We start from the raw sequence: 60,948 nt of genomic DNA, 5'->3' as shown, positions 1-60,948 counted from the left end.
GTGCGCTGCCCTATGGGACTCCCAATCACGGCCGAATGTGATACAGCCTGGATTCGAACCAGGTACTATAGTAACACCTTTTGCGTTGAGATGCAGTGCCTTAGACCGCTAAGGTACCGTGTACCTCAAGCTCTAAACCCTCTAAACCCTCAGAGGTAGTAGTAATCACACCTGTGGAAAGAAGGGCATTCTTCTTACCAAACCACATGACCTTTGTTTTAGAGGTGTTCAGAACAAGGTTAAGGGTAGAGAAAGCTTGTTGGACTAAGAAAGCTTTGTTGTAGAGCATTTAACACATAATCCGGGGAGGGGTCAGCTGAGTATAAGACTATATCATCTGCATATAAATGGATGAGAGCGCTTCCTACTACCTGAGCTATGTTGTTGATGTAAATTGAGAAGAGCGTGGGGCCTACGATCGAGCCTTGGGGTACTCCCTTGGTGACAGGCAGTGGCTGAGACAACAGATCTTCTGGCTTTATACACGGCACTCTTTAAGTTTGCAGTGACACATCCATAACCTGAGCGGAAACCTGATTGCATACCCGAGAGAATACTGTAGACATCACAAAAGCCAGTCAGTTGATTATTGACAAGTTTTTCTAACATTTTGATAAACAGGGCAAAATAGAAATAGGCCTATAAAAGTATCAGTTTGATCTCCACCTTTAAATAAAGGACAAACTGTGGCTGCCTTCCAAGCAATGGGAACCTCCCCAGAAAGGAGAGACCGGTTGAAAAGGTTGGAGATAGGGGCAGCAACCTTAAAAAAGAAAGGGGAGCTCCTTTAGCACCTCGGACTCAGTGACTGCCTGTGGGACATGGGAAAAAGAGGGAGAAGCATCGGGGATATTCGCATTAGAAGGGACGGGAGATGAGGAAATGTTGGACGGGGAAGGAGGCATGGCCGAGTCAAATAGGAATCCTGACTTAATGATCCTGACTTAATGATCATTAACATTAAGGGGCATAGGTAGCTGTGAGGAAGAGGGTTTATTCCCCAGGTCTTTAACCGTTTTCCAGAATTTCTTGGGGTTAGACCCACAGAGAGAGAACTGCTCCTTAAAGTAATGAACTTTGACCTCTGAAAAGCCTGAGTGCACTTATTTTAAACTGAACGATAGCCAGTCAGCCTGAGTATGCGTGTGCCAAGCCTGTCGCCAAATGCACGGTCGAACTAGGGGCTGAACCTGTTTTTAATATTAATTTTCTTTATGGGGTGTATGTTTGTTAACAATACCACTGAAAATATCAAAAAATAAGGTTGATGCATCTTCAACAGAGGGGATCAAGCTGATTCTAAACCATTTTACAGAGGTCAGTTCATGAAGGAAGGCTTGCTCATTAAAGTTCTTTAGCAAGTGTCTATGACGAATCAGGACAGGTCGTTTCACTAAATAGCCAACAGTGATCACTAATTACAGAAAACACCAGACTAATGCCTATCAGGATTATTTGTGAGGATAACATTGAGGAGCGTAGCATTTTCTGGGTGTTTGGAGACATACCTTGTGGGATTGGTAATAATCTGAGAAATATTTAGTGAGTCCCATTGCTTTAGGACTTGGTCAGGTGGTTTAAGCATGTCCCAGTTTAGGTCACCTAGCAGAAAAATGCAGACTTAGTGTAAGGGGCCAGTAGAGAGATTAGGGCAGGTAGGGTACAGGCCGGTGCTGATGGAGGACAATAGCACCCAGCAACAGTAAACCAAGAGCTATTTGAAAGTTGAATGCTTAAAACCAGCAAATCAAATTGTTTGGGGACAGACAAGGTGGAGAGAACCGAGCACTGAAGGTGATCCTTGGTAAAGATTGCCACTCCCCCACCTTTGGAAGATCTGTCTTGCCGCAAAAGGTTATAACCAGAAAGGTTAACATCAGTATTCAAACACTCTACCTTAACCACGTCTCTGTACCAGTCAAAAGTTTGGACACACCTACTCATTCCAGCGTTTTTCTTTATTTTTACTATTTTCTACATTGTAGAAAGAATAGTGACGAGATCAAAACTAGTCACCTGGGGGGGGGGTACGATATTTGTGCGTCTAACTTTCACACATCGTTATTCACGATTCCTTCAGGATTATCTACATTAATGTATTAGTGTTAAGAGACATATTGTATTCTTATTTACAATAAAAGTAACTCCAAAATGACACATTATTTGCCATTAATTTCTATTGGCCACAAAATAATCTAAAACACAACCAAAACAAACAGTAAATAAATCTAACAAAGTTTTATTTTCACAATCTTGATGTGATCATTGTGTGCAAGGAATATGGTACCAAATACTAAACTGTACAACCTTATTCTAAAAATGAGAAGAAAAAAAAGTTTTATCCATCTACACACAATGCCCCACTGGGGGCAAGAAATTTGAATTATTTTGCTCCCAAGAAAAAAGTGTGCCATTGAAAGGAGTGATTACTGGGGTAGCTGTAAATGTAAAAGTTGACCAACGGAATGGGAAGATTCCCGTTGTTTGTAATGCTCATTTTTTTGGTGCGATGCAGACAAGGTGGCAAGAGTGGTGAAACAGAAGAGTCATTATCTGTTCTTTTGAGTTTTGATGTTGAGTCTTTGAGCGACATAGTGATGTTAGAATATAAGTTATCCTGTAGGCGCTTTTGTGCCGAATACATTACGTTGTTACAGGTGTCAAGCTTATGGGCATGTGGCTGCAGTGTGTAAGAGGGAAGTTCGTACAGTAGGTGTGAGAAGTGTGCAGAAGGGCATGAGACAAAGGAATGTGTAGCATTAGGGAAAGTAGTGGTATGTGTCAATTGTAGGGGTGCACATGGGGCTTGGGATCAGAAATGCCCCGTGCAAGAGAGGCAGATTGAGGTTTCCAGGGTTAGAGTAGTGCAGAAGTTGTAATATGCTGAGGCAGTGAAGAAAGTAGAGGAAGATGGGTCAAGGAGGAGGGATCCTGAGAGGAGTGGTGTGAGTCGTAGATCTGTACCAGTAGAGGGATAGGCCAACAAGTGATATGTTTCAGTAAGAATGGATTTTTAACAATGGTTATCAACTGTACTGCAGGGATGGAATGTAAGTCGCAGGAAAAATTGAGGTTGTGGTGGCAGCTGCAGAGGTATTTGTGAGTGCGAGACTTGACATCAGAAGAGTTACAGGGTGTGTTTAGTGGTGGTGTCCCATCCTTTCAGGTTGTTGGCCTAAGGTAGGACTAAATAGATTTAAATAGTGGAGTAGGGTGATGTTAATATTTTTGTGAGTGTAGTGTCAGGGTATTTTTTAATTGTTTAAAGCAAAGTATAAGGGAATTGCACTCCAGTCTAGTAGGTGGCGGTAATTCAACTTATTGGATGCCAACCGCCGTTAAACCTCATCGAAGAAGAAATATCAGCGGGTACGTTGATATTTTGGCAACCTTTGCATTTCGACGCCAACCTATAACATTTCTCTATGTAAAAGGAAGTGAACAGTGACTAAGAACAATTTCCACGCTAGCGTTTACTGTTGTGATTATTTTAACTACACAGCATCATATACTTACGCCATGTAGTCTTTAATTCGCGTTGGAGATAGGACTCGGTTGATAGACGTTATATAGGTAACGCAAACTGCTAACAATGGCTGACTGTATGGTTTTTCACACTCAAATAGCCTCCATCATGGAGGTTCTAGCGAATGCAGCAGTGGCAGAGATTTGTAAACTCGTAGACGACGACTATGCAGTGTTTCGTTTGGAAATGTCTGAAAGCCAGAAACAAAACAGGGCATTGCGGAGGAAATTACAGATTCAGGAACTGAAGGTGACACGGGAGCGCGCAGACAGGACAATACGAGAGCGCGTCCTCGACAGTCGTCCCAGTAGTGTCAAGATCCTCGACCAATTCAGAGGAATGGGAAGAGGTACTTCTCGCAAAAAGCGGAGACTGCGCGGCCTGTCGCTGTTTATAAATGCTGTAGCTCAAAATTCGGTCTTGGTCAGATTTAGGATAGTATGCAATATTTCCGCTGAATACTTAGCTAACTTGCGCAAAGACAAGTCATATTCAAACCAGATTTCCTATTTACTCAATGAAAACAATGATGCATGAAACATAACACATCAATGAATAGATAGTATATCAATAAGTTATGAGAAGTGTTACCATGTATCCTTGCCAATTCTAGACAGTGTTTAAACTGTCAATTGTGTGAATATACTGTTGAGTATTGACAGTAGCTAATCTAACCACCTCTTCTCCCCAATCACTCTCTCAGGTGGCAGACATCTCACTGGAGGCCACAGGAGCTTTGTGAAGCCAGCGGGACACAATACATGGAGAGATGACCAACCAATCACTGTTCATGAGGGGAGTGGAACCTCAACCCAGCATTTTATCATGATAGAGGTTAGTTTAATAGTGTTGCATTACAAATTACAGTTACTTTGTAAATCAAATGTGTCCCGTTTGTTTCAGAAAGGCTCCCCTCAGCTATTCACTTCAGCTATGTGCCTTAGGGGAACTTGAGAGACTTCCCTACAACATTATCCAATACGCCATGGTTCCTTGTTTTGTAGATTGAGAATTTGCTTGAAATGTGTGTGTGTGTGTATATATATATATATATATATATAAATATAAATAAGTGTGTGTTTCCAAGGTAATGTACTTACCATATGCCGGTTTTCAATGTATCTGATGACCAAGAAGAAGCATAAAGCCAAAACGTTAATCATTAAATGTTTAGCTATTTTTTTTTGTACTGGCTGGCAATGTTCAGTAAAAAAGGTCCAGCGTAATCTAATATAAAGGTTTTTATCGTCCTGTGAGTCCAACTTGAGCAGGCATGCTAACAGGGTTGCTGAGTTGTAGTTCAAATGAGATTTTAATAACGTATTCTTATTTCTTGAGTGTTAAATATTTAGATAAAAAGGCATCTTAATACACAAATACGAATATAATTGTACCTTCAAAAAGTATTCACAGCTCTTGACTTTTTCCACATTTTGTTATGTTACTGCCTGAATTGAACACGTATTCAATTTAAATGTTGTCACTGATCTCCACACAATACCTCATAATGTCAACGTGGAATTTTGTTTGTAGAACAATTTAGAAATGAATACAAAATGAAAATCTGAAATGTATTGAGTCACATTTTCAACCCCTTTGTTATGGCAAGCCGAAAGTTTAGGACTACAAATCTGCTTAACAAATCGCATAATATGTTGCTTGGACTTATTCTGTGTTCAATAAGAGGTTAACATGATTTTTGAATAACTAGCCCATTTCTATACCCCACACATACAGATAATTGTAAGGTCCCTCAATCGAGCAGTGAATTTCAAGCAGATATTCAACCACAAAGACCAGGTAGGTTTTTCCATGCCTCGCAAAGAAGGGCACCTTTGAGCATGGTGAAGTAATTAATTAGGCTATAGATGGTGTATCAATGCACCCAGTCACTACAAAGATACAGGCATCCTTCCTAACTCAGTTGCCGGAGAGGAATGAAATTACTTAGGGATTTCACCATCAGGCCAATGGTGATTTTAAAACTGTTACAGAGTTTAATGGCTGTGATAGGAGAAATCTGGGGATGGATCAACATCATTGTAGTTAGTCCACAATACTAACGTAAATGACTGAGTGAAAATAAGAAAGCCTATACAGAATAAAAATAACAAAAACATGCATCCTGTTTGCAATAAGGCACTTCGGAAAGTATTCAGACCTTGACCTTTTCCACATTTTGTTAGGTTACAGCCTTATTCTAAAATTGATTAAATTGTTTTTCCCCCCTCAGTCTACACACAATACCCCATAATGACAAAGCAAAAACAGACATTTTTGCTCATTTATAAAATTTCAACTGATATGTAAATGTGTTAAGTATTCAGACCCTTTTCTCAGTACTTTGTTGAAGCACCTTTGGCAGCGATGACAGCTGTGAGTCTTCTCGTGTATGACGCTACAAGCTTGGCACACCTGTATTTGAGGAGTTTCTCCCATTCCTCTCTTTAGATCCTCTCAAGCTCTGTCAGGTTGGATGGGAACATTGCTGCACAGCTATTTTCAGGTCTCTCCAGAGATATTCGAACGGGTTCTGGCTGGGCCACTCAAGGATATTGAGACTTGTCCCGAAGCTACTCCTGTTTTGTCTTGGCTGTGTGCTTAGGGTTGTTGTCATGTTGGTAGGTAAACCTTCGCCCTAGTCGGAGGTCCTAAGCACTCTGGAGCAGGTTTTCATCAAGGATCTCTCTGTACTTTGCTCCGTTCATCTTTCCCTAGATCCTAACTGGTCTCCCAGTCCCTGCCGCTGAAAAACATCCCCACAGCAAGATGCTGCCATCACCATGCTTCACCATAAGGATGGTGCCAGGTTTCCTCTCGAAGTGACGCTTGGCATTCAGGCCAACAAGTTTAATCTTGGTTTCATCTGACCAGAGAATCTTGTTTCTCATGGTCTGAGAGTCGTTAGGTGCCTTTTGTCAAACCCCAAGTGGGCCTCCCTGACCAAGGCCCTTCTCCTCCAATTGCTCAGTTTTGCCCAGGCGGCCAACTCTTGGTGGTTCCAAACTTCTTCCATTTAAGAATGATCGGGCCACTGTGTTCTTGGGGACCTTCAATGCTGCAGAAATGTTTTGGTACCCTTCCCCAGATCTGTGCCTCGACACAATCCTGTCTCCGAGCTCTACGGACAATTCCTTCAACTTCATTGCTTGATGTTTGCTCTGACATGCACTGTCAACTGTGGGACCTTATATAGACAGGTGTGTGCCTTTCCAAATCATGTACAATCAATTGTATTTACTACAGGTGCACTCCAATCAAGTTATAGAAACATCAAGGATGATCATTGGAAACAGGATGCACCTGAACTCAATTTCGAGTCTCAAAGCAACAAGTCTGAATACGTATGTAAATATGGTATCTATAAAAACCTGTTCTCACTTTGTCATTATAGGGTATTGTGTGTAGATTGATGAAAAATGATTTTTTTTTTTAAAATACGGCTGTAATGTAACGAAATGTGGAAAAAGTGAAGGGGTCGAAATACTTTCCGAAGGCACTGTAAATATGCAAAAAAATGTGGCAAAGAAATTAAAGCTTTCAATTCAGGACATAAAGTTATGTTTGGGGCAAACCCTACACATCACTGAGTGCCGTTCATATTTTCAAGCATGGTGGTGGCTGCATCATGTTTTGGGTATGCTTGTCATCGGCAAAGACTAGGGAGTTTTTTAGGATAAAAGGTAACGGTATAGAGCTAAGCACAGGCAAAAACCTAGCGAAAAATCTGTTTCAGTCTGCATTCCAACAGACAATGGGAGACAAATTCAGCTTTCAGCAGGACAATAACCTAAAACACAAACCAATATACATTGGAGTTGCTTAGCAAGATGACATTGAATGTTCCTAAGTGGCCGAGTTACTGTTTTGACTTAAATTGGCTTGAAAATCTATGGCAAGAATTGAAAATGGCTGTCTAGAAAGGATCAACAACCAACTGGACAGCTTGAAGAATTTAAAAAAGAATAATGTGCAAATATTGTACAATCAATCCAGGTGTGCAAAGCTCTAATAGACTTACCCAGAAAGACTCACAGCTGTAACAGCTGACAAAGGTGATTCTAACATGTATTGTTTCATGGGTGTGAATACTTTTGTATATGAGATTTCTGTATTTCATTTTCAATAAATTTGCTAACATTTAAAAAAATATGTTTTCACTTTGTCATTATGGAGTATTGTGTTTTCAGTGGCTTGCAAAAGTATTGACCTCCCTTGGCATTTTTCCTATTTTGTTTCCTTACAACCTGGAATTAAAGTGGATTTTGGGGGGGGTTGTATCATTTGATTAACACAACAACACTTAAGATGCAAAATAGTTTTTATTGTTTAACAAATAAAGAAATAAGACACGTGTGCATTACTATTCACCCCCACCCCCAAAGCTGCAAGTCTCTTGGGGTATGTCTCTATAAGCTTGGCAGATCTAGCCACTGGGATCTTTGCCCATTCTTCAAGGAAAGACTGCTCCAGCTCCTTCAAGTTGGATGGGTTCTGCTGGTGTACAGCAATCTTTAAATCATCCCACAGATTATCAATTGGATTGAGGTCTGGGTTTGACTAGGCCATTCCAAGACATGGAAATGTTTCCCCTTAAACCACTTGAGTGTTGCTTTAGTGTAACAGTCTTGCTTCCGTCACTTCCTCGCCCCAACCTGGGCTCGAACCAGGGACCCTCTGAACACAACAGCAGCCACCCTTGAAGCATCGTTACCCATTGCGCTACAAAAGCCACGTGCTTGCAGAGCAAGGGAAACAACTACTTCAAGGTCTGGGTAAGTGACTTCACATCGGTTACACTCACCCCCCTTTTGACCTCATCCTTTTCCGCAGCAACCAGTGATCCGGGTCAACAGCATCAATGTAACAGTATTGCTTCCGTCCCTCTCGCCCCTACCTGGGCTCGAACCAGGGACCCTCTGCACACAGACAAGTCACCCTCGAAGCATCGTTACCTATCGTGCCACTAAAGTTGCAGCCCTTGCAGAGCAAGGGAAACAACTACTTCAAGGTCTCGGAGCAAGTGACGTCACCGATTGAAACGCTATTAGCGCACACCACCGCTAACCATTTCACATCGGGTACATTAGCAGCATGCTTAGGTTCATTGTCCTGCTGGAAGGTGAACCTCTGTCCCAGTCTCAAATCTCTGCAAGACTGTAACAGGTTTCCCTCAAGAATGTACCTGTATTTAGCACCACCCATAATTTCTTCAATTCTGACCAGTTTACCAGTCCCTGCCGATGGAAAAACATCCCCACAGCATGATGCGGCTACCACCATGCTTCACTGTAGGGATGGTATTCTCGGGGTGATGAAAGGTGTTGGGTTTGCGCCATAGTGTTTTCCTTGATGGCCAAAAAGCTACATTTTAGTCTCATCTGACCAGAGTACCTTCTTCCATATGTTATGAGAGTCTCCCACATGCTTTTTGGCAAACATCAAACATGTTTGCTTATTTTTTTCTTTAAGCAATGGCTTTTTTCTGGCCACTCTTCCATAAAGCTCGGCTCTGTGGAGAGTACGGCTTAAAGTGGTCCTATGGACAGATACTCCAATCTCCGCTGTGGAGTTTTGCAGCTCCTTCAGGGTTATCTTTGGTCTCTTTGTTGCCTCTCTGATTAATGCCCTCCTTGCCTGGTCTGTGAGTTTTGGTGGGCGGCCCCCTCTTGGCAGGTTTGTTGTGCCATATTCTTTCCATTTTTTAATAATGGATTTAATGGTGCTCCTTGAGATTTTTTTTGTAACCCAACCCTGATCTGTACTTCTCCACAACTTTGTCCCTGACCTGTTTGGAGAGCTCTTTGGTCTTCATGGTGCCACTTGCTTAGTGGTGTTGCAGACTCTGGGGCCTTTCAGAACAGGTTTATATATATACACTGAGATCATGTGACACTTAAATAAAGTCCACCTATGTGCAATCTAACTAATTATGTGACTTCTAAAGGTAATTGGTTGCACCAGATCTTATTTAGGGGCTTCATAGCAAAGGGGGTGAATACATATGCACGCACCACAAATTTTTTTTTTGAAACAAGGTATTTTTTTTCATTTCACTTCACCAATTTGGACAATTTTGTGTATGTCCATTACATCAAATCCAAATCTATTTAAATTACAGGTTTTAATGCAACAAAATAGGAGAAACGCCAAGGGGGATGAATCCTTTTCAAGGCACTGTAGTTGGGTGAGAAAAACAATCGATTTAATACATTTTGAATTCAGGCTGTAACACAACAAAATGTGGAATAAGTCAAGGGGTATAAATACTTTCTGAAGGCACTGTATATCTTATTTTTTCACCACATTTCCATGAATTTGATATGCGTGAAGCCTATTAAAAACACGTACCTCTTGTGTCAGTCTGCAGAGGCTGCAGGTCCTGGGGTCAAGCAGGAGAGGTCCGAAGGAGGGGAGGACCCACGGCACAGCAGAGACATCCAGACTGGATCAGCGACTGGAGTGGCGCCCCCTGTAGCCACGGCGGAACCCAACACCACCCCAGTGCAGCCTAGGACCCAATGCAGCATCACGGAGGTCAGTGGAACGCCGAACGCCGCCCTCAAGTCAGAGACGGACACCAAGACTTTAACGGGGCTGGGACAACTGGGCTGTCCTCCTGCTCCCCGCTCAGAGAATTTACTGTACGGTAGCCCGAGGATGGTTCTATCCCATCAGGACTCAGGTGACTCGTTACAGGCTGGCAATGATCCGTCTTGTTCATACGCTACAGAGATACCTTGTGACATGCCTGTGGGCTTAGATACACAGACTAATCCAATGAGAGGGGAAATGAACCTGTACAGTAGTAGTGTATACTCTGAAGGGCGCCTAGAAAAGAAAGAGGTTATAGTGGTAGATGAGGTGAAAGTGGAGGGTGATGCACCTCTGACATGGAATGTAGACGAGACTCACTTAAGAGAAGGACACTCACTAGGCAACACCAGTGACTTCTTAGACTACAATGTGGTGACCCACTCCCCTTTACTCACTTTCAGGGATCGTGACCCAGTGTCCACGTCGATGGCACTTTCTGATTCACACGGTCGCGTCCTTTTCGATCAGGTATTGAACTCAAACAAAAGGAATAGAGCTAAGGGTCAGGGAGGGGGAGCCATATCAGGCAATAGTAAAGAGAAACGGTTCCTCTGCATGTTCTGTAACAAAGCCTTCAGCTGCCCCCAGAAGGTGGAGATTCACCAGAGGGTCCACACAGGGGAGAAACCCTTCAGCTGTACCCAGTGTCGCATGCGCTTCGCCCAGGCTTGCACCCTGAAGAGGCACCAAAGGGTCCACACGGGGGAGAAACCCTACAGCTGTACCCAGTGTCACATGCGCTTTGCCCAGGCTGGTAACCTGAAGATGCACCTGAAGGTCCACACGGGAGAAAGGTCTTCTGACATTTAGATAAAATCCTGCATTAAAGACTGATGAATTGTCATTGTTGTCAGCATAAAATATCCACAGATGCATTTGCAATACTGAGTAACATATTTCAGTGTTGAATATTCCTGGGTAGAATATTTCATCCAGATGTGTGATATATAAGCCTAAAAAGTCTGTTACATGTTGTGTTTATACTGTGTAAGCTATACGTTGGTCACAAATGCCTATTTCATGTCTTCCATTCAACTTAATTTTTTCCACAAGAAAATGAATTCAATTTATCAAATTCATTCAGTTTTTTGTTGAGACGTGTGGTTTACACATGGTGTATTTAACACTTGTTTCTGTTTAATAAACACAAAATGGGACTTTTCATGCTAAGACTTTCATTGAGACTTTTAGTATACATCACATCTGATCTCACCCTATTCTTTATAAACACAATGTTTTATAACCAATATACACTTACTAAATATACCTAAGAGTTGCCCCATAACATGAAGTAAAATGTTAATGTTTCAAACATGCATACTGCCTCCAGCTCACACTGCAAGTGGTGTGTGATGCACTGAATGGCGAATGGGAAGTGCGCTTCAATTACCAGTTGAGAATTAAAAACAGTATCTCTATGTAATAGTGACCAAAATCGCTTTTAACAGTTGTGTTTTCCCACTAATTGCATTACGGAAAGAAAATTCGCACACTACCTTGTGCACATTGCTGTGCTTATGTGAAGAAATAGTTGTTTACCAACATTTTAAGCTAAACGTTCTGATCTGTTGCATCAGCCTCATTGCTTTAAAAAAAATGTTGATGTAGCCGAGGCCTACTGGTTGATTGATCTTTCGTCCCACAACTGTCCCAGAGTCTGTTAGGAATAGGCTATTTCTTTCTCGCACAAAACTACAAGCTGACCAATAGAATAGGTACTCTTTTCTACTATTGGGGATAGTAGATTGACATAGGCTAGTGATAATGCTGTTTGACCTTTCTTCAGGCAACAAGAAGAGTATCAATGTGGACAGTTATTCTAACATCTTCAATGTGTGCATCGGAATTTGGTGAGGATACACTTCTATTGAGCTGAATGACAAATGTCAATGTGATTTCTGTCATTCTGAGCACCGTGGGTGGACGCCTAATCAGGTTATGAACCTAATGCATATGGGTCCGGTACATTTCTCAAATGTCAGATAAATAAATGCTTCCAGTTAAATGTCCGGTATCACCTGTCACTTCCAGGAGGAGGGTCAAGAGGTGCTGCTGATGAAGGAGGAGGGGTGAGAGGAGAGTCTGGGGAACTCTGAGGGGACTATGACCATGGAGGACAACCAGACTACATCTCCTCCTGAACTTAAGAGGAACCAGCTGAGCAGCACATGAACACACAGTCTCACTGAGGTGTGCCAAATTGTAAAGTAGAGTCTGAATAGTATTAGGTCAGAGCCCGAATCCACACAAAAACGTGAGCGCTGACCTGCATCAGTTTTGCCTTTTAGATCATAATGAATAAGATTATATGGACAGATCCTAGATCTGGGAGAAATACTGTACATATAACCTACATACAGTAATAGATCTTCAATGGGAATAGTGATGCACCTGGCTATTGTGTTGTTCCACCAATTAGGTGGCTTTTGAGTAGTGTAACTTGGCGTAAAAAATAAAGAACACATATTCAATTTAATAAAAAAAACACTTTTTCCCCATCTAAAAAAATAAAGCCTATTAAGTACCAAATAAAGTAACAGGGTTGACCATAACAGGGTTTAGCAATTCATCTTAAATCAGTCATGAATCCGCTTGTGAAGGGGAATGTCGGGTCTTCAGCCGAGGGGAATGGACCCTTCTTATGTGCAACAGGAAGGGACAATTGAATGCAAGCTTCACAAAAAACAAAAATATTTCTAGCCTATCTATAGGTAACAGAGTTGATGTGTTAAGCTCGACCCATTCAGTTTCCCCAACACAAAACACCAGAATATGTCCAAAAAGAGTAGAACCAGCTCACCTGATTTTACACTGATTTCACGATTATATGTTCAAAGTCTTTTGAAAATAATATTTTTTTTACTGTAAAATTAGGGACATTCATTTTTTTTTTAACCTGAAAATGAATCACTAATCACAAATAATAATGAAGGAGCTCCCACATATGCTGAGCACTTGTTGGCCTCTTTTCCTTCACACTGCAGTACAACTCATCCCAAACCATCTCAATTGGGTTGAGGTCAGGTGATTGTAGAGGCCAGGTCATCTGATGCAGCACTCTATCATTCTCCTTCTTGGTCAAATAGCCCTTGCACAGCCTGGAGGTGTGTTTTGGGTCATTGTCCTGTTGAAAAACAAATAGTCCCACTAAGCGCAAACCAGCTTGGATGGTGTATTACTGCTGAATGCTTTAGTAGCCATGCTGGTTAAGTGTGCTTGAATTCTAAATAAATCACTGACTGTCACCAGCAAAGCACCATCACACCACCTCCTCCATGCTGGGAACCACACAGGTGAAGATAATCCATTCACCTTCTCTGCGTCTCACAAAGACAGTGGTTGGAACAAAAAAAATGTTTTTATAATAATTCGCAAATTTGGACTTATCAGACCAAAGGACAGATTTCCACTGGTCTAATGTTCATTGCTGGTGTTTCTTGGCCCAAGCATGTCTTTTCTTCTTATTGGTGTCCTTTAGTAGTGGTTTCTTTGCAGCAATTTGACCATGAAGGCCAGATTCAGGATGTCATCTCTGAACAGTTGATGTTGAGATGTGTCTGTTACTTGAACTCTGTGAAGCATTTATTTGGGCTGCAATCTGAGGTGCAGTTAACTCTAAAGAAACTTATCCTCTGCAGCAGAGGTAACTCTGGGTCTTCCTTTCTCATTGCGGTCCTCATGAGTCAGTTTCATCATAGCTCGATGGTTTTTGCGACAGCACTTTAAGAAACTTTCAGAGTTATAGAAATTTTCCTCATTGACTGACCATGTCTTAAAGTAATGATAGACTGTCGTTTCTCTTTGCACTTTGCTTATAATATGGACACATGGTCTTTTACCAATAGGGCTATCTTCTGTCTACCTTGTCATAACACAAATGATTGGCTCAAATGCATAATTATCCAATGAGGTTGCAGGGTGGGCCTAATGGCTCAGTGGACACAGCAGAGAGAAAGACTTGGTGCACATATCTGGACCTATGTGATGTAGTACCAACTTTTCGGGGACAACTTTTGGCTCTTACGTGCTAGTTTCAGAACTACTGGCTACAAATTATACAAAAGTACCAGAGAATCTCTTTAAAGAGTGGCCTATCGGGCCTCCCGAGTGGCACAGTGGTCGTAGTTGCAAGCTTTGCCACTAGAGATCCTGGTTCGAGTCCAGGCTCTGTCGCCTCTCCCGAGTCCGTACAGGGGTTGTAGTGAATTGGCAACCACGAAAATTGTGAGAAAAACAGGTAAAAGGAAATAAAAACATTTTTTTAAAGTTGCCAATCCACTTAAATCCAATATTTCACACAAAAAAGTCTTAAACTAGTCATATTTTGGTCATATGGCATCCTGATCAGAATATGACCATTATATAACATCATAATGACATGTGCCTGTTGGTATGGAGCACTGTCTCATGTGGTCTCACCCTCTCAGGCCCCAGAGCTTTTTCAGGGTGTTTGAGTGACTGGAGTGGGATTTTTTGGTGGAATAATGTTATTTTCCCTATCCCCAATAATATAATGTCATTTTCTTTTGTCTATTTTTTCACCCCATCCAGTTGGTGGCGGCAATATACCTTTTGCGTGAAATTCGCAACAAAACCTCACCTAAGAAGTAGTAAACGGAAGTAAGCGTTGACCAGTTAACATTTTCACATTAGCGTTTTTATTGTTGTCTTTTAGACATTTATTAAACCCATGGAACTCAAAATATTACTAATTTAACTACACAGCATCACGTACTTGCCCCAGGTAGTCTTTGATTCGCGTTTGAGACAGGACTTGGTTAATGTTGTCTAGGTAAAGTTAGCTGCTAACGTTAGCTAACAATGGCTGACAGTGTGGTTTTTCACACTCAAATAGCCTCCATTATGGAGGTACTAGCGAATACAGCCGTGGCAGAGGTCTGTAAACTCGTAGATGACGACTATGCAGTGTTTCGTTTGGAAATAACTCAAAACCAGAAAGAAAACAGGGCGTTGCGAAGGAAACTGCAGCTACTGGAACTGAAGGTGGCACGGGAGCGCGTCTTCGCCAGTCGTGTCAAGATTCTTGACCAGTACAGAGGAATGGCAAGAGGTACATTTTGCGAGGCCCAGGCTGCGGGGGCTGCCTCGGTTAATATAGCTCAGTGCCTGTCGCCCCGTTTCCCTTTGCATGTGTGTCTTTAGATGTGTTAATCAGAATTGGATCTTGGTCAATTTTTGGATAGTTAGTATGCAATAATTCACCTGATTACTTAGCTACCTTTCCCGAAGACAAAATAGGGTAGTTCCACGTCTGCCGGCCCCCCAAATGAACTTAACCAAAACCATCACATTGTTTTAAGTGAGTAAATTATAGATAATGCAGTAAATCAAGAATCTGTTTATGATATTGGGTTGTTCCATTTGATTTCAGTCACTTTTTGACCACATCCCTTTTGATTTGAACGAAACTTTCTATACATATTTGCTCATGTCAGAAGTGGTCAGAAAGTATTTAGGAGATAGATATGCTCAAAGTTGACGAGTTTTACATACCCCACCCTACCATGAAACATCCATGTCTAAATCACTGGAAAATATAAATGATTGAGTTGTATATAATTTAAAAGCTTACAAACAGGGTTGTCAAACTATTTAATACTTTATTTTAAAACCTTTTTACCATTAACGTCAATTATCTAAAAAGGCTAAAAACAGCTACTTTCTCAGAACTGTTAATTTCTGACTACTTCTAAAAGTTGTGCTGTCAAAATATAATTGAAATTAAATGGAAAGATACATCTACAATATAATCTAACTTGATTTACTGCATTTTCCATGATTTACTCATTGAACACAATGTGATGCATGGAACATAATCAATAGTATATCAAGAAGTTATATCCTTGCCAATTTTAGACCATGTCAATAGTGTATAATATACCATGAAGCATTGACAGTAGCTAACCTAACCTCTTTTCCCCCAATTACTGTCTCAGGTGAAGGAGATCTCACTGGAGGCCACAGGAGCTTTGTGAAGCCAGCGGGACACAATACACTGATAGATGACCAACCAGTCACTGTTGATGAGGGGAGGGGAACCTCAACCCAGCACATTATCGTGATAGAGGTTAGTGTAATAGTGTTGCATTAAATATTACAGTTATTGTAAATCAAATGTGTCCGTTTATTTAAGTAAGGCTCCCCTCAGGTATTCACTGTACAACATGTACATTGAAAATGGCGCCGGAAAAGGCTGACGTTTTACATGTCCCCAACCGATAGTGTTTTTGTTTGTTTATTTGCGTGGTTTGTAACTTATTTTGTACATATTGTTTCTTATGACCAAAAATAACTTCTGGACATCAGGACTGCGATTACTCACCACGGACTGGCAGAATCCTTTTTTTCCTTAGAGTCCGACTCGAATGATATACTGCTTTTTCAGGAACAGGCCCAGATCACCGTGATTTGCGTGAAGAGGAGGCAGAGAAAAAGGAGCTAGAGGGCAGGCTGCCTTCTGAGAATTTGTAGATAATTGAATAAAGCCCCAATTCCTTCCATTCTGTTAGCAAACGTGCAATCTTTGGAGAATAAAATCGATGACCCACGCGGAAGATTAAATGACCAACGGGACATTGAAAACTAATATCTTATGCTTCACGGAGTCATGGCTGAACGATGACACTATCAACATACAGCAAATCCCGCTATGCTCTCCAACGAACCATCAAACAGGCAAAGCGTCAATACAGGACTAAGATTGAATCATACTACACCGGCTCTGGTGCTAGTCAGATGTGGCAGGGCTTGCAAACCATTAGACTACAAAGGGAAGCACAGCCGAGAGCTGCCCAGTGACACAAGTCTACCAGACGAGCTAAACTACTTCTATGCTCGCTTCAAGCCAAATAACACTGGAACATGCATGAGAGCACTAGCTGTTCCGGAAGACAGTGTGTCACTCTCTCCGCAGCCGATGTGAGTAAGACCTTTAAACAGGTCAACATTCACAAGGCCGCAGGACCAGACAGATTACCAGGATGTGTACTGTGAGCATGCGCTGACCAACTGGCAAGTGTCTTCACTGACATTTTCAACCTCTCCCTGTCTGAGTCTGTAATACCAACATATTTTAAGCAAACCACCATAGTGCTTGACCCAAGAACACTAAGGTAACCTGCCTAAATGACTACCAACCCGTAGCACTCACGTCTGTAGCCATGAAGTACTTTGAAAAGGCTGGTCAAGGCTCACATCAACACCATTATCCCAGAAACCCTAGGGCCACTCCAATTTGCATACTGCCCCAACAGATCCACAGATGATGCAATCTCTGTTGCACTCCACACTTCCCTTTCCCACCTGGACAAAAGGAACACCTATTTGTGAAAATGCTATTCATTGACGACAGCTCAGTGTTCAACACCATAGTGCCCTCAAAGCTCATCAATAAGCTAAGGACCCTGGGACTAAACACATCCCTCTGCAACCGGATTCTGGACTTCCTGACGGGCCGCCCCCAGGTGGTAAGGGTAGGCAACAACACATCAGCCACGCTGATTCTCCACATAGGGGTGCTCAGTCCCCTTCTGTACTCCCTGTTCACTCATGATTGCACAGCCAGGCATGACACAACAGTGGTAGGCCTGATCACCGACAACGACGAGACAGCGTACAAGGAGGAGGTCAGAGACCTGGCCGTGTGGTGCCAGGACAACAACCTCTCCCTCAACATGAGTAAGACAAAGGAGATGATTGTGGACTACAGGAAAGAGGACAGAGCACTCCCCCATTCTCATTGATGGGGCTGCAGTGGAGCAGCTTGAGATATTCAAGTTCCTTGGTGTCCACATCGCTAACAAACTAACATGGTCCAAGCACACCAAGACAGTCGTGAAGAGGGCACGACAAAACCTATTCCCCCTCAGGGGACTTAAAAGATTTGGCATGGGTCCTCAGATACTCAAAAGGTTCTACAGCTGCACAATCGAGAGCATCCTAACTGGTTGCATCACTGCCTGGTATGGCAACTGCTCGGCCTCCAACCGCAAGGCACTACAGAGGGTAGTGTGAACGGACTAGTACATCACTGTGGCCAAGCTTTCCACCATCCAGGACCTCTATACCAAGGCGGTGTCAGAGGAAGGCCCTAAAAATACTCCAGCCACCTCAGTCAGACTTTTCTCTCTGCCTCCGCACGGCAAGCGGTACCGGAGCGCCAAGTCTATGTCCATAAGGCTCCTGAACATCTAATCAAATGGCTACCCAGACTGTTTGCATTGCCCCCCCGCCTTCTCCCCCTCCCTTACACCGCTGCTACTCTTATCATTTATTCATAGTCACTTTAATAACTACCTACATGTACATATTACCTCATATTACATATTACCTACCCCCTGTATATAGTCTCACTATAGTTATTTTACTGCTGCTCTTTAATGACTTGTTAATTTTATTTCTTAGGGGCTCGTAAGTAAGCATTTCACTAAGGTCTACTACCCCTGTTGTGTTCGGCGCATGTGACTAATAAAATTTGATTTGACATCCTCATTTATCTGCCATAGGGGAACTTGTAAGACTCCCCTAGGACATTGTTATACAATTCAACTCATGTACTGGTAACAACCTCCTCTTCTTGTGTCAGTCTGCAGATGCAGGTTCTGGGGTCAAGCTTGAGAGGTCTGAAAGAGAGGAGGACCCATGGCATAGCAGAGACACCCAGACTCGAGCGGCTGTAGAGCCCCATGTAGCCACAAAGGACACCCCCACCATCGCCCCAGCACCTCCCAGGACCCGACGCAGAATCACGGAGGTCAGTGGAACGCAGAACGCCGTCCTCAAGTCAGACGCCAAGACTTTAACTGTAACACACAGGCTCCTACACACAGGATCTGACCACAGATCAGACCCAGAGAGACTGGGGCTGGGGAGACTGGGCTGTCCTCCTGCTCCTGGCTCAGAGTATTTACCTTACGGTAACCCAAACCCGAGGACTGCTCATTCCCTTCGGGATTCAGGTGATGCATTAGAGACTGGCAATGATCGGTCTTCTTCTTACACAACAGAGATGGACCCTGGCATCATGCACTTGGGATTAGAGACACAGACTGACCTGTGTAGAGGGGACTGGAACCCTTACCGTAGTAGTTTATACTCTGAAGAGTCCGAAGAAAGAAATAAGAAAGGGGAGGGTCTGGTCATAGATGAAGTCACTGTGAAAGTGGAGGGCGACAATCCTCTGACATGGAATGTAGATAAGACTCACTTAGGAGGACACTCACAAGGCAGAGATTTCTTAAATTACAGGGAAAGCTTAGAGACAAATCCAAATGTCACAACCCACTCCCCTTTACACACGGTCAGGGATCATGAGTCAGTGTCCATGTCGATGGGACCTTCGAAGTCACAGGACCGCGTCCTTTTCGATCAGGTATTGAATTCAAAGGGCCAAAAGGCTAAGGCACGGGGTAGAGGAGCAACATCAGGCAAAAGTAAAGAGAAACGGTACTTATGCATGTTCTGTAACAAAGGCTTCAGCTGCCCCCAGAAGGTGGAGATCCACCAGAGGGTCCACACAGGGGAGAAACCCTTCGGCTGTACCCAGTGTCATATGCGCTTCGCTGAGGCTGGCAACCTGAAGAAGCACCAGAGGGTCCACACAGGAGAGAAACCATTTGGCTGTACCCAGTGTCACATGCGCTTCGCCCAGGCTGGTCACCTGAAGAGACACCAGAGGGTCCACACAGGGAAGAAATAATACAGCTGGTCCCAGTGTGAGAACAGATTCTCCAGCCAGCACCAGCTGAAGATGCACCTGAAGGGCTACGCGGGTGAAAGGCGGTTCACCTCTACGCAATGTGGGAAGAGGTTGTCAGAGATGAGCTACCTCAGAATACACCAGTTGAAAAAAACATTCCACTCTATAGCCTCTGATGTTTAGATCAAACACTGCATTAAAGTTTAATTTTCATCATTGTCAGCAGAAAATCATTTGGAATAACCAGAGTAACAGATTTCACTGTTGAGTATTCCTGTGTAGAATATTGCATCCAGACATTGTGTGATATACACTGAGTGTACAAAACATGAAAGATACCAGCTTTTTCCATGCCAGACTGACCAGGTGAATACAGGTGAAAGCTTTGATCGCTTATTGATGTCACTTTTTAAATCCACTTCAATCAGTGTAGATGGAGATGTAGAGAGGTTAAAGAAGGGTTGTTAAAGCCTTGACACAAGAGACATGTATTGTGTATGTGTGCCATTCAGAGGGTGACTGGGCAAGACAGAATATTTTTATGTAATTAAGTGCCTTTGTAAGGTGTATGGTAGTACAGTCGGAGTCACAAATTTCTTGTAAACAAACTATGTTTTGGCAAGTCGGTTAGGACATCTCTTTTGTGCATGATACCAGTCATTTTTCCAACACTTGTTTACAGATTATTTCACTGTATCACAATTCCAGTGGGTCAGAGGTTTACATACACTAAATTGACTGCCTTTTAACAGCTTGGAAAATTCCAGAAAATTATGTAATGGCTTTAGAAGCTTCTGATAGGCTAATTGACATCATTTGAGTTAATTGGAGGTGTACCTGTGGATGTATTTCAAGGCCTACCTTCAAACTCAATGCCTCTTTGCTTGACATCATGGGAAAATCAAAGAAATCAGCCAAGACCTCAGAAAACAAATTATAGACCTTCACAAGTCTGGTTCATCATTGGGAGCAATTTCCAAACGCCTGAAGGTACCACGTTCATCTGTACAAATAATTGTATGCAAGTATACACACCATGGGACCACACAGCCATCAAACCGCTCAGTAAGGAGACGTGTTCTGTCTCTTAGAGATGAACGTACTTTTGTGCAAATCCATCCCAGAACAACAGCAAAGGACCTTGTGAAGCTGCTGGAGGAAACAGGTACAAAATTATCTATATCTACAGTAAAACGAATCCTATATCGACATAACCTGAAAGGCTGCTCAGCAAGGAAGGCACTGCTCCAAAACCACAGTAAAAAAATCCAGACTATGGTTTGCAACGGCACATGGGGACAAAGATTGTACTTTTTGGAGAAATGTTCTCTGGTCTAATGAAACTAAAATAGAACTGTCTGGCCATAATGACCATCGTTATGTTTGGAGGAAAAATGTGGAGGCTTGCAAGCCGAATAATACCATCCCAATCGTGAAGCACGGGGGTGGCAGCATCATGTTGTGGGGGTGCTTTGCTGCAGGAGGGACTGGTGCACTTCACAAAATAGATGGCATCATGAGGGAGGAAAATTATGTAGATATATTGAAGCAACATCAAGACATCATTCAGGAAGTAAATGCTTGGTTGCAAATGGGTCTTCCAAATGGAAAATTAATTAAGCATACTTCCAAAGTTGTAGCAACATGTCTTAAGGACAACAAAGACAAGGTATTGGAGTGGCCATCACAAAGTCCGGACCTCAATCCTATAGAAAATGTGTGGGCAGAACTGAAAAGGCATGTGTGAGCAAGGAGGCCTACAAACCTGACTCAGTTACACCAGCTCTGTCAGAGGAATGGGCCAAAATTCACCCAACTTATTGTGGGAAGCTTGTGGAAGGCTACCCAAAACGTTTGACCCAAGTTAAACAATTTAAAGGCAATGCTACCAAATATTAATTGAGTGTAGGTAAACTTCTGACAAACTGGGAATGTGATGAAATAAATCATTATTTCTACTATTATTCTGACATTTCACATTCTTAAAATAAAGTGGTGATCCTAACTGGCCTAAGACAGGGAATGTTTAAGGTGTATGTAAACTTCTGACTTCAACTGTAGATGACAGGTGCACCGGTTTGTGTCAAGAACTGCAACGCTGCTGGATTTTTCACGCTCAACAGTTTGTGTGTATCAAGAATGGTCTACCACCCAACGGACATCCAGCCAACTTGTAGGAAGATTTGGAGTCAACACGGGCCAGAATCTCTGTGGAAAGCCTTTGACATCTTGTAAAGTCCATACCCCAACAAATTCAGGCCGTTCCGAGGGCAAAAAAGGGAGGGGGTGCAACTCAATATTAGGAAGGTTTCAATGTTTTGTAAGTAATGTGTTTGATTCTAACATGTATTGACTCAGGGGTTGAATACTTATCTAATCAAGAGTTTTAGTTTTCATTTTTTACTTACAAATGTTACATTTTTCTTATGTGTAGATCGTTGGAGGAAATAAAGGACAATTTAATCAATTTTATTTCCACTTTAACAACAAAATTTGGAAAAAATTAAAGATGATATTTTGTGTTTGTACTGTGTAGGCTATATTATGTTCACAAATGCCTATTTCATTACTTCCATTCAACAACTTAATTTTTTTCCCAAGACACTTTTGTTGAGAACATGAATGCAGTTTATCAAGCAGATTTGTAGTGGAGACATGTGCATGTTTGGTTTTCATATGGTGTATTTAAAATGAGTTTTGTTTAATAAAAACAAAATGGGACTTTTCATTCTAATACTTTTTAAAATACTTGACTCTCTTTAGTATACACCGCATCTTATCTCACCCTATTCTGTATACACTTGACAGCACATTGTAACCAATATACACTTACTAAATATACCTACATGTACCCATACACTAACAAACACCTACTGTACATTTCAAAATAATGAAGTCTATTGATATTTATGTCCACCATGATGGGTTTAACAACAATGAAGTAATTCTGTAACTACAGTATAGGACTCAAACGTAGTGGGGATGGGTAAACACTCCATGTTGAAAGTGTGTTTATCTGTGTGTACGTACCTGAGGGAGTGTATGCCTGTGTAATCTGTATCACCTGTTTCTACTAGGATGAGGAGGGTCCAGAGGTGCTGCTGGTGAAGGAGGAGGGTCTGGGGAACCCTGAGGGGACCATGGTCATGGAGGACAACCAGACTACATCTCCTCCTGAACCCACAGAGGAACCAGCTGAGCAGCACAGGACCACACACAGTCTCACTGAGGTGAGCCCAATGTGAAATACTGTCTGAATGGTATTAGGTCAGAGCTCATATCCACAAAGCCTCTCAGAATCAGAGTGCTGTTGTCTTATCAAACCATGAAAGTGTGTAAAGTAATCAAAAACTAACATGTTTGCATAGTATTCATAGCAATCCCTCATTGCCCAATCAGATAATGCTTCATAGCAGGGTGCTCATGTCAGATTTCTTGATCCAACATCCTCTCACTCTGTATCTCTTACAGTCAGACATGGAGGATGGGAAGCCTGATCTGCTGCTGGTCAAAGAGGAGACAATAGAAAACGGACCAGAGAGCATTGACCTGCTGAGTGGACTAAAGATGAGGGAGCAAGGTAAGGGGGAAATAATTACAGCATAGAGCAACTTATGTTTGCATACAAAAACACATCTTAATTTGACCAGATAAAAAATTCATATGTAGTGTTTTCTCTGACACGTTTGTAAAGTCTATTTTCTAACCTCTTCCTGTAGGTGGTTGGCTGGAGGGCAACAGATTAGACTGGATGGCCAACTTGGATTCCAAGACTCAGACGGGTGCAGCCAAGGTCCCAGGGGATGACACCACCGAGCAGGCCAGGACCAGAGGCGACAGTCAAATGTAACTCGGCCACTCAAGAACATTCACTGTCTTCTTGGTAAGCAATGCCAGTGTAGATTTGTCCTGTCGTTTTAGGTTATTGTTCTGCCGGAAGGTGAGTTAATCTCCCAGTGTCTGCTGGAAAGCAGACTAAACCAGGATTTCCTCTAGGATTTTTCCTGTGCTTAACTCCATTCTGTTTATTTTTTATCCTGAAAAACTCCTGTCCTTAATGATTACAAGCATACCCATAACATGATGCAGCTACCACTATGCTTGAATATCGGGAGAGTGGCACTCAGTAATGTGTTGTATTGGATTTGCCACAAACATAACACTTTGTATTCAGGACAAAAAGTTCATTGCTTTGCCACATTTTTTGCAGTATGACTTCAGTGCCTTGTTGCAAACAGGATGCATGTTTTATTTATATTCTGTACAGGCTTCCTCCTTTTCACTCTGCAATTAGGTTAGTATTGTGGACTAGCTACAATGTTGTTGATCCTTCCTCTGTTTTCTTCTATCATAGAGCCATTAAACTAACTGTTTTAAAGTCACCATGGGCCTCATGGTGAAATCCCTGAGCTGTTTCCTTCCTCTCCGGCAACTGAGTTAGGAAGTATGCCTAACTGTATTTTTGTAGTAACTGGGTGTATTGATACACCATCTAAAGTGTAATCAATAACTTCATCATACTCACAAATCATGTTAAACCCTATTATTGCATAAACCCTATTGTTGCTTCAATATATCCACATAATTTTCCTTGTTCATGATGTCACCTATTTTGTGAAGAGCACCAGTCCCTCCTACAACAAAGCACCGCCACAACATGATGCTGCCGCCCCTGTGCTTCTATTCAGTTCTATTTTTGTGTCATCAGACCAGAGGACATTTCTCCAAAAAGTACTGTCTTTGTCCCCATGTGCAGTTGCAAACCGTAGCTCTTTTATGGCGGTTTTGGAATGGTGGCTCCTTCCTTGCTGAGCGGCCTTTCAGGTTGTGTCGATATAGGACTCATTTTAATGTGGATATATTTAGATACTTTGGTACCTGTTTCCTCCAGCATCTTCACAAGGTCCTTTGCTGATGTTCTGGGATTGATTTTCACTTTTTGCCCCAAAGTACTTCATCTCTAGGACACAGAACACGTCTCCTTCCTGAGCGGTATGACGGCTGCGTGGTCCCATGGTGTTTATACTTGAATACTATTATTTGTACAGATGAACATGGTACCTTCAGGCATTTGGAAATTGCTCCCAAGGGTGAACCAGACTTGTGGAGGTCTACATTTTTTGTTTGAGGTCTTGGCTGATTTCTTTTGATTTTCCCATGATGTCAAGCAAAGAGCTACTGAGTTTGAAGGTAAGCCTTGAAATACATCCACAGGTACACTTCCAATTGACTCAAATTATGTCAATTAGGCTATCAGAAGCTTCTAAAGCCATGACATAATTTTCTGGAATTTTCCAAGCTGTTTAAAGGCACAGTCCACTTAGTGTATGTAAACGTCTGACCCACTGGAATTGTGATATAGTGAAATAATCTGTCTGTAAACAATTAGGTGTCAAGTAGATGTCCCAACCGACTTGCCAAAACTATAGTTTGTAAACATGAAATTTGTGGAGTGGTTGAAAAACAAGTTTTAATGACTCCAATCTAAGTGTATGTACACTTTTGACTTCAACTGTATGTAAGATTATGGAGACTTACTTCCTGGAGAACAGGGGGTTAATATTGCCACATCAGATTGGGTTCAGGAAGGGGAACTATGGACCCAGTGCTCTGCTTATAAGCAGAGGTCAGGAAGGCCCAGGTCAATAAGGAGACTGTTGTAGCTGTCTTGTTTGATGTGGATGGCGTATGATATTGCTATCAAGCTTGACCTTATTGGTGTAGGAAGTAGAACGTTCAACTGTTTGGAAGGTCTATCCAGGTGAGGGTGGGGCAGCTACTTGGTGGATAATGGTAAACCACAGGGGAGCGTGATTAGTTGGGGTGCACCGACATTACAATTTGCCGATAGCTGATATTTTCCTTGCCAAAAAAAAACAATACCGATAACCGATATTTACAAGTTTAGCTGTCTTTTTAAGCTTTCTAGTACATTTAAATAGTTTAAACACACACTAAAAAGTTATTCTGTTGGCATTTACGGATGTCCCCATTACCAGTAAAACATAATCAAAACCTATTTGTTTCACTTACTTGCTGTTCATTTATTCAGTCTTAACCAGGATTTCATCATACATGTCAAGCAGTGAAGTTTCAGCTCTCTTTGTCCGTGGCCTCTCTTCCTCGGTGCGCACTGTCACTGTTTCTATCTTGTTCAGCTGTGTCTGTAACATTTCACATAAACCCTGTTGCTTGTCTGCATCGAGCATGGAGGCGAAACAGTAAAGAGGCTCAGAGAGAGTTCCAACGAATCGCTTGTTCACAGCCTCTTGTAGAGTACTTTTGCAAGTTTTAACCCCGCGGTCTGTGTCGGCAGTTTTGTTGAGCAGGCGTTTCAATGCCGTGACAGAGGGCATTACGTCTGCTGCAGACGCTGTTGATGAGCTTATTTCTCGAGACAGTTCGAATGTAGCTTGGAGTATGTTCATGTTTCAAACATGTTCTCAAATGCCATTTGAAATGGCAGCAGTGGTATGAGAACCAGCACATTCTTGAGCATGCAATACGGCTTTCCTCAGTACGAAATTCTCGTTGTCCCACTGCGCTGTCAGACTCAGCATGTTCACAAGGCTGACAGCGCTGGTCCAAATTTCAGTCGTGAAACTAATAGCAGTGACGCCCATAGCAAGTAGCTTATGAATGTGCGTTTCAACAATACTCTGTAACTCCGGTAGGGTAACATCTGAAAAATAGCGCATACTTGGTAGTGTGTAACGGGGCTTGAGTTGCTCGACCAGTCGACGAAAGCCAAAATCATCCACGACATTGTCAAGGGCAATGAATTCCAATATCTTGGCGATAATGGATTTCGCCTTTGAGTTGTCTCGCTGAAATGTTCTTACTCTTTCAAATGACTGCTCAATTTGAACTTTTTTAGTGTTGGTGTGCGCTTTAGTATTTTTCTGCATTTGTTCTGTGTTGCGCTGTATTTTCTGTGGCGTCATCTACCTGCATTATATAGGTGTGCCCATCAGCTTTGACATTGGTTTTGCACATCAGCGTTAAACTAGACACCGGGCTGATGCCGATGTTGGCATTTTTAGCTAATATCGTCCGATTCTGATATGCTTACCAATTTATGTTGTGCATCCCTAGTGATTTGTCATCTTTTGTTCTCAATCAATATCAATTATGTTTACTCTCAGGTACAGCTGGATATTGGAAGGTCTTTATTTGCAGATGATGGGGCCTAATGGAAGAAATGTACCATTCACAGTCAGGATGTACAGGAAGCAGTCGATGAGGTGGTCATTAAAGTAGGGATTCAGATTCTCTGTAGAGAAGTCAGACAGTGTTCTTTACCATGAGGAAGGTGGGAGATGAGGTATGTCTGAGGTTGTATGGGAGAGACTGGGGGCCTTCAGGTTCCTAGGGATGTACTTTGACATAAGGCTGACCTGGGCAGAACACGTTGAGAGAGTGGTGGGAAAATTCTATAGGTTCTGAATGTGATGCGCTGTCTGTAGCTTATGGTTCAGCAGCCAGGATATCACTGGAAAGATTAGATGTCATACAGGCGCAAGGACTCAGAATATGAAGCCAGACAGAGTAGTGGTGTGCGCTGTCTCATTTCATCAGTACTGATAAGTCTACAGTCCTTTAGCTCACGCAGCACCAGACAAAACCTGCTGTATGAGGTACTACAAACCCATCTATCTTCTATATACAGAGGGGAAAAAATTGAGTCAAATTTGATTTGTCACATGCTTTGTTAAGAATAGGTGTCGACCAACAGTGAAATGCTTACTTCCGGGTTCTTTTCCAACAATGCAGAGTTAAGATACAAAAATACAAAGTGACACAAAGAATAAACACACAGTAAATAACAATACAGCGTAAAAATAACATGGATATATACAGGGAGTGCAAGTACTTAGTCAGTGCAAGAGAATTAGCACCAAAAAGGGTCAATGCGCGAGTAGTAAGGGTAGCCATTTGATTAGCTATTTAGCAGTCTTATGGCTTGGGGTTATAAGCTTTTTGGTCCCAGACTTGCTGCACTGGTACTGCTACCGTGCGGTAGCAGAGAGAACAGTCTATGACTTGGGTGACTGGAGTCTTTGAACCTTTTTTGGGCCTTCCTCTGACACTGCCTGGTATAGAGTTCCTGGATGGCAGGGAGCTTGGTCCCAGTGATGTACTGGGCCGTACTCACCACCCTCTGTAGTGCCTTGCGGTTGAGTGCCTTGCAGGTGCCATACCAAGCCGTTTGCAGCCAGTCAAGATGCTCTCAAAAAGTTTGGGGCGGGAGAACGGCAGCATGAGAAAGATGGATAGGAGGCCACCTTAAATAGACATAGGTTGGAACACAACAGGCTGAATAAGTAATTACATATCATAGAAAAATATCCACCAGGAAGGTGTGATTATTGCCAGGAAATATAAACAGTAGAACATGTGTTGATATAGTGCGGGCAGTATAAGCGGGAGAGAGATATTTGAGCATCTGCATTTTATTTAAAAATATATATTTTACCGTTATTTTACCAGGTAAATTGACTGAGATGAGAGAGAATGGGATACAGGAATTAAGTGTAATGAGTCCATTGAGTAGAATATGAACATATGCAGTATTCGTTTTTTTGTGTTGTTTTTATAAGATAAACGGGGCAGGCAGGCATTATAATGTTTCTCCCGGTCTCTGGCCCACACTCCACTCCAGCACAGTAGTAGGTGGCAGTAATGCACTAACAACATAGGATGCCAACTGCCCAAAAATACCACCGAAGAAGTAAACGGACGCGAACAGTGACCAAGAACAATTACCACTTTCGCGTTTTTATTGTTGTATTTAGACGTTTATTAACACACTGGAACTCAAAGTATGCCGATTTTTACTTCACGGCATCACATAATTACCTCAGGTAGTCTGTAATTCGCGTTGGAAACAGGACTTGGTTCATATACCTATGTTATCTAGGTAACGCTTGCTAGGTGCTAACAATGGCTGACTGTATGGTTTTTCACACTCAAATAGCCTCCATTATGGAGGTGCTAGCGAATGCAGCCGTGGCAGAGATCTGTAAACTAGTAGATGACGACTATGCAGTGTTTCGTTTAGAAGTTACTCAAAGCCAGAAAGAAAACAGGGGATTGCGGAGGAAACTCCAGCTACTGGAACTGAAGGTGGCACGGGAGCGCGCAGAGAGGACAATACGAGAGCGCGTCGTCGCCAGTCGTCCCAGTAGTGTCAAGATCCTCGACCGATACAGAGGAATGGCAAGAGGTACATTTTGCAGAAGGTTGAGGGGCTTGGCGCATTTGTTCAAATGTGTTATCCAGAATTGTGTCTTGGTCAGTGTTTGGCTAGTGTGCAATAATTCCCTTGGTTACTTCGCTATCTTGTACAATGTTTTATTTATTTTACCTTTATTTTACCAGGTAGGTCAATAAAGAACAAATTCTTCTTGCACAAAGACACTGTCATATTCTAAACAGATACTTGATTTACTGAATTTCCTTTTGTCATACTCAATTAAAAGCATGTGATGCATGGAACATAATCAATCAATAAATGGCATATAAAGAAGTTATGACAAGTGCTACCTTATATCCTTGCCAATTGTAGACAGTGTCAAGTGTACAATGTAGTATTGAGCATTGACAGTATGTGACTTAACGACTCCTTTTCCCCCCAATCACTCCCTCAGGTGAAGGACATCTCACTGGAGGCCACAGGAGCTTTGTGAAACCAGCGGGACACAACGCGTGGATAGATGACCAACCTATAGCTATAGATGAGGGGAGTGGAACCTCAAACCAACATGTTATTGTGATAGAGGTTAGTGTCTTAATGTAACATAAACAATTACAATAAGTTTAAATGTGTACCCTTTTTTATTAAGAAACACTCCCCTCAGCTATTCATATGCTTACATGTACATCCTTATTTATCTGCCATAGGGGAGCTTGTGAGACTTACATTTTAGTCATTTAGCAGACACTTATCCAGAGCGACTTCAAATCAAACCTTTTGTCACATCCCCCGAATACAACAAGTGTAGACCTTACCGTGAAATGCTTACTTACAAGCCCTTAACCAACAGTGCAGTTCAAGAAGAGTTAAGAAAATATTTACCAAATAAACTAAAGTAAAAAATAATAAAATTAACACAACAATAACGAGGCTATATACAGGGTGTACCGAGTCAGTGTGCGGGGATACAGGTTAGTTGAGGTAATTTGTACATGTAGGTAGGGGTGAAGTGACTATGCATAGATATTAAACAGCGAGTAGCAGCAATGTACAAAACAAATGTGGGGGTTCAATGTAAATAGTCCAGGTAGCTATTTGATTAATTGTTAAGCAGTCTTATGGCTTGGGGGTAGAAGCTGTTAACCTTTCTGGCACAGGCGTTCTGCTAGCGACCCACCTCGACAACATCCGGTGAAATTCAAATTACAGAAATAGAAATATTTAACATTCATGAAAATACAAGTGTGATACATCAAAATAGAGCTTAACTTGTTAATCCAGCCGCTGTGTCAGATTTCAAAAAGGCTTAACCACGAAAGCACACCATGCGATTATCTGAGGACAGCGCCCCGCATACAAAAGCATGAAAAACATTTTTCAACCAGGCAGGTGCGCCACGAAAGTCAGGAATAGCGATATAATAAATGCCTTACCTTCGACGATCTTCTTCTGTTGGCACTTCAAAAGGTCCCAGCTACATCACAAATTGTCCTTTTGTTCAATAATGTCCTTCTTTATATCCCCAAAAACTCAGTTTAGCTGGCGCGCTTCGTGCAATAATTCATCGGTCTTGCTCATATCGGCTACCAAGAGTGTTATCACACAGTCATCCAGAACAGCTGGTGCTAGGACCAAAAGGCTCCTTAACTTCTTGCGTCGAGCAATCCCGTATCCGGGAGCGTAATCATAGCCTCAAGCTCATTACCATAACGCAACGTTAACTATTCATGAAAACTGCAAATTAAATGAAATAAATATATTGGCTCACAAGCTTAGCCTTTTGTTAACAACACTGTCATCTCAGATTTTCAAAATATGCTTTTCAACCATAGCTACACAAGCATTTGTGTAAGAGTATTGATAGCTAGCATAGCATTAAGCCTAGCATTCAGCAGGCAACATTTTCACAAAAACAAGAAAAGCATTCAAATAAAATCATTTACCTTTGAAGAACTTTGGATGTTTTCAATGAGGAGACTCTGTTAGATAGCAAATGTTCCGTTTTTCCAAAAAGATTATTTGTGTAGGAGAAATCGCTCCGTTTTGTTCATCACGTTTGACTAAGAAAAAAAAATGAAAATTCAGTCATTACAACGCCAAACTTTTTTCCAAATTAACTCCATAATATCGACAGAAACATGGCAAACGTTGTTTAGAATCAATCCTCAAGGTGTTTTTCACATATCTATTCGATGATAAATCATTTGTGGCAGTTGCCTTTCTCCTCTAAACCAAATGGAAAAATGCACGCAGCTGGAGATTGCGCAATAATTTCGACGGAGGACACCAAGAGGACACCTGGTAAATGTAGTCTCTTATGGTCAATCTTCCAATGGTATGCCTACAAATACGTCACAATGCTGCAGACACCTTGGGGAAACGACAGAAAGTGTAGGCTCATTCCTGGCGCATTCACAGCCATATGAGGAGACATTGGAACACAGCGCATTCAAAATCTGGGGCACTTCCTGTATGAAATGTCATCTTGGTTTCGCCTGTAGCATTAGTTCTGTGGCACTCAGACAATAACTTTGCAGTTTTGGAAATGTCAGAGTGTTTTCTTTCCAAAGCTGTCAATTATATGCATAGTCGAGCATCTTTTCGTGACAAAATATCATGTTTAAAACAGGAACGTTTTTTTATCCAAAAATTAAAAGAGCGCCCCCTATATCGAAGAAGTTAACAGCTTCAGTGTTGCTTTCCTCGAAGCGAGCATAAAAGGCATTTGGCTCGTCTGCTAGGCTTGCGTCAGGAGCAATTAGAGTTCAACACCTTGCTCGGGATTCAAACCAGCAACTTTTCAGTTACTTAGCCAACACTCTCAACCACTAAGCTACCTGCCGCCCCCAGACTTCCCTACGACATTGTTATGCAAACCTATTATGTATCGATAATAACCTCCTCTCTTCTTGTGTCAGTCTGCAGATGCAGAGGCTGCAGGTCCTGGGGTCAATCAGGAGGGGACTGAAGGAAAGGACTCAAGACACAGAGACATCCAGACTGGAGCGCTCCCTGTAGCCACGGAGGACCGCGCCGCCACGCCCCAGCCCAGGACCTCACGCAGCATCACGGAGGTCAGTAGAACGCTGAACGCCATCCTCAAGCCAGAGACTGACACAGAGACTAACTGTAACACACAGGCTTTTACACACACGATCTGACCCAGTTAGACTGGGGCCACTGGGCTGTCCTCCTGCTCCCGGCTCAGAGTATTTACTTTACAGTAACCCGAGCCAGATGACTGTTCCTTCCCATCGGGACTCGGGTGACGCGTTAGGGACTGGCAACGATCCGTATTGTTCTTACACTACAGAGATGGACCCTGGCAACATGCCCTTGGGTTTAGAGACACAGACTGATCTGTCTAGAGGGGACTGGAACCAGTGCAGTAGTAGTGTATACCCCGAAGGGTGCCTAGATAAGAAAAGTGAGGTTATAGACTGTGGTGACTGAAAATGGAGGGCGATGCTCCTCTGACATGGAATGTCGTCGAGAATCACTGAGGAGGACACTCATAAGACAGATTTCTTAGATTATTGGGAAAGCTTAGATACAAATCCAAATGTCCCCACCTACTCCCCTTAATCCAAGTTCAGGGATCACGACCCAGTGTCCACATTGATGGGACCTTCCAATTCACAAGGCCACATACTTTTCAATCAGGTATTGAAATCAAACGACAGGACGAGACCCTACACTCGGGGAGGGGGATAAACATTCAGTCAATAGTTAAGAGACGCGGTTCTTCTGCATGTTCTGTAACAAAGGCTTCAGCTGCCCCCTGTTCACCTGTATGTCTCCTACCTTCATCTACACTAACTGAAGTGGATTCAAAGTTGACATCAATAAGGGATCATAGCTTTAACCTGGTCAGTCTATGTCATGTGAAAAGCAGGTGTTAAGGTTTTTATACTCATTGTACATCACATCTGATGTCACCCTATTCTGCATACACCCAACAGCGCTTTATAACTAATATACACTTACTAAATATAGCTTTACATACCTAACAAACACCTACTGTACATGTCAAAATAGTTTAGTCTGGTTTGGCTTTTGCTGATTCATATTTGCATTTTAACAGATGCTCTTATCCAGAGCGACTTACAGTAGTGAGTGTGCATACATTTGATCAGTTATCAGTTGTAGCCTTCATCTGCCTTTCCAGCCGTTTGGGAGATGGGACACCTTTATCCGCCTGGTCAGCCGTTTAGGAGTTGTGGCTTTGAAATTGGGAGTTGTCCATCTCCAAGACTGGCTGCCCGCCAGGGTTTGAGAGCGCATTCTACCCAACATTTTCCCATTACATTGATTTACCCACAACATCATATTTATGTCCGCTGTGATGGCATTAACAATGATGACGTCATTCTGTAAATACAGTCTAGGATGGGTAAACACCATGCTGAAAGTGTTTATTATCTGTGTGTACGTACCTGAGGAAGAGTATTTCTGTGTAATCTGTATCACCTGTCTCTTCCAGGAGGAGGAGGGTCCAGAGGTGCTGCTGGTCAAGGAGGAGGGGTGTGAGGAGGGTCTGGGGAACCCTGAGGGGAACATGGTCATGGAGGACAACCAAACTACACCTCCTCTTGAACCCACAGAGGAACCAGCTGAGCAGCACAGGAACACACACTGTATCACTGAGGTGAGCCCTCTGTAAACTACTGTCTGAATGGTATTAGGTCAAGGCCCATATCCAGAAAGCCTCAAGAGTAGGTGCGCTGATCTAGGATATCAACTTATTCATTACGATCAAAAAGGCAAAACTGATCCTAGAACAGCACTCTGAGACTCTTTGTGGATACTGACCCAGGTCTTGATTCATTTTGTCTTAAGTGTGGGACCATGCCTTTTGAATGATCAAACCATTAAAGAGTCAAGTAATCAAATCAACTAACATATTTACACAATACTCATAGCAATCCCTCTTTGCCCAATGACAAGTAGCTCCATAACAGGGTGCTCATATCAGATGTCTTGATTCAACATCCTCTCGATCTGTATTTCTTACAGTCAGTAGACATGGAGGATGGGAAGCCTGATCTGCTGCTAGTCAAAGAGGAGACAATAGAGGATGTACCAGAGAGCATGGATCTGCTGAGTGGACTAAAGATGGGGGAGCAAGGTAAGAGAGAAATACATATAGCCTACATACAGTAATAGATCTTCAGTGGGACTAGTGATGCACCTGGCTATTATTAAGTGTTCACAGCTAATCTCTCCGAAGACACTGGGGTAGCCCATTCCTTCATTTTGGATGGTGTCTTGCCTTTGTCTGACACTTCAGCAACTGGTTACAGTTTGTTGGTTCTGTTGTCGTTGGAGTGAGGCCTCGCCTACCGGTGAAGTGGGTCTCATTCATTTTTTTGGAAACGATTTTGCTCGAGGGAAGGTTTTGCCAAATCCTGTCGTAAGGAACCCGGAGTAGAGGAACCCGATGGGTTATTGAGTTCTTGCGCCACTTCTGGCCAGTACGATTGGCCCAGTGTTTCTCAAGTTGTCGTTCCAGTTACGCTTCGACAAGAGATACTGAGGTTGGTCATGATGGTAGTATGGCAGGCCTTCTTGGGGGTCAACAAGACGTATGAAAATATCTTGCATAACTTCTTCTGGCCTGGTCTAAAACAGGACCTTGTGTCTTAAAGTAAATCCTGTTATGTTTGCCAGAGGATGGGTCAACTGAACCAAGCTGTGCCGTTTGCACCTCTGCTGCCTATTCCTGCTTTAGATTTGGTATTTGGTATTTCATTAGGATCCCCATTAGATGTTGCAAAAGCAGCAGCTACTCTTCCTGGGGTCCACACAAAACATGAAACAATACAGAACATTAATAGACAAGAACAGCTCAAGGATAGAACTACATACATTTTTTTAAAGGCACACGTAGCCTACATATCAGTGCATACACACAAACTATCTAAGTCAAATAGGGGAGAGGCGTTGTGCTGTGAGGTGTTGCTTTTGAGGAGTTCCATGCAATACTGTCTGCTTTCTTGAATTTGTTCTGGATTTGGGGACTGAAAAAAAACCTGGTGGCATGTCTGGTGGGGTATGTGTGAGTGTGTGTGTCAGAGCTGTGTGTAAATTGACTATGCAAACAATTTGGGATTTAACACATTCATTTCACTTATAAAAAATAAGTGATGCCATCACTCCCCAACTCTCAGCCAAGAGAGACTGGCATGCATAGTATTTATATCAGCCCTCTGATTACAATGAAGAGAGAGATGTGCCACTCTGTTCTGGGCCAGCTGCAGCTCTTGAAACTCCCCATCCCGGATCCGGGATTGTGACTAAGCCTCAGGCTCATTAGCATAACGCAACGTTAACGATTTCTGAAAATCGCAAATAAAATTAAAATAATGCGTTTGCTCTCAAGCTTAGCCTTTTCTTAACAACACTGTCATCTCAGATTTTCAAAATATGCTTTTGAACCATAGAAATTGACTAATTTGTGTAAGAGTATGCTAAGCTAGCATAGCATTTTGTGTAGCATGTAGCACGCAACATTTTCACAAAAGCCAGATAACCAAATAAATAAAATCATTTACCTTTGAAGAGCTTCTGATGTTTTCAATGAGGAGACTCCCAGCCACATACCAGATGCGCAGTGTTTCCTGAAAGCGTCTGTGTGTAGGAGAAATCTTTCCGTTTTCTACATTGCGCCTGGCTACCGAAACGAACCGAAAATGCAGTCACCTACAACGTGAAACTTTTTCCGGATTAACTACATAATATCGACCGAAACATGGCAAACGTTGTTTGGAATCAATCCTCAAGGTGTTTTTTCACATATCTCTTCATTGATATGCAGTTCGTGGAAGCTTGCTTCTCTCTCTGTGCCCCATGGAAAAATACTGGCAGGTGACTTTTGCGCACCAATTTCGGCGCAGGACACCGGGCGGACACGTGGTAAATGTGGTCTCTTATGGTCAATCTTCCAATGATCTGCCTACAAATACGTCACAATGCTGCAGACACCTTGGGGAAACGACAGAAAGGGCAGACTCATTCCTCTTGCGTTCACAGCCATATAAGGAGATCATGAAAGACAGAGCCTCAAAAATCCTTGTCATTTCCTGGATACCAAGTCATCTTGGTTTTGCCTGAAGCTCACGTTAAAGGGCACGCACAGAGAAGATATTTGTATTTCTGGACACGTCAGTGTTTTCTTTCGAACAGTAGCAATTATATGCATAGTCGAGCATCTTTTTGTGACAAAATATCTTGTTTAAAACGGGAACGTTTTTCTTCCAAAAATGAAATAGCGCCACCATAGGTGTAAGAGGTTAACTATGTCTTTCCTTGCTGCACTGGACCACACAACTGGACCATAATCAAAATTAGGCTAAACTAGAGCTTGCTTTTTGGAGTGTGGCGTCAAAGAAGCAGAGCGTCTCTTTATTATGGGCAGACCTCTCCCCATCTTTACAACCATTGAATCTATATGTTTTGACCATGACAGTTTACAATCTAAGGTAAAGCCAAGTAATTGAGTCTCCTCAACTTGTTCAACAGCCACACCATTCTTTACCAGATTCAGCTGAAGTTTAGAACTTAGGGAATTATTTGTACCAAATACAATGCTCTTAGTTTTGGAGATGTTCAGGATCAGTTTAATACTGGCCACCCATTCCAAAACAAACTGCAACTCTTTAAGGGTTTCAGTGACTTCATTAGCTGTGGTTGCTGATGTGTATATGGTTGAATCATCAGCATACATGGACACACATGCTTTGTTTAATGCCAGTGACAGGTCCTTGGTAAAAATAGAAAAGAGTAGACAGCTGCCCTGTGGTAAACCACACTTTACATGTTTGACATTATAGAAGCTTCCATTAAAGAATACCTTTTAATTCTATTAGATATATAGCCATAACACACATTTTTTCAACAACTGGTTATGGTCAATAATATCAAAGGCTGCACTGAAGTCTAACAGTACAGCTCCCACAATCTTCTTATTATCAATTTCTTTCAACCAATCATCAGTCATTTGTGTCAGTATAGTACATGTTGAGTGCCCTTCTCTATAAGCATGCTGAAAGTCTGTTGTTAATTTGTTTACAGAGAAGTAGCATTAACAGTTTACTAAGAGCTGGCAGCAAGCTTTTTGGTCTGCTGTTTTTTTTGGTATGCTGGCTTCCCTCCAGGCCTGAGGACAAAGACTTACCTCTAGGCCCAGATTAAAGATATGACTGATATGAGTGGCTATAGAGTCAGCTACAAATCCTCAGTAGCTTTCCATCTAAGTTGTAAATGCCAGGAGATTTGTAATTACTGATTGATAACAATTTTTCCACCTCTCCCACACTAACTTTACAGAATTCAAACTGCTGTGCTTTTCTTTCATTATTTGTTTTTTTTATGCATGAATACGATGGCTCACTGTTCATTGTTGGCATTTCCCGCCTAAGTTTGCCCAATTTGACAATGAAGTAATCATTAAAATAATTGGCAACATCAAATGGTTTTGTGATGAATAAGCCATCTGATTTGATGAAAGATGGAGTTGAATTTCTGCCAGTAATTTTCCATCATTCTTTATACTATTGATCTTGGCTTCATAATACAGTTTCTTCTTCTGTTGTATACATAATTTCTCAATTTGCAGTAAGTCAGATGTGCAGCCAGACTTATTAGCCACTCCTTTTGCCTTGTTTTTCAATTCCTCATCAATCCATGGAGCCTTAAGAGTTCTAACCGTCAGTTTCTTGACAGGTGCCTGTTTCATTACGCTTTTTTCCCGACATTTACTGACACCGGCCATATTCAACGGGTGTTGTACACTTTAGCTTAACAAAATAAAGTCCCAGTATTTAAAGATGACCGCAATATACCGATACACTAACGCTGAAAATGTAAAAAATCTTAGCATAAAACATAAGTCAATTTGACCCCAGAACTGGTTTATAGACTCAATACATTAAAGACTTTAACTTCACTAGAGTACGCTAGCGTCCCACATGGCCAACATCCAGTGAAATTGCAGAGCGCCAAATTCAAAAACAGAAATACTCATTATAAAAACATACAAGTGTTATACATCGGTTTAAATATGAACTTCTTGTTAATCCAACCACGGTGTCAGATTTCAAAAAGGCTTTACGCCGAAAGCATACCATGCGATTATCTGAGAACAGCACACTCAGCAGACAAATCATTACAAACAGTTACCAGCCAAGTAAAGGAGTTACACAAGTCAAAAATAGCGATAAAATTACTCACTTACCTTTGATGATCTTCATATGGTTGCATTCACAAGACTTCCATTTACTCAATAAATGTTTGTTTTGTTTGATAAAATCCCCGTTTATATCCAAAAACTTTAGTAAAACTTTTAGTAAAACTTCAACTGGTTTGACAATAACGTCGTCAATATAAAAGGTAAACAAAAAAGGCGTGCTCTCGGTCGTGCACATGAAAAACCTCTGGGACACTGTAGGGTCCACTCATTCAGAGTGGTCTTACTCGCTCATTTTTCAGAATACAAGCCTGAAACAATTTCTAAAGACTGTTGACGTCTAGTGGAAGCCATAGGAAGTGCAATTTGAGTCCTAAGTCAATGGATACTGTAATGGCATTCAATAGAAAACAACAAACATAAAAACAATTATCAGGTTTTCAGTACTGTTATACTCACAGACTATATTTGAACAGTTTTGGAAACTTTAGTGTTTTCTATCCAAATCTACCAATTATATGCATATCCTAGCTTCTGGGCCTGAGTAGCAGGCAGTTTACTTTGGGCACGCTTTTCATCCGGAAGTGAAAATAGTGCCCCCTACCCTAGTGAAGTTAAGATTGATTACCTGCTACATTCAAAGATAATCAACCTACAACACTACACTAAACTTCACGTACTTGTGGTATTGTTGTGTCTCTGACTGATTAAATTACATGACAGGCTATTTTATCAAATCGATTACCTAACGTTTGATTGATTACGTGATTGAATTAAACCATGCAACAATTAACCTGGGGCACCACAGAAGGGTGTTTATAGAGCTGCTGACTTCCGAATAAAGTCTTAAAGATGTTTTATGTCAATAGCAGTCCATTATTAATCGTCACCTTATTCAGTCTTAACTAGGAATTTTACAACGTTCAGATATCTTCACAAACCCTGGCTAACAAGTTTAATAACCGGAAGGTTCAAGTTCAAACCCCCGAGCTGACAAGGTACAAAATCTGTCGTTCTGCCCCTGAACAGGCAGTTAACCGACTGTTCCTAGGCTGTCATTGAAAATAAGAATTTGTTCTTAACTGACTTGCCTAGTTAAATAAAGTTTAAAAAAATATATATATACATAAATATATAAAATATATAAATAAATAAATATAAATATATATATAAATATATATATATATATATATATAAATAAATAAAAAATATATATATATATAATATATATATATATATATATATATATATATATATATAAATATATAAATATATAAATAAATATATAAATAAATATATATATAAATATATATATACACATATAAATAAATATATACATAAATAAATATATATATTATAAAAAAGAAATTTAAAAAAAAACTATATATATATATATATAAAATATATTAAAATATATAAATATATATATATATAATATATATAAATATGAAATATATATATATATATATATATATATATATAAATAAATATATAAATAAATAAATATATATATATATATATATATATATATATATATAAATAAATATATAAATAAATAAATAAAAAAATATATATATATAAAATATATTTTTTTTAAATCTAAAAGAAAAAGTCCCTAGCGGATGAAACCAATATGATGGCTGGTTACACAAAGAAAAGGGGTTGGGTTTGAATCAAAGATCGGGAAGACTGAGGGACAAAGGGGATTGGGTCTCTGTCGGACCTTGAGAAGCTATGCTACCATAAATACAGAATCTTATGCATTCTAATAACCGCGGAAAAGGAAAATGCAAGATATAAACACTCAGCAAAAAAAGAAATGCCCCCTTTTCAGGATCCTGTCTTTCAAAGATAATTCGTAAAAATCCAAATAACTTCACAAATCTTCATTGTAAAGGGTGTAAACACTGTTTCCCATGCTTGTTCAATGAACCATAAACAATTAATGAACATGCACCCATGGAACCGTCGTTAAGACACAAACAGTTTACAGACGGTAGGAAATTAAGGTCACAGTTATGAAAACTTAGGACACTAAAGAGGCCTTTCTACTGACTCTGAAAAACACCAAAAGAAAGATGCCCACGGTCCCTGCTCATCTGCGTGAACGTGCCTTAGGCATGCTGCAAGGAGGCATGAGGGTTGCAGATGTGGCCAGGGCAATAAATTGCAATGTACGTACTGTGAGACGCCTAAGACAGCGCTACAGGGAGATAGGATGGACAGCTGATCGTCCTTACAGCGGCAGACCACGTGTCACAACACCTGCACAGGATCGGTACATCCAACATCACACCTGTGGGACAGGTACAGGATGGCAACAACAACTGCCGAGTTACACCAGGAACGCACAATCCCCCCATCAGTGCTCAGACTTTCCACAATAGGCTGAGAGAGGCTGGACTGAGGGCTTGTAGGCCTGTTGCAACAACATTGTCTATGGGTACAAACCCACTGTCACTGGACCAGACAGGACTGGAAAAAAGTGCTCTTCACTGACGAGTCGCGGTTTTGTCTCACCAGGGGTGATGGTCGGATTCGCGTTTATTGTCTAAGGAATGAACGTCACACCGGGGCCTGTACTCTTGAGCGGGATTGATTTGGAGGTAGAGGGTCCGTCATGGTATATATGTTGATACAAATATTTACACATGTTAAGTTTGCTGATAATAAACGCAGTTGACAGTGAGAGGACATTTCTTTTTTTGCTGAGTTTATTTACACTGAGCTGCGCTTCGATAGATGGGTCGAAGATGGAAGACTGGTTTGCCTAGCAGAGATCGCCCTTGTCCTTTGTAGAATCTTTCTGGTCGTAGTGTTGTAGAACGGATACGTTGAAGTACCCTGTCTTCTCATAGGATTATCTGTCCTTTCCTCGGCCACGTACATCTTTAGTGAATAAGAGTTCAAAGTTCATACCAAGTTGCCATACTCAGCTCGTCCTGTATTCTGGCTGGTCTATTCGAAATTCATCCTTTCCAGCGTGGTGATCGTCACCTCCTTCACGTTGAAATGAGCCCTTTTAAACGTATGGACATCAGTCCTCACGCCTCACTAAAATTACATTTAATCTTTTCACAAATAGTTTCATATTTAAACATTTTAAATTGCACAACACTTCCATGTGAATCTGATAACTAGAATGTGTGGCCTTTCCAAGATACAATTTATGTCGTCCTATCATCAGATATAATCCCCAGACAACAACTGATCTGACATCATATTCTTTAAGTACCAACGGAGACTTTCAACTGGTTGGATTACACAAATATTGTACCTTTCCCCAACGTTTTGATGTTACCATATTCTCTCTATGTTAACAAAGGGCTTTCCAAGGATCCATTCTGTAGGGTGGAGGGAAAAGGTATTTATGGGGGTCATAAACCTCATTACAACAGGGCAACGTCATGACAATATAAATATATAAAGATATATAAACTTGGTAATGCTTTCACTGATTGCACATAAGGCAGCATTTCCTCAATGATTTTTTTTCAGCAGTGGTGGAAAGTTAGTGAGGGTGGGTCGTTTCTGTGGCCAGCGGTGCCATCTACGACCAAACATTTTAGAGGACCTCTTGACCGCAGAGACAAATTTTGTTGCTTTAAAGCAAATTTCCTACAACTCTATACATTTTGCCATGGAGCAGAGATATTATACAGTTTTAAAGCTAGTTTCCTACCATTCTACACTTTGTCATTGCTGCTCGCAGCTATGCATTTTTTAAAATGTATTAATTAAATGAAATCAATGCAACTTGTGTTTACATACAAAACACACATAATGTATGAACCTGACCAGGTAATATCCCCCAAAAACTCCATATGTAGAGTTCTCTGCCATTTTTGTAACCTCTTCCTGCAGGTGATTGGCTGGAGGCTAACAGAGGAGACTGGACGGCCATCTTGAATTCCCAGACCGGTGGAGCCAAGGGCTTACGGGACAACATCACTGAGCAGGCCAGGACCAGAGGCGACAAAGTGGAGGTCAGTGGCTGGGACAGCGTCCTTAACTCGGAGCTGCGGAACAACACTGTTAAAAACAACCAGAAACAGATAGTTGAACTTACTCTCCATGACAACAGACCGACTGAGCCCTGGGCTAGGCGTATATTTGGTCTGCGGGTACGGGGAGGTGTCTGTATGCGGCGGGAGAGACAGTCTCAGATGAAAGAATGTTGTGAACGTCAGGCTAGGGCTGAACTGTGGTTACCATTTTATAATGTCATGTTTCTGTGTCTAGAGCAAATGGCTTCTTACATAAACCTATATGCTTTTCTGTTGAATTTGTGTTTACAGTCTGCTGTCCATGAGAGCCTGCTGTCATCCGGTGTTGCTGGTGGGAGAGACTGGGCCTCTGAGGTGGCTAGTCACAAAGCCTGGCCCCGGATCAGAACCCTGGATCAGCAGCCTTCGCTCTTCCTTCCCGAGTCGGAACCAGGACCCAACTACGAGGGACAGAGAGTCCACCACCACACAGAACACAACCAGTGGACAGGTGGACTGAACAACCTCAGTCCTGGTGGTCATCAGAGAGACAGAGGCTCTAGTCAGGGATCCAGTCTGCAGCCCAGACCCTTCTCTTCACAGTCTCAGTGCAGGGATGTAGCAGGGCCTGGGGCTGATAGAGATAGACCCTCCTGTTCCTATGATACAAACACCACAGTGTCCATGATAAACAGTGCAGGTCTTCCTGGGCTTCAGCCTTCACAGAGAGTGGTGGGAAACCCCCTGGTAGGAGTCTTTCCTCTCCATCAGGATCTCGTCTAATGCCTGGTGAATGGGTTCATAGAAGGTCTGGGTCTAACCTTCCTCATTTAACTCATAGTTACCCTAGCAATACAGACAGAGTCAGGATGGGTGTTCAGCACAAGCGCTTCCTAGCCTCTAACACAGCGCAAAGTCCCAACAACACCCAAACAATGGCTAGAGGTCAAGGAGGGAGCTCAAAGACTAACCACCTGAGGCTGGCTCCTGCTTCTACCTCCTCTGGTGTCATTGGGAGGCCGAGCATTAGGACTGACGCCGACAAGCCGTACACCTGCCCAACGTGTGGGAGGCGCTTTGCTAAAGCGAGCTATGTGAAGATGCACCAGACCGTTCACACCAAGGAGAAGCCCTTCAAGTGCAAACTATGTTACAAGAGCTTCTCCTTCCTGACTAACCTTATCAGACATAGGAGTGTCCACAATGGGGAAAAATCATAGCAGTGTGGCCTGAGATGTACACAGGGGGTGTCAGGGTGACATTATAGTTATGTGAAGTGTCTTTGGGTAAGAGAGTAATTAACCACATACTCCTCATTAACCCTTTGTTAACTTGTCTTTTGAAACAGGTTTGTGTAAACTGTTTTGAGAGAGAGAGTAAACCTGGGCTAGAACAAGGATAGTTGAATATTTACCTTACTGAGGTGATGTAGATGGAATAAAGTAATTGTATTATTTTCTACTGTGTTCTTGATAACACATTGTTCTTCATAAACAAATCTGCTCTGAGCTTGAAAGATGGTGATCATGAAGGAGATTTGATGTGTAATGTAATAAGCAATGGCGTATTTGAAAAGAACAGCATGCATACCCTTTTCATTTAACCACATCCTTTGAGCTATGACGCCAACCATTAAGTATGAGGCGTTATACGTGCCTATTCCTTGATTGTAATATTCAACTGATAAGGCAATGCCGCAATAGTGATTATTGGAAGAATTGAACCGCTCATGCAACGAGAACCGGAAGCACCGACTGCTAGCAGAGCAGAGTGGATGATTGTAAGTAGAAACTTCAGTGCAAACTTGTTTGGAATACTGTTGTGGGGGGTGCAGACTGCTATAGAAGGTTGACTGGAAGATAGCTACAGATTGTTAAACCAGATAATGTGATTGAACCAAATATTTTTGGTATCCATTACTGGGAGTTACAGGTTAGGTACTGTTTGGTGTAGCACAGAGAATTTTCTACCAACCCTAAATTCAAATTGTATTGGTCACATACACATATTTTGCGGGTGTAGCTAAATACTTATGTTCCTAGTTCCAACAGTGCAGTAGTATCTAAAAATGATTCACAACAATACACGTAAATCTAAAAGTAAAAGAATGGAATTAAGAAATAAATATTAGATCGAGCAATGTCGGAGTGGCATTGACTAAAATACATTAGAATATAATACAGTATATACATGTGAGATGAATAAAGCAGTATTTAAACATTATTAAAGTGACTAGTGTCCCATTATTAAAGTTGCCAGTGATTCCAAGTCTGTATATAAGGCAGCAGCCTCTAAGGTGCAGGGTTGTGGAAGCCTAGTGATGGAAATGTAACAGTCTGATGGCCTTAAGATAGAAACTGTTTTTCAGTCTTTCGGTCCCAGCTTTGATGGACTTGTACTGATCTTGCCTTCTGGATGATGGTGGGTGAACAGGCAGTGGCTCAGGTGGTTGATGTCCTTGATGATCTTTATGACCTTCTTGTGACATTGGGTGCTGTAGGTGTCCTGGAGGGCAGGTAGTTTGCTCCTGGTAATGCATTGGGCAGACTGCACCACCCTCTGGAGAGTTGCCATACCAGGATGTGATACAGCCCGACAGAATGCTTTCAATTGTGCATCTGTAAAAATGTGTGAGGGTTTTAGGTGACGAGCCAAATTTCTTTAGCCTCCTGGGGTTGAAAAGGCTCTGTTGTGCCTTGTTCACCACACTGTCTGTGTGAGTGGTTTGTTTCAGCAATGTGTACGCCAAGGAACTTGAAGCTTTCCACCTTCTCCACTGCGGCCCTGTCGATGTAGATAGGAGGGTGCACCCTCTGCTGTTTCCTGAAGTCCACGATAATCTCCTTTGTTGTGTTGACGTTGAGTGAGAGGCTGTTTTCCAGGCACCACACTCCGGGCCCTAACCTCCTCCCTGTAGGCTGTCTTGTCATCATTGGTAATCAAGCCTGCTACTGCTGTGTCGTCTGCAAACTTGATGATTGAGTTGGAGGCGTGCTTGGCCACGCAGTCATGGGTGAACAGGGACTAGAGGAGGGGGGCTGAGCTCGCACCCTTGTGGGGCCCCAGTGTTGAGGATCAGCGGAGTGGAGGTGATGTTTCCTACCTTCACCAGCTGGGGGGGGCCCAGGACCCAGATGCACAGGGCGGGGTTCAGACCCAGGGCCTCGAGCTTAATGATGAGCTTGGAGGGTACTATGGTGTTGAATGCTGAGCTGTAGTCAAACAGGTATTCCTCTTGTTCAGAGTGATGGCGATAGCATCGTCTGTAGATCTATTGGGGCGGTAAGCAAATTGAAGTGGGTCTTGGGTGGCAGGTAAGGTAAAGGTGATATGATCCTTGACTAGTCGCTCAAAGCACTTCATGATTACAGAGGTGAGTGCTACGGTGTGATAGTCATTTAGTTCAGTTATCTTAGCTTTCTTGGGAACTGGAACAATGATGGCCATCTTGAAGTATGTGGGGACAGCATACTGGGATAGGGAGAGATTGAATATGCCCGTAAACACACCAGCCAGCTGGTCTGCGCATGCTCTTAGAACGCGGCTAGGGATGCCATCTGGACTGGCAGCCTTGCGAGGGTTAACACGTTTAAATGTTTTACTCACATCAGCCACGCAGAAGGAGAGCCCACATTCCTTGGTAGCGGGCCTCGTCGGTGGCACTGTTATTCTCAAAGCGTGCAAAGAATGTGTTTAGCCTGTCCGGAAGCAAGACGTCCGTCTCTGCGATGTGGCTGGTTTTCCTTTTGTTGACCCTGCCACATACGTCTTGTGTCTGGGCCATTGAATTGAGATGCGGCTTCATCTCTATACTGACGTTTGGCTTGTTTGATTGCCTTGCGGAGTGAATAAATACACTGTTTATAGTCTGCCATATTACAAGTCGCCTTGTCATTGTTAAATGCTGTGAATGCTACCATTTATCCATGGTTTCTGGTTAAGGTAGGTTTTAATGGTCAGTGGGTACTCCATCTCCTATACACTTGAACTCAGTCACCATATCTGCGTATGCATCTAGATTATTTTCACATGCTACCCGGAACAAATCCCAGTGCATGTGGTCAAAACAATCCTGAAGCGTGGATTCCGATTGGTCAGACTAGTGTTAAATAGTACGACGCACGGGCACTTCCTGTTTGAGTTTTTGCCTATAGGACGGGAGGAGCAAAATGGAACTGTGGTCATATTTGCCGAAATGAGGGTGGGGGAGGGCCTTGTAAGCATCCCGGATGTTTTAATAGCAATGGTCGAGAGTCTTAGTGGGACAGTCAATATGTTGATTGAAGTTTGGCAGCCTAGTCCTCAGATTTGCTTTGTTAAAATCCCTAGCAACAATAAATGCAGTGTCAGGATAGTCACCCTCTAAAAGAGCCTTACGGTCCGCGGCGATGGAGTTGCCGTACCAGGCCGTGATGCAGCCCGACAGTATGCTCTCGATGGTGCTCCTGTAGAACACAGGGCCCTCGAGGACAGGCAGAATTTCTTCAGCATCCTGAGGTTGAAGAGTCACTGTTGTGCCTTTACTACGGTGTCTATGTGGTTAGACCATTTCAGCTTCTCAGATGTGTGTGCAGAGGAATTTGAAGTTATTGACCGGCCCCATTGATGATGACGGGCGTGTCCAGCCTGGTTCCCCCTGAAGTCCACAATGATCTCCTTTGTTTTGCTAACGTTGAGGGAGAGGTTGTTTACCTGGCACCACTCCGTCAGAGTGCCTACCTCCTCCCTGTAGGCTCGTCGTTGATCAGGCCTACTACTGTCATGTCATCAGCTAACTTGGAGTTGGAACTAAGGACACCCTTGTGCGGCCCTCCGTGTTGAGGATCAGTGGCAAGGAGCGAATGTTGCCTACCTTCATCACCTGGGGGCGGCCCGTCAGGATGTCCAGGACCCAGGTCCATATGGAGGAGTTCAGACCCAGGGCAGTGAGATTTTTAATGAGCTTATTGGCACTATGGTATTGAAGGCTCAACGTTAGTCAGTCGATGAACAACATCCTCACATATCCATTCCTTTTGTCAAGGTGGGTAAGGGCAGTGTGCAGTGAAATGGCGATTTCGTCGTCCTTGGATCTGTCAGGGCGGTAGGCGAATTGGAGAGGTCGAATGTGTCGGGGAGGGAGTAGGTGATGTGGTCTTTGTTGTTACTTTCCCTTTCTTGGGCATGGGGATGATAGTGGACACATTGAAGCTGGTCGAGAGGGCTGTAATCATTGGTTGACGCGAAAAAACAAATGGCGGTGGCAACACGACCCACCATCGGATTACCAAAAATGTATAGAGTATAGAGGCCTGAGCTAGAGATTGAAAATGTCAGCACATGGTCTGAGGGTGCGGCTTGAGATGCTGTCTAGGCCGGCAGCAATGCGAGAGTTTTAACACGTTTTGAAGGGCTTACATACATACTCAGTGGAGACTGTGTGTAGCTCATTGTGCTCGACTCTTGAGAAAAGGGTCTTTAGCTCGTCCGGTAGGGTGGCGTTGGTGACCGTGATGTGGCTGGATTTCTTTTTATAATCCGTGATTGTTAGGAGAGCCTTCCACATACGCCTCATGTCCGACCTATTGAATTGCTCCTTCACTTTGTCCCTGTACTTGTTTAGCCATCTTGATCAATCTGTACTGTTAAACCAAACTATTGTTTTTTTAAATCAATCGACAATTGTGCACCCCAATACATAGACATGCTTTTGAGTTATGTACCCAGTAGGTCCCTCACATTCTCTGGCACTGGCCTTTAACTATCCCAAATCCTAGGACCAAGACGCAGCTGTTAGTTCTATGCCCCCTGCCCCTGGAATAGCCTGCCAGAGAACCTGAGGGCGGCCGAAACTGTGGACATATTTAAGAGATCTTTAAACACACCTTTTTAGCTTTGCTTTTCCTTAGGGTGCTTTTTAGTCGTTCAGTTTGTGTTATTATTTTGTTTTGTTATCCTCATGTTTGTTGTGTAATAAATATCAGTTTTCATTTTCATAGTTTTTGTTTTTTCCTGTGAAGCTCAGTGCATCGCATTCATGTCTGAAATCTGCTATATAAATAAAGCTTGATTTGATTCTAAAAGTCAAAAGTATTCCCACAGAACAATGAGACAGATATTTCACTGGATGTATAAATGTGAAGCATCCACTTTGCGTTTCCACTCACTACCAAATATGTTAGTGGGAGAAGATGGATGTTGGCAGACGTACTGCAAAATGTTCTCATCTATGAAACATTTGATCTCAACAGTTTTCTGTTCCAAACATAGTGGACTTAAGTATTGTAGTTGTTACCCTTTGCCAAAGTATTAAAAATAGCATTGTTCAGGAGTGCAAGGGCAAATTGAGTTATTGTAGGCGTTCCCTAACGGTAATATGCAAATACATGCTGAACACGCCAGCTCGTGCTTGTTCTGCCCATTGGAAATGACAGTCCTGGATTAGTTATAAACATTTTTGGTAATCCGACGGTGGGTAGTGTTGCCGCCGCCATTGTTTTTTTTGCGTCAATAAGAGCTGACGAGGAGTTGGGTCTGTTTTCAGTATGTATGTTGAAGGGGGTGTGTCATCTACCATCATTCACTTCTGTAAGTTTACTCAAAAGATGAGGGAACCATCCCTTCACCTTGTTTTGGTATAACATCTTTGGTCTGACAGACGTTTATAATGCATTGTATGACGTCAACAAACATGGCTTAGCATTAGCTCATCAGTACAACCTTCAAAAAAGTATTATACATGCAATTTATGCAAAAATCGAATGCATGATGTCACCAGTAAATTCATTATTACCACACAAACCATTTTCTGATGATTTATTGATACAAGTGGCACGTGCCAGCAGTCAATCACGTAACCTCTGACACCTAATCAGCCATTCAGTCTTGTTTTATGTATGTAGCTAGTGGGCTAAGCTGTAGCATTAGCAATATCTTTCAAAAGGAGACAACTCACAAATGTGGAAATTCTGACAGTGAGTCTGAAAATCAGATTCTTATGGTGAGGATCTGCTTCCCATCCTTGTGGCCATTGATAACCCTAAATCTGAGGACCCCTTGCCCACCGACAAAGTCCCATGCCCCTCTGAAGACGCTGGTGGTGATGGAGGCAGACCGACAAAGATGAAGTACAAGAGGTCTGTGGTAGCTGGAAGGCCGCGAGCCATTTCACCACTCCTGGCACTGCTGTTTGCTTATATGAGTCCCAGTCTGGAGTGCAAAGCCCCTTGCCATTGAGACATCCATATCCTCTCCTCTGTCTATACAGAGGTATTGTCGGCCACAGGGAAGGTGGACCACCTGATGGGATCAAACCAGACTGAACTTGACTAACCTAAAAATGGGGGCAGTGGAAAAGACAGACATGATAATCAGCTTTGTGGAATGTGCTCGGAAGAGTACCAAGTGGTATAAGATCTTTTTCCATCTGACACTGCTGTCCTCAATGGCCACATAGTTCACCACCAGATAACAGGTGAGACTATTGAACAAGGTTTTTTTTGTAGTAATTAGACAGTTCAATTCTAAAATTAAATTATGACTCTCTCACCCACCTCTCCACTCCCTCATCCTCCCTACTCCCCCATAGGTGAGGTAATTACCTACCAAAAGTACAGAGAGAACCTCCACTGGGGGCTGTCCTGCTGTGGACAATCCCCTACGCCTCACCGCAAGGCATTCTTTCAAACTGCTGCTCAAGACAGTCGCACACGGAGGCACTGTAAATCTGTCTGGCACCATGAGAAGGAAGCAGAGGTTGTTGACAAAGTACACGTGTTCAGCTTGTGACACACCCCAGTGTCGTACCATACACTCAAGCACTATTTAGCACATTTGCAGCAATGACTAAATGACATGCCATGATACTATGACTTTAGGGGTGGATGGGTGGGAATGCAGTTCAAATCACGACATGAATATTGAAATATGGGTTATGCATATTAATAAGTTGTCAGTCTTTTCTTGCTGTTTTTTCCCCAAGCAAAACTGTAAAGGAGTGTCTGTTTAAACTATGTTGCTAGCATACAAAAGCTGGCCTCAATCGTCAGCGGCAAATAATGTTTGTGTGTGGCACAGAATAAATAGGAATTATTACTAAATTACAATACAGCATCAGGATATAGCAATAAAACAATTAAAGTTGTAACATAACACTGCTATAAAAGTAATAAATTGCATTGACAAAATCACAAATATGAATAACAGTAACTGTTGAGCTCCACAAGGAGGCAGGGCCCAGCAGAGCAAAAATACACAGGCCATGAGGCCAGGGGAGCTTCAAAAGATACAACACAACAGAATACTTCTCCTTGTGGAGTGCAGCATTGTTTTACAAAGCTAATAGAAGAACGTAGCTAGTAACATAAGCGCAATTGAGTAGAACACCATAAAGGTTAAGAAATTAAGTTCCTTGCGTGTCCATGTTTATAAAGGAATGCACACAGAATACATTATGCTCCATACATATATATATACACACGGTGTGCTACAGTAGAAACGACAACACGATACACAAACTATAATGTAATAAGTCACTTACTTTGATAGAAATGCACACATGTCCAAAGTTATTATTTGTAAGGAAAACGACAATGAAGGTAATTCAGGAGTCAGGAGGAAAAAGTTAGCATTTCTTTTCTGATCGGAGATGCTCAAATGTCTGCATATGTGACTGGGGGAAACACTGGGGAAGTGCACAGGCTCTCATCAAAGAGAGAAATTTGTCCGGTTCATCGTAGTGCCTCAAACGTAAATTCTGACAGTGAAATGGGATACTTTATGTGAATTAATAAGGAATTGGAACACACAATTCAAACGGTTTGAAAATAATTTGAAATTGACCAGTTGAAACACAGCCTATAGATAATTAGCAGGCAGCGTGAACCTTTTAGGGATAGGGGGCAGCATTTTCACTTTGGATTTAATTGCGTGCCCATAGTGAACAGCCTCATACTCTGTCCAAGATGCTAATATATGCATTATTACTATTGGATAAAAAACAATCTGAAGTTTCTGAAACTGTTTGAATTATGTCTGTGAGTATAACAGAACTCATAGGGCAGGCAAACTTCCAAACAGGAAGTGGAAATTCTGGGGCTGGTTGATTTTCAACTCATCGCCTATTCACATCCAAATAATATATGGGATCTGTTCGCACTTCCTACGCCTTCCACTAGATGTCAACAGTCAGTAGAACTTGGAATGAAGCCTCTAATGTGATGTGGGACCGGATGGCAGCTATTTGAGTCACTGGTCTGGCAGAATGCCAGTTCTTGGTTACGCGCAGTAGTCATTATATCGTCTTGCAATACATTACTCTGTAGACAAAACGAATGCTCCGGTTGGAACGTTATTGGATATACACTGCTCAAAAAAATAAAGGGAACGCTAAAATAACATCCAAGATCTGAATGAATGAAATATTCTTATTAAATCCTTTTTTCTTTACATAGTTGAATGTGCTGACAACAAAATTACACAAAAATGATCAATGGAAATCAAATTTATCAACCCATGCAGGTCTGGATTTGGAGTCACTCAAAATTAAAGTGGAAAACCACACTACAGGCTGATCCAACTTTGATGTAATGTCCTTAAAACAAGTCAAAATGAGGCTCAGTAGTGTGTGGCCTCCACGTGCCTGTATGACCTCCCTACACCGCCTGGGCATGCTCCTGATGAGGTGGCGGATGGTCTCCTGAGGGATCTCCTCCCAGACCTGGACTAAAGCATCAGCCAACTCCTGGACAGTCTGTGGTGCAATGGAGCGAGACATGATGTCCCAGATGTGCTCAATTGGATTCAGGTCTGGGGAACGGGCGGGCCAGTCCATAGCATCAATGCCTTCCTCTTGCAGGAACTGCTGACACACTCCAGCCACATGAGGTCTAGCATTGTCTTGCATTAGGAGGAACCCAGGGCTAACCGCACCAGCATATGGTCTCACAAGGGGTCCGAGGATCTCATCTCAGTACCTAATGGCAGTCAGGCTACCTCTGGCGAGCACATGGAGGCCCCCCAAAGAAATGCCACCCCACACCATGACTGACCCACCGCCAAACCGGTCATGCTGGAGGATGTTGCATGCAGCAGAACGTTCTCCATGGCGTCTCCAGACTGTCACATGTGCTCAGTGTGAACCTGCTTTTATCTGTGAAGAGCACAGGGCGCCAGTGGCGAATTTGCCAATCTTGGTGTTCTCTGGCAAATGCCAAACGTCCTGCACGGTGTTGGGCTGTAAGCACAACCCCCACCTGTGGACGTCGGGCCCTCATACCACCCTCATGGAGTCTGTTTCTGACCGTTTGAGCAGACACATGCACATTTGTGGCCTACTGGAGGTCATTTTGCAGGGCTCTGGCAGTGCTTCTCCTTGCACAAAGGCGGAGGTAGCGGTCCTGCTGCTTGGTTGTTGCCCTCCTACGGCCTCCTCCACGTCTCCTGATGTACTGGCCTGTCTCCTGGTAGCGCCTCCATGCTCTGGACACTACGCTGACAGACACAGCAAACCTTCTTGCCACAGCTCGCATTGATGCCCCATCCTGGATGAGCTGCACTACCTGAGCCACTTGTGTGGGTTGTAGACTCCGTCTCATGCTACCACTAGAGTGAAAGCACTGCCAGAATTCAAAAGTGACCAAAACATCAGCCAGGAAGCATAGGAACTGAGAAGTGGTCTGTTGTCCCCACCTGCAGAACCACTCCTTTATTGGGGGTGTCTTGCTAATTGCCTATAATTTCCACCTCTATACCATTTGCATAACAGCATGTGAAATTTATTGTCAATCAGTGTTGCTTCCTAAGTGGACAGTTTGATTTCACAGAAGTGTGATTGACTTGGAGTTACATTGTGTTGTTTAAGTGTTCCCTTTATTTTTTTTGAGCAGTGTATATGATAGCATCCTGAAGATTGATTCTCTACTTAGTTTGACCAGTTTATTCGACCTGGAATATAACTTTTTAAAGTTTTCGTCCGAGTTCGCCTGGACCAACGCCAGCTTTTGAACTAAACGTGCTAACAAAAGTAGCTAATTGGACACTCGTAATGGACATTATGGAACAAAACAACGATTTATTGCAGAACTAGGATTCCTTGCACTGCATTCTGATGAAAGATCATCAAAGGTAAGGGAATATTTATGATGTAATTTCGTATTTCTGTTGACTCCAACATGGCGGAGAAATATATTTACTTTGAGTGCCGTCTCAGATTATTGCATGGTATGCTTTTTTCGTAACGTTTTTTTTTTTAAATCTGACACAGTGGTTGCATTAACAACCAGTGTATCTTTAGTTATATGTAAAATATGTATCTTTCGTCAAAGTTTATGATGAGTATTTCTGTTATATGACGTGGCTCTCTGTAATTACTCTGGATATTTTGGAGGCATTTCTGAACATGGCGCCAATGTAAACCAAGATTGTGGATATAAATATGCATATTATCGAACAAAACATAAATGTATTGTGTAAAATGATGTCATATGAGTGTCATCTGATGAAGATTATCAAAGGTTAGCGATTAATTATCTCTAATTCTGCTTTTGTGACTATCTTTGGCTGGGAAAAATGGCTGTGTTTTTTGGGATTTGGTGGAAATCTAACAAATATATGTTGTGTTTTCGCTGTAAAACATTTTAAAAATCGGACACGATGGATAGATTAACAAGATGTTTATCTTTCATTTGCTGTATTGGACTTGTTAATGTGTGAATGTAAAATATTTCTAAAAAATATATTTTTGAATTTCCCGCGCTGCCTTTTCAGCGGAATGTTGGGGATGGTTCTGGTTAGCAGAACCTGTGTCCTAGACAGGTTAACTGTCCTGTTGCATAACAATCACATTTTGGAACACCAATTACGTTTCCATCCAAAAATGTGTCATTTTTTGTATAAAGAACAATCACGACAGCTGTGATGGTAACACGGAAGTTTCAGTGTAATAAAATTTTTTTTAAAGGCAACAGATCATTTGTTCCTTCGACATGGAGGGATCTTTGTGTCGGTAAAATTAATAACACGGGAAATGCCGGTGAAAACGCCTTTATGTGCAAATAATGATATAATAACCAGCATTTCTAAGTAAATTCATATGTCATATGGTGTATGGTCCTCCCACTATGAGTTGAGAAACCATGCAGTTTATTAGGCTTCAGAGGAAATATGTTGTGAAAGTGCATGGTGATGAGCTTGATGCTGCGACATGATGATCGATAATTGACTGCCTTTTGACAAATATATTGGCATCATGTAGACTAGACAAGCCACAGCCTACCCGTATTGTATCTGCGAGCTGTTGGCTAGAGCGCAGGTGCCAAGACCGGATTAGACACATTTGCTGTTTATGACAAAACTATCAGTAGAGTTGAAAATGCAATGGAAACACATTGAACTTTTATATTTTTATTTGGTACATGAAAACTTGAATCGAAAAAGTACATTTTGGGTGCACTACGTCATCACGCACTGATTTGATGGAAACATTTCTGGTGGGAAAATGTGCACATTGTTTTTATGCAGATTTGAGAATATTCCATTAAAAATATGTTGCCAATTGGGATGGAAACCTAGCTAGTGAATGCATTCTGATATCACGCGCATAACCAAAAAACTCACGCTGGGGTTTTAATGCAGCATTTGATGTAAATGTCAGAAGCTATCAAGTTAAATTATTTTCTATTTTACAGAGTGGAATGGTTTTTCTGCTGGTGTATCCTGAGGTAGCTCCTCTCTGAGAACCTCTTCCCGCAATGCCTACAGGCGAATGGCCTCTCTCCCGTGTGGACCTTCAGGTGCATCTTCAGGTTGCCAGCCAGGGCGAAGCGCATGTGACACTGGGTACAACTGTAGGGTTTCTCCCCTGTGTGGACCCTCTGGTGCCTCTTCAGGTCACCAGCCTGGGAGAACCTCTTCTCACACTGGGGGCAGCTGAAGGGTTTCTCCCCTGTGTGGACCCTCTGGTGCCTCTTCAGGTCACCAGCCTGGGCGAAGCTCATGTGACACTGGGTACAGCTGAAGGGTTTCACCCCTGTGTGGACTCTCTGGTGGATCTCCACCTTCTGGGGGCAGCTGAAGCCTTTGTTACAGAACATGCAGAGGAACCGTTTCTCTTTACTATTGCCTGATGTTGCTCCCCCTCCCCGAGCCTTGGCCCTTTGGTCATTTGAGTTCAATACCTGATCGAAAAGAACGCAGCCTTGTGTATCGGAAGGTGTCGTCGACGTGGACACTGGGTCGCGATCCCTGAATGCGTGTAAAGGGGAGTGGGTGGCACCATTTCGATTTGTCTCTAAGCTTCCCCTGTAATCTAAGAAAACTCTGCCCTGTGAGTGTCCGTCTCCCAGGAGACTATCTGCACTCCATGTGGGAGGAGCGTCGCCCTCCACTTTCACCTCATCTACCACTATAGCCTCCCCTTTCTTATCTTGGCTCCCTTCAGAGTATACACTACTACTGTACCGGTTCCATTCTTCTCTAGACAGACCAGTCTGTGTCTCTAAACCCAAGGGCATGTTGCCAGGGCCCAACTCTGCATTGTAAGAACAAGACGGATCATTGACAGTCTCTGACGCATCACCCAAGTCCAGATGGGAATGAACCGTCCTTGGGCTTAAGTTACCGTAAAGTAAATACTCTGAGCCAGGAGCAGGACAGCCCAGTGGCCCCTGCCCCAGTCTCTCTGGGTCTGATCTGTGGTCAGATCCTGTGTGTAAGATCCGTTGTGTTACAGTTAAAGTCTCGTTGTCGTTCTCTGACTTGAGGACGGCGTTCGGCATTCCACTGACCTCCGTGATTCTGCGTTGGGTCGCGGCAGCAGTCGCAAGGTCCTCTGTGGCTACAGGTGGCACCACTCCAGCTGCTGCTCCAGTCTGAATGTCTCTGCTGTGTTGTGGGTCCTCTCCTTCAGTCCTCTCCTGCTTGACCAGAGACAATCCTTCAGGACCTGCAGCCTCTGCATCTGCAGACTGACACAAGAAGAGAGGAGGTTATTACCGGTACACGAGTAGAATTGGATAACAATGTCTTGGGAAGTCTCACAATCTCACCTATAGCAGATAAATGAGGATGTACATGTAAGCAAGTGAATAGCCGAGGGCAGCCTTTCTGAAATAAACGGGCCACATTTGATGTACTGTGATGTTTTATGTCACACTATGACAATAACATGCTGGGCTGAGGTTCCACTTGCCTCAATTGCTATGTCTTGGTCATCTCTCCACACGTTATGTCCCGCTGGCTTCACAAAGCTCCCGTCGCCTCCAGTGAGATGTCCTTCACCTGAGAGTGATTGGGGGAAAGGGTGTTTAGGTAATGCTCACGCTATATTGTACACTATTGACAGACTGTGTCCGAATACCCATACTTGCGTCCTAAATAGTAGGCCGTAATGTGAAAATAGAACGTTTTATAGTATGTGAAATTTCTAAAATCGAGTATGCTTTAAATGCCAGGATGTGATACTCATTTTGGCTCTTCATCTTGTAGAATTCGCTGCACACTTCAGGAATTTTACAGCCACAGTGCATTGGAAGAGGGGGAATAGTGAAGCTTCTGCGGTAGTGTTCAAATCTAAGTAGTTTTTGTTTTCCTTGAAATGATTACGAATGTATCATCGTGATGTTACATCTTTGAAAACAGATCTGCTGTCTGCCGTGCCTTTCAATAGCGTGTGACTGCGGTCAGCAATTCGGGGCGTTCCTGCATGTGGGCATTGCAGGAACCCCCTCCTCCCCTCCCTAGAGCATCCCATTGGATCCTGCATGAACGCCAACCCAATGAGCATCCCATTGATATTCTGGATTTACCCTGATTGTTTATGTAATTACAATGTCGGTCAAAAGGGAAATAAATGTATAGGCTAATTGACATCATTCGAGTCAATTGGAGTTGTACCTGTGGATGTATTTCAAGGCCTACCTTCAAACTCAGTTCCTCTTTGCTTGACATCATAGGAAAATCAACAAAAAAAACAAAAAAAAACATTTTAGACCTCCACAAGTCTGGTTCATCCTTGGGAGAAATTTCCAAACGCCTGAAGGTACCACGTTCATCTGTACAAACAATAGTACGCAAGAATAAACACCATGGGACCACGCAGCCATCATACCGCTCTGGAAGGAGACTTGTTCTGTCTTCTAGAGATGAACGTACTATAGTGCGAAAAGTGCGAATCAATCCCAGAACAGCAAAGGACCTTGTGAAGATGTTTGAGGAAGTATCTAGGTCTACAGTATCTATATCCACAGTCAAATGAGTCCTATATCGACATAACCTGAAAGGTCGCTCAGCAAGGAAGAAGTCACTGCTTTAAAACTGCCATAAAAAAGCCAGACTACGGTTTGCAACTGCACATGGGGACAAAGATCGTACTTTTTGGAGAAATGTCCTCTGGTCTGATGAAACATAAATAGAACTGTTTGGTCATAATGACCATTGTTATATTTGGAGTTAAAAGGGGGACACCATCCCAATCGTGAAGCACAGGGGTGGCAGCATCATGTTGTGGGGGTGCTTTGCTGCAGGAGGGACTGGTGCACTTCACAAAATAGATGGCATCATGAGGGAGGAAAATTATGTGGATATATTAAAGCAACATCTCAAGACATCATTCAGAAAGTTCAAGCTTGGTCAAAAATGGGTCTTCCAAGTGGACAATGACCCCAAGCATACTTCCAAAGTTGTGGCAAAATGGCTTAAGGACAACAAAGTCAATGTATTGGAGTGGCCATCACAAAGCCCTGACCTCAATCCTATAGAACATTTGTGGGCAGAACTGAAAAAGCATGTGCGAGCAAGGAGGCCTACAAACCTGACTAAGTTACACCAGCTTTGTCAGGAGGAATGGGCCAAAATTCACCCAACTTATTGTGGAAGGCTACCTGAAATGTTTGATCCAAGTTAAACAATTTAAAGGCAATAATACCAAATACTAATTGAGTGTATGTAAACATCTGACCTACTGGGAATGTGATGAAAGCAATAAAAGCTGATATAAATAATTCTCACCTATTATTCTGACATGTCACATTCTTAAAATAAAAGTGGTGGTCCTAACTGACCTAAGACAGGGAATTTTTACTGGGATTAAATGTCAAGAATTGAGAAAAACTGAGTTTAAATGTAGTTGGCTAAAGTGTATGTAAACTTCCGACTTGTATCTACAGAAAGTTAACAGCTACTTTGCTCATGTTTTGGTTAATGTTGTACTTCATCTTATAACTTTTCAGGATCTATGGGTAGGATCACCTGCGTGAGCTGGAGGGGCAGTCATCAGAAGAAAAAAAAGTTGGAGAAACATAAGCAAAAATAAATGATACGCTACTGTATGTTATCTTGACTAATAAGGTACCCCTGTTTTCTGAAAGCAACAACACTTTTCCACCTATTTCCTATGCTTCCTATGAACACCTACTCATTCAAGGGTTTTTCTTAATTTTTAAAAACTATTTTCTACATTGTAGAATAATAGTGAAGACATCAAAACTATGACAAAACACTTATGGAATCATGTAGTAACCAAAAAAAGTGTTAAAATATATTTAGATTTGTTTACATTTGAAATTCTTCAAAATAGCCACCCTTTGCCTTGACAGCTTTGCACACTTGGCATTCTCTCAACCAGCTTCATGGGGTAGTCCTGGAATGAATTTCAATTAACAGGAGTGCCTTCTTAAAAGTTAATTTGTGGAATTTCTTTACTTCTTACGCGTTTGAGCCAATCAGTTTGGTAAAAGACCAAGTCCTATTTGGTAAAAGACCAAGTCCATATTATGGCAAGAACAGTGCAAATAAGCAAAGAGAAATGACAGTCCATTACTTTAAGACATTAAGGTCAGTCAATACGGAACATTTCAAGAACTTTGAAAGTTTCTTCAAGCGCAGTCGTAAATACCATCAAGCACCATGATGAAACTGGCTCTCATGAGGACCGCCACAGGAATGGAAGACCCAGAGTTACCTCTGCTGCAGAGGACAAGTTCATCAGAGTTACCAGCCTCAGAAATTGCAGCCCAAATAAATGCTTCAGAGTTCAAGTAACAGACCCATCTCATCATCAACTGTCCAGAGGAGAGTGTGTGAATCAGGCCTTCATAGTCAAATTGCTGCAAATAAACCACTGCTAAAGGACACCAATAAGAAGAAGAGACTTGCTTGGGCCAAGAAACACGAGTAATAGACATTAGACCGGTGTAAATGTGTCCTTTGGTCTGGAGTCCAAATGTGCAATTTTTGGTTCCAACCGTCAAGTCTTTGTGTTACGCGGTGTGGGTGAACGGTTGATCTCTGCATGTGTATTACCCACCGTAAAGCATGGAGGAGGAGGTGTTATGGTGTGGGGTGCTTTGCTGGTGACACTGTCAGATCATTTTGAATTCAAGGCACACTTTAACTAGCATGGCTACCACAGCATTCTGCAGCGATGCATCATCCCATCTGGTTTAGGCTTAGTGGGACTATCATTTGTTTTTCAACAGGACAAAGGCCCAACACACCTCCAGGCTGTGTAAGGGCTATTTGACCAAGAAGGAGAGTGATGGAGTGCTGCATCAGATGACCTGGCCTCCACAATCCCCCGACCTCAACCAAATTGAGTTTGTTTGGGATGAGTCGGACCATAGAGTGAATGAAAAGCAGCCAACAAGTGCTCAGCATGTGGGAACACCAAGACTGTTGGAAAAACATTCCAAGGGAAAGCTGGATGAGAGAATGCCAAGAGTGTGCAAAGCTGTCATCAAGGCAAAGGGTAGCTAGAATTAAAATATATTTGGATTTGTTTAACACGTTTTTGGTTACTACATGATTCCATATGTGTTATTTCATATTTTGTCTTTACTACTATTCTACAATGTAGAAAATAGTAAAAAGAAAAACCCTTGAATGAGTAAGTGTTCTAAAACTTTTTACCGATAGTGTAAATGTGAAGACCTATGTTAGAAAGGGGCAAGTATTCCAGAGAAATGTATCGCAATTAGCATAATTATTTACAGGGATTTATATGTAGTATATTTGATGCTGAAAGCTATCCTTTTCCATATTTTTCCAGGAATATGCACTCTTGCTAGTATCACTTTCTTTTATTGAAGAGTGTCGGGTTCTTGGCCTTTCACCTTTTTGCTCTACTAAACTAACTAAAATATATTTGGTAGAATAATAATTGATTTAATTTCTATAGCTCTTTTCATTACAATCTCAAAGTAAATCAAAAGCAAAAAAATGAAATAAATAGTCATAAGTATCCTAGCGATAGTTGCCTAGGTCATTCCAATGGAGGCCAAGTCTTTGAGTGCATGCTACTTATCTAGCTAACATTTGCCCAAAACATCAACACGCCGCTATAGTGAAAGGGCTTCTTCTTTTGTGTTTTCACTTTGTGAAACAAAAGGGGAAAGAAAACCACCCTTCTGATTTCCCTACACTCATTAAAACCCACCACCCCATTCCACTACTTTGAGCCTATTGTCTCCTACACCAGGCCGACACCCTGTAACTCTTATTTTTTACCAGTCTGAGCTCGTTTTGTTTACAAGTTCCCAGTTGTCTTGAACGCACCAAAAGTAGTAAGTTTCAGCCATGGCATACTGCATATTTTTTTACGACACAGTGCGTGCTGAATACTATGAGACGATAAGTACATACTATGCAGTTTAAGTATGTAATATTCTAGTATTCGTACACACCCAGAGTCTACAATTGACAAGGATGTAAGGTAATACTTCTCATAATTTCTTGATAGACTATTTATTTATTGATTGTATTCCA

The 60,948-nt window shown here is 42.2% G+C and overlaps 4 protein-coding genes across 9 annotated transcripts in view; 3 read left to right on the top strand and 1 right to left on the bottom strand.

Moving 5' to 3' along the window:
• The first annotated feature begins 3,349 nt into the window (after nucleotides 1-3,349).
• On the top strand, nucleotides 3,350-11,285 carry LOC135506885 (gastrula zinc finger protein 5-1-like). Of its 4 annotated transcripts, XM_064926305.1 has the most exons (4): nucleotides 3,379-3,875; nucleotides 4,230-4,360; nucleotides 5,264-5,326; nucleotides 9,890-11,285. In XM_064926305.1, the coding sequence occupies exons 1-4, from the start codon at nucleotides 3,593-3,595 to the stop codon at nucleotides 10,931-10,933; spliced, it is 1,521 nt and encodes a 506-aa protein (XP_064782377.1). In that variant the 5' UTR covers nucleotides 3,379-3,592; the 3' UTR covers nucleotides 10,934-11,285. The 4 variants fall into 4 exon arrangements, 3 of the variants coding, with proteins under 3 accessions (XP_064782377.1, XP_064782378.1, XP_064782379.1); XR_010450569.1 differs by lacking the exons at nucleotides 3,379-3,875; nucleotides 9,890-11,285 and adding an exon at nucleotides 3,350-3,369 and having other exon boundaries at nucleotides 4,430-7,807; XM_064926306.1 differs by lacking the exon at nucleotides 5,264-5,326.
• Nucleotides 11,286-14,728: 3,443 nt separating this feature from the next.
• LOC135506883 (zinc finger protein with KRAB and SCAN domains 8-like) lies at nucleotides 14,729-27,821 on the top strand. 3 transcript variants are annotated; one of them, XM_064926303.1, is made up of 7 exons: nucleotides 14,729-15,194; nucleotides 16,081-16,211; nucleotides 18,729-18,896; nucleotides 22,919-23,071; nucleotides 23,313-23,421; nucleotides 23,561-23,724; nucleotides 24,196-27,821. In XM_064926303.1, exons 1-6 carry the CDS (start codon nucleotides 14,945-14,947, stop codon nucleotides 23,689-23,691), a joined length of 942 nt encoding a protein of 313 aa, XP_064782375.1. In that variant the 5' UTR covers nucleotides 14,729-14,944; the 3' UTR covers nucleotides 23,692-23,724; nucleotides 24,196-27,821. The 3 variants fall into 3 exon arrangements, with proteins under 3 accessions (XP_064782375.1, XP_064782374.1, XP_064782373.1); XM_064926302.1 differs by having other exon boundaries at nucleotides 23,561-27,821; XM_064926301.1 differs by lacking the exons at nucleotides 22,919-23,071; nucleotides 23,313-23,421; nucleotides 23,561-23,724; nucleotides 24,196-27,821 and having other exon boundaries at nucleotides 18,729-22,365.
• Nucleotides 27,822-27,957: 136 nt separating this feature from the next.
• Nucleotides 27,958-43,671, top strand: LOC135506884 (uncharacterized). The gene is made up of 7 exons (XM_064926304.1): nucleotides 27,958-29,067; nucleotides 29,492-29,622; nucleotides 31,956-32,111; nucleotides 33,521-33,685; nucleotides 34,054-34,165; nucleotides 42,089-42,210; nucleotides 42,523-43,671. The coding sequence occupies exons 1-7, from the start codon at nucleotides 28,785-28,787 to the stop codon at nucleotides 42,991-42,993; spliced, it is 1,440 nt and encodes a 479-aa protein (XP_064782376.1). The 5' UTR covers nucleotides 27,958-28,784; the 3' UTR covers nucleotides 42,994-43,671.
• A 10,904-nt stretch (nucleotides 43,672-54,575) lies between these two features.
• LOC135506882 (zinc finger protein 2-like) overlaps nucleotides 54,576-60,948 on the bottom strand; it is an 8,678-nt gene continuing 2,305 nt past the window's right edge. Inside the window, exons 2-3 of the mRNA XM_064926300.1 lie at nucleotides 56,378-56,466; nucleotides 54,576-56,153 (exon numbers count right to left, since the gene is read on the bottom strand). Coding sequence (XP_064782372.1) covers nucleotides 54,870-56,153; nucleotides 56,378-56,466 — 1,373 coding nt within the window. The 3' untranslated portion in view covers nucleotides 54,576-54,869. The remainder of the gene's footprint in view (nucleotides 56,154-56,377; nucleotides 56,467-60,948) is intronic.

The sequence above is a fragment of the Oncorhynchus masou genome, chromosome 20 (assembly GCF_036934945.1).
Source record: "Oncorhynchus masou masou isolate Uvic2021 chromosome 20, UVic_Omas_1.1, whole genome shotgun sequence".
NCBI lineage: Eukaryota > Metazoa > Chordata > Actinopteri > Salmoniformes > Salmonidae > Oncorhynchus > Oncorhynchus masou.
Note: the sequence above shows the minus strand (reverse complement) of the source record. Positions and strands in the feature narration are given on the sequence as shown.

Coding starts and splice junctions, on each gene's coding strand:
- LOC135506883 (XM_064926301.1), top strand. CDS start 14,945: ATGGCTGACAGTGTGGTTTTTCACACTCAAATAGCCTCCATTATGGAG. Junction 15,195..16,080: donor GTACAGAGGAATGGCAAGAG/GTACATTTTGCG, acceptor TTACTGTCTCAG/GTGAAGGAGATCTCACTGGA. Junction 16,212..18,728: donor AGCACATTATCGTGATAGAG/GTTAGTGTAATA, acceptor TTCTTGTGTCAG/TCTGCAGATGCAGGTTCTGG.
- LOC135506885 (XM_064926305.1), top strand. CDS start 3,593: ATGGCTGACTGTATGGTTTTTCACACTCAAATAGCCTCCATCATGGAG. Junction 3,876..4,229: donor ATTCAGAGGAATGGGAAGAG/GTACTTCTCGCA, acceptor TCACTCTCTCAG/GTGGCAGACATCTCACTGGA. Junction 5,327..9,889: donor TATTCAACCACAAAGACCAG/GTAGGTTTTTCC, acceptor CTCTTGTGTCAG/TCTGCAGAGGCTGCAGGTCC.
- LOC135506884 (XM_064926304.1), top strand. CDS start 28,785: ATGGCTGACTGTATGGTTTTTCACACTCAAATAGCCTCCATTATGGAG. Junction 29,068..29,491: donor ATACAGAGGAATGGCAAGAG/GTACATTTTGCA, acceptor TCACTCCCTCAG/GTGAAGGACATCTCACTGGA. Junction 34,166..42,088: donor ACTAAAGATGGGGGAGCAAG/GTAAGAGAGAAA, acceptor CTCTTCCTGCAG/GTGATTGGCTGGAGGCTAAC.